We start from the raw sequence: 72,089 nt of genomic DNA on the forward strand, positions 1-72,089 counted from the left end.
TACACTTGAAATGGGTGAATTGTATGGTATGTAAACCATAACTCAAAACCATTCTATAAGAAGCTATGTGTTGATAATTTAAAAAAAATAAAAATTATACAGAATTATATAAAGTAGGAAATTAAGGTTCCTCCCCCTGCCCCTAGTGCCATTCCCCAGAGGGAACTGCCACTAATTATTTGATAGCTATCTATGAACATAAACTACATATGTATGCAATATACACATATATGCACACACATATATTATATATAATATATATACACACACATATAATTTATTTAATTATTTGTTTATTTGAGCGAGAGAGAGAGAGAGCACACAAGTGGGGGGAGGGACAGAGGGAGAAGCAGACTCCCCGCTGAGCAGGGAGCCCGATGCAGGGCTGGATCCCAGGACCCCAGGACCATGCCTGAGCCAAAGGCAGATGCTTAACTGACTGAACCACCCAGGTGCCCTTGGTTATATATATTAAATGAGACCATACTATTCCTTATTTTTTCACTTAATATCTCATGGAAAACCTCTATCAGCCCATGTGCCTCCTTTCCTCCTTTCTGAGGTGTCTGGTATGTCATGCTATGGATATACCCATGTCTTCAGTTCCTACGGCCCTTGGGCTGCTCTTACGAGACCTTTTCCTTCCTGTTCAGGGCCAAGAGCAGCATGGGCAGCAAAGCTCTGTCCCATGACAGCATCTTCACGCTGGATCCTGAGCCTGAAGTATCAGTGCATAGAATCTGCCCCTCTCCAGAGCGCCAGAGAGGCAGACCTCGACAGGTAACCATGAACTCAAGCATCAGTGCCTGATTAGACCCCACCTCTTTCATCCTCCCCACCCCCCACCCCAACTGCCAAAATCAAAGAGTGGGGAATTTGGCCTTGCTCCCCAGCTGATTCTACCCCACAGGGCTACCATAAAGAAGGGAGAATATAGAAATATGCAATGTGTCGACCTAGTGCCCAGCACAAGACGTTGGCTGGCATTACCATATTCACTAGACATGCCCCAAGAATGAGCTAAGTTTTAGGATGGTGACATCCCACTGTTGGTTAATGTGCAAGCATTCCAACCACCATGTTCTTTCGTTCTTCTACAGAGATCTCAAGCTTCCAGAACTCTGCCTAGATCTGGGACTAGTGATGTGCATGGAGGTGTTTCGGGACTTGTATTTGGAGCTGTGCCACGATATGTGCCCAGAAGTGGAATCTGGATTGGGGGCTCCAAGGTCGCTGAGGTAATAGAGTGGAATTGTGCCAAGTATGACAGCCGAGTGGGACAGACCTATGCTTGAATCCTCACTCTGCTACTTACTGGCTCTGTGATCTTGGGCTGGTTGCTTAACCTCTCTGAGCCTTCCTTTCCCCCACCAACAGTGGGTATAATATTAATATCTACCTCAGACTGTTGCTTGTGAGGATAGAAAAAAGACTCAGAGAGGTTAAAGAAATTGCTCAATCTTCCCCAGAGAGTAAATGGTAGACCTGGAAATCTGACCCAGATGTGTTGACCTCAAAACCCATTCTTCAATATTCCAGGCTTTAAGATATTCCATTTCTTTGTGCCTGCCTCAACAGGGAGAATGGTCTATGCATATGCTTAGAACAGTCTCACCTCTGGATAACCCTAACCATTGCTCAGTTAGACCCATATGGAGCTCTAATCTAGAAATCTCGCAGCAGGGAGCAGGAAGCATTGCCAGGGAGAAAACCCTGAGCAGCTCCCTTCCTCCTTCTCTCAGCTTGTGGGTAGGATGATACCCAGATATCCCTGAGTAACTGAGAAGGCCACACAAGGGGGGAGACCCTTTTCCATTGAGGAACTGACTAGTTTGCATTTGGCAAAAGGTAACTGGGGCTTATTCATGACATGTCTATAAGACCCCCTATCTCTCACTCTGATCTATACTGCATGTGAAAGTTCCTTGGGCTACATTATACATGGAGGGTCGACAAGCAAATGTTGAGATGGTCACCAATGGGACCGATCTTATGGCTATAAGGTCAGCAGACTTTTGTCTTCTCACACTACAACAGGAAAAGTTGCTTCCAGTCCTTGGTTTTGAACATGAGGACCAGCTTTTGCTTGTCTCTACAGCGACACTCCCTTGCCACATGACTAAATGCTAGAGGGTTATTTCTCGTCTAGAGATAGGAGAAGCCTGTGTCCTGGAAGCCTCCTGCTCGCCCTCTTCTCTTAGTCTCAGCCACGAAGAGGGGGCTAAGGAAAGTCACAACAGCCCAAAGACAAGTTTTCTTAACTGGCTGGTTTGGGCCCAGTCCTCACATCTTTGGCCTTTCCCATAGTCCCTCTTCTGAGAAACAGGGCCGAAGACAGGGTCGGGTATCAATGGAACCTAAGCCAGCCACCGCCAGATCAACCTTTGCATGGGAGACTTTCCTTAAGTGCCAAGGTCACAACCCTAAACGATAGGGTGGTTGATAGCATCAAGTCGAGAGTCCCGACCGCCCCCCGCCCCCGCCCCAGTGCCACACAGACACTGAGCAAGTCTGGAAATGGCCAATGTCTGGGGTTCTCGAAGAGTCAGGATCCATAATGGATTATGTGACTTTCTGAGCAGCTGGAAGGTTGTGGGAGAGGAAATTCCAGGATATCATTCTGTTAGAAATACCAAGGTTGAGCCGTGTTTTATTCCCTACCAGATTTTCACCTGCTGTCTTATCTGAAGTGTTAAGAATGTGGGTGCCTAGATGACCCTCCGAGATGTTGCATGTTCTTTTTGTTTGAGAACAAATAGATAAGAAATACTGGCAGGTTGTGAACACCTTCTTGTGGAATCAAATTGAATTGAGTAATTTAAGAGACTGCAAAGGTTGCAAAGCAGTCTTCTTACTGCTCACAGACTTGACACTCCCTCTGCAGCCCTTCTTAAGGAAGGAGGCACACCCTCTCTTCTGGTTGTTGCCTTTAAAGTCCCTGAACTTGAGTATGGGACATCCCCCCTTCCTGGCTCTTACAGTTAGGAGACAGGAGTGTGCAGAGATTAAGAACATGGACTTCACAGGCAAGAAGACCTTTCAGACATTTGCTAGGCCAGCGGGGACATTAGGGCCAGTCATGTCATCTCTCAGACTTATCTTCCCCATCTGGAAAGAGCAGGTGTTTCAAAGAATCATCACAAGGTTTGCACGACATGCATCTATAAAGGGCACTCCCTGCCTGGCAGGGAGAAAGATCTCAAACCAATTACCTAAACACCATCCCTTCACCCGAAGGAATGGGAAAGAGAAGAGCAAACAAAACCCAAAGCTAGCAAAAGGAAGGAAAAATACAGATTAAAGCAGAGTAAAGCCCTCAGTAAAGGTGAGTTGTCAGTATCATTATTAGAATTGGGCTTGGTGCTGGTGAAGCTCCAAGACTTCTTCTCAAGAGTTCCCAGTGGGGCCTGGTGGTGATAAGGGGGCACTTTAGACACTAGCCAGGAGTGATCCAGGGCAGAACCTTGGACAAACCCTCCTCGGGCCTCTTGTCTTTGACTTTGAGAGTTTGAAACCCATCTGTCCTGAGCAGGAGACAGAAAAAAGCATGTCAGCACCAAGACAAGAAAGATTTTGTTTTGTTCATTGCTATAGGCCCAATGCTTAGTTAGAATGGAGTATAGCCCACTGTAGATGCTTAACAGTATTTGTTAAAGATCAAATCAGAGATTTGGATCCACATCCAAATGACCATGGCAGAGGCCAGCACATCAGATTCAAGTGTTTCATGAGATTCAAATTGGAATGAACTAAATTAGTGTGCTGAAGTCCAAGGGAAACCCAAATGATCCATTTCATCCCCTTAGGAAACAGGAAATTAGTTCTAAGCAAGGCTAGTTCTGTAGATTTTCTAATAATTCCAGAAGATCGATCTTGACAGGATTAAGATAAACAGCCAACAGAGTCAAGATCTGATCCAGACAATTGCTGGAATGATAGGAGCAAGGATTATAGTTCGGATGCCAAGCCTAGATCTTAACCCCAAAACTCAACTTCCATAAGAACCAGACTTCTGAAGACAGGGACAAAATGAAAACAAAGATCAGACTCAAAGAAGATTTATAGTTAGCAACAGAGAGAGAAAACACCAGAATTATGGTTTTTTAAAAAATATTTTATTTATTTATTTGACAGAGATCACAAGTAGGCAGAGAGGCGGGCAGAGAGAGAGAGAGAGAGGGAAAGGAGGAGGAAGTGAAGGAAGCAGGCTCCCTGCAGAGCAGAAAGCCTGACTCGGGGCTCGATCCCAGGACCCTGGGATCATGACCTGAGCTGAAGGCAGAGGCTTTAATCCACTGAGCCACCCAGGTGCCCCCAGAATTCTGGTTTTGATCAAACAAGCAGTTCGAAGTTTCTGTCTTTGTTTGGGGATTGGCAAAAGTGTGCTGCAGCACAGAGAGTGACTCAAGCTTATTGGTCTTTGGTCTGCATAGGTCAAAAAGTGAGGACAGGGAGGAAGGAGATTCTTTCCATGGCTTGTTTTTTCATGTTGGGGTCTTGGTACTTCAACCATTAAGCAACAAGAGAACACCAGTAATGTGAAGGGAAGCACACAAGTTCTAACATTTTCCTTCTACTCTCCTCCTTCCCAGTTCCCCTCACTGTGCCGACGCCACTCAAGCAGCAGTCCCCCTCTGATCCGATCTCACACAACCTCTGCTGACTTTGAAGAAACCTCTGTTGATGAGGAGTCACCTAAGATCCCACAGAGGAAAGATTTACCAATCAAGATTATGTCAATGAGGAAGGTGAGTGTTAGCCACATTCTAAGTGGTAGGCTTGGTTGGGGGGTCCAGGTCAGAGGCATAATCCCTTTTGCTCTCTTCTGCCGTGGCTTAGCACTAGGGGGCCACTTGAGGAAGGAGCAGCCATTTTTGACTTCTGATTTGCACGGTGATTTACATTTTCTGTCCAATTCTACAAATGAAATAATCAGCACTTTGGTTTATAAGCAATGGAAGACAGTATTTCAGAAAACAATAATAGTTTGCAGATGTTTTCAGTTCTTTTGAGAAGAAAACAATGGAGATTTTTGTGGAAGTAAAGCCTCTATGTTTGCAAATGCCAAAATCTCAAAGGTGGGCCATGTAGTATTGTTTGGTAGACACACACCTATAAGAAAAAGCATTTGACATGTATATTTCATACATCTAGGTTGGTCAACCAAATAATCTCCATCAACAATTGAAAAATTAATAGATGGTACCCATATCAATACTTCCATTCTCAAACTAATGTGTGGTTAATTTAATTGGTTGTTGTTGAACTTGAGAAGACTTTTTTATAATTTTTTTAAAGATTTTATTTATTTATTTGACAGAGAGACATCACAAGTAGGCAGAGAGGCAGGCAGAGAGAGAGAGAGGAGGAAGCAGGCTCCCTGCCGAGCAGAGAGCCTGATGTGGGACTCGATCCCAGGACCCTGAGATCATGACCTGAGCCTAAGGCAGCGGCTTAACCCACTGAGCCACCCAGGCGCCCCTTGAGAAGACTTTTTTAAAGATTTTATCTCTCTCTCTCTCTCTATCTATCTATGTATCTATCTATGAGAGAGAAAGCAGAGGGGCAGAGTGGGAGGGAGCTGGACAAGCAGACCCTATGCTAAGCCCAACCCGGGGCTCGATCCCACGACCCTGAGATCATGAACCAAGCTGAAACCAAGTCAGAGGCTCAACCAATGGAACCACCAGGCATCCCAAACTTGAAATGACTTTTAAAGTGAAGCAGAGTTTAGAACAATTAACCTTGGGAATTGATAGGTAATTGATAATAAAGATCACTGGTCAGTTAGCACAAAACTGCTTTGATGCTAAAAGATCCTATGGAATGAAGTAATCTTTTCAGAGAAAGAAGAAGAAAAAACAATCAAGTTAGGAACAAAGTTAAAGCACAGGCAGGTGGTAGGGGGATATGGATGCTCACTGATTTATGGATTTAGACTATATGTATTTTCTGTAGAATACCGCTAAATCAGACAAATTAGTCTGATTTGGTAGAAGGATTGAATTAAGATAACATTTTCACTGTGATAAAATAAACATAACAAAAGTTATCATGGTACAGTATACAATTCAGTGGCTTTAAGTATATTTACTATGCTGTGCAACCATCACCACTATCTAGTTCCCGAATGGTTTTGGTTCCCCCACACAGAAGCCCCCTATGTATCATTCCTCTCTCCTCTCAGCCCCTGGCAACCACCAATCTGCTTTCTGCCTCTGGATTTGCCCATTCTGGATACTTCATAGAAATGTGATCACACAGGGGTGCCAGGGTGGCTCAGTGGGTTTAAAGCCTCTGCCTTCAGTTCCGGTCATGGTCTCAGAGTCCTGGGATCGAGCCCCATGTCGGGCTCTCTGCTCAGCAGGGAGCCAGCTTCCCCCTCTCTCTCTGTCTGCCTCTCTGCCTACTTGTGATCTCTGTCTGTCAAATAAATAAATAAAATATTAAAAAAAAGAAATGTAATCACACAGTGTATGGCCTTTTGCATATGGCCTCTTTCCCTTAGTACCAAGTTTTTGAGGTTTTTGAGGTTGTACTACCATGTTGTAGTATTTCAATCATTTTTGTGCTGAATAACTCTCCATTGTATGGATATACCGTGTTTTGTTGAGCTCTTCATCAACTGATGAACATTTGGGTCCTATCTCCCTATTGGTTATTATGAATAATGCTCTCTGAAGGTTCATATACGAGTTTTTGTTTGAACACTTGTTTTCAAGTCTTTTGTGTGCATACCTGGGAGCGGAATTGCTGGATGGGATGATAATTCTATATTTAACTTTTTGAGGAACCACCAAACTGTTTTCCCCCGCAGCTACACCACTTTATATTCCCCCCTGCTTAGGTGTAATGGTTATAATATCTGCAAAAGTTGCCCAATGCTTGTTATTTTCCACTTAGAAAAAAAATAGTCATTCTTGCAACTGTGAAGTGGTATCTCATTGTGGTCTTGATTAGCATTTCTCTAGTGGCTGACAATGTTAAGCATCTTTTCATGTATTTATTGTCCATTTGCATATCTTTCTTTGGAGAAAGGTCTACTCAAGGCCTTTGCTCATTTTTAACTGTGTTGCTTGTTCTTTTTGTTGTTGAGTTATGAGTCCTGTACGTATTCTGGATACTAGACCCTTTTCAGATATATGATTTGCAAATATTTCACCCATTCTGTAAGTTGTCTTTTAATTCTCTCGAAAGATTAATGTTTTAAAAAACAGTTTAATTTTGATGAAGTCCAATTTATTGATATTTTTTTTCTCTTGGTACTTGTACTTCTGGTGTCATGTCAAAGAGATCATTGCCCAATCTAAGATCATGAAGATTTACCCCTATGTTTTCTTATATATAAGTCTTTGATCTATTTTGAGTCCTTTTTTATATATGGCGTGAGAGAGGGTCTAACATCATTCTTTTGCACGTGGCTATCTAGTTGTCCCAGCACCATTTGTTGAAAAGACTATTATTTCCTCCATTTAATGTTCTTAGCACGCTTACTGCAAATCAGTTAACCACAGAAGAATGGATTTATTTTTAGACTTTCAATTCTATTCCAATGATCTGTATGTCTCTGCTTATGCCAGTACTACTCTGTCTTGATTACTGTAGCTTTGTAGTAAGGTTCAAAATCAGGAAGTGAGAATTCTCCTATTCTGTTCCTTTCTCTTTTTTTTTTTGATAGTTTAGCTTTTTAAAGATAGTTTAGGCTTGCAATTCCATATCAATTTTACAATAAGTTTTTCCATATCTTCTAAAGTTCACATTGGGAGGGGCACCTGGGTGACTCAGTGGGTTAAGTGTCTGACTTCAGCTCAGGTCATGACCTCAGATCCTCGGATTGAGCCTCACATTTGGTTCCACGCTCAGTGGGGAGTCTGCTTCTCCCTCTGCCCCTCCCCCAGCTTGTGTGCATGCTCTCTCTCTCTCTCTCTCTCTCAAATAAGTAAATAATATCTTAAATTTAAAAAAAAGACATATTGGGATTTTGACAGGGATTGCATTGAATTTTGAGGTCACTTTGGGGAGTATCACTATCTTAACATTAAGTCTTCCAACTCATGAACATGTGATGACTGTTCATTTATTTAGGTCTTTAATTTCTTTTGGTGATGTTTTGTAGTTTATATGTACAAGTCTCACACTTCTTTGGTTAAACTTATTTCTAAGTATTTTTTTAAGATTTTATTTACTTATTTGAGAGAGAGAGAGAGTATGAGAGGGGAGAGGGTCAGAGGGAGAAGCAGACTCCTCACTGAGCAGGAAGTCTGATGTGGGACTTGATCCTGGGACTCCAGGATCATGACCTGAGCCAAAAGCAGTCACTTAATGAACTGAGCCACCCAGTCACACTAAGTATTTTTTTTGGATGATTTTGTGAGTGGAAGTGTTTTCTTAATTACCTTTTTAGATTGCTCATGATTAGTGATTTTTGTGTGTTGATCCTGTATCTTTTAATTTTGATTAATTCATTTATTAGCTCTCCTAGATTTATGGGGATTCTTTAGAATTTTATTTTTTGCTAACATTTTAATTTTTTCTCTTCATATTTTGCCTTTTTTATTGACTTCTCTGTATAAATTCACTTGGTATTTTCTTCTGGTTTTATGAGAATGCAAAATCTATCTGGGATTTTTCCCCCCAAACATTGTAATTTTCAGTTCTAGGATTTTCTATTTGGTTTCTTTTTTATTTTTATTTTTATTTTTTTTTAAAAGATTTTATTTGTTTATTTGACAGAGAGAGATCAAAAGTAGATGGAGAGGCAGGCAGAGAGAGAGAGAGAGGGAAGCAGGCTCCCTGCCGAGCAGAGAGCCTGATGTGGGACTCGATCCCAGGACCCTGAGATCATGACCTGAGCCGAAGGCAGCGGCTTAACCCACTGAGCCACCCAGGCGCCCTGGTTTCTTTTTTAAAAAGATTTTACTTATTTATTCATGAGAGACAGAGAGAGAGAGAAGCAGAGGGAGAAGCAGGCTTTCCACTGAGCAGGGAGCCTGAGGTAGGACTCAATCCCAGGACCCCGGGATCATGACCTGAGCCAAAGGTCATGACCTAACCATCTGAGTCACCCAGGTGCCCTCTATTTTGTTCTTTTTATTTTATAGTTTCCATTTCTCTTTGAAATTTCCCACCTGACTACCTATTATAATTATATTAACTACAACTATATATACATATAATTTTTACATATGAGATCGTGTCATTTGTAGATATAGTTTTACTTCATCCTTTCCAATTTGCATGGTTTTGTTTCTTTTCCTTACCTAATTGGCTAGCACTTCCAATAGAATGTTGAATAAAAGTGGTAAAAGCAAAAAAAAAAAAATGCTAAGAGCAAACGTCCTTGTCTTATTCTTTTTTTTTTTTCTTGTCTTATTCTTGATCTTGGGAAAGATTTCACTGTTTCACCATTGAGTATGATCTTAGCTATGCATTTTTCACATATGTTCTCTATCCCTAGTTTGTTAGGTGTTTTTGGCATGAAAAGGTTTTAGATTTTGTCATGTTTTTTGGTATCCATTGGGAGGATCATGTTATTTTTCCCTTCATTTTATTAATATGGTATATTACATTGAGTAATTTTCATATGCAAACATCTTTGCAATCCTGGGATAAATCCCAACTGGTCATGCTGTACAATTGACTTAATAGGCTGGTGGATTTGGTTTGTTGGCATTTTTGCATGTGTTTTTATGAGAGTGGTGGATTTGGTTTTCTGGCATTTTTGCATGTGTTTTTATGAGGGATATAAGTCCATATAAGTTTATATGTACAAGAATATACAGTGTGTACAAGAATACATAGTATGCTTTTCTTGTGATACCTTTATCTAGCTTTGAAATCATGGCAATGCTGGCCTCACAGAACTGAGGTATTCTCTCTTCCATTGTTTTTGAAATATTTGTTTCAATTGGTGTGAATTGGTGTGGATTGGTGTGAATTATTCCTTAAAAGTTTGGCCAGAGGCCATCTGGTCCAGATCTTTTTTGTTGTTGTTGGGAAGTTTTGAGTACTGATTCATTCTCTTAATCTGTTATAGATGAATTTAGAGTTTCTTTCTTCTTGGGTCAATTTTGATAAATTGGGTGTGTCTAGGAATGTATCCCTTCCCCTAGGCTATCTAATTTGTTGATATACAATTATGTATAGTATTGTCTTATAATTCTTATTTCTTTAAGGTCACTAGTGATTGTCTCCTTTCACTTCTGATTTTAGTAATTTGTGACTTCTGTTTTTTTAACATGGTAAATCTAGCTAAAGATTAGTCAATTTTGTTTTACTTTTCAAGAAACCCACTTTTGGTTTCATTGATTTTCTCTATTGTTTCTCTATTCCCTTTTACGTTATCTCTGTCTCTAATTTTTATTATTTCTTTCCTTTTGCTAGCTTTGGATTTAGTCTTCTCTTCTCCTCCTAATTCCATATAGTGGAGAGTTAGGTTATTGATTTGTGAACATTCTTTTTTGTTAATATAGGCATGTATATCTATACATTTCCAAGAACTGTTTTTACTGTATCACATACATTTCTTTATGTTGTGTTTTAGTTTTCATTCATGTGAAAGTATTTTCTAACTTTCCTTTTGATTTCTTCTTTGAGCCATTGGTTACTTACAGCTGTGTTGTTTAATTTCCACCTATTTGTGAATTTTCTGGCTTTCCTTACGTTTTCTGGTTTCAATCCATTGTAGTTAGAGAAGATGTTTTATTTGATTTCCATCTTCTAAAATTTATTAAAATTTTATAATTTTATTATAATTCTATATAATTATAATATATACTAATTTTATAAAATTTTATAATTAAAAATTATTAAGACTTATTTCATGGCCTCACATCTGGTCTATCCAGAAGAATGTTCCATGTGTACTTCAGAATAATATGCATTATGCTCTTGCTGTATGGAATGTTCTATATATATCTGTTAGGTTTACTTGGTTTATAGTATTCTTTCAAGTCCTCTATTTCCTTATTGATCTTCTGTCTAGTTGTTTATTTACTATTGCAAATGGGATACTGAAGTCTGTAACTACTGTTGTAGAACTATTTTTCCTTTCAATTCTGTCCATTTTTCTTCATGTATTTGGGGGAGCCTGTTGTTTGGGGTGTACATGTTTATGATTGTTCTAGCTTCCTGATGAATTGACCGTTTTATCAGTGTATCCAATCTATCTTGTCCTCCTATAACAATTTTGAAGTTAAAGTCTATATTGTCTGATATTGGTGTAGCCACCTGGCTCTTTTGGTTACTATTTGCTTAGAATATCTTTTATCAACTTTTTGCTTTCAACTTATTTGTGTCTTTAGATTTAAAGTGAGTCTCTTGAATATGCATATAAAGAAATCATATTTCTTAAATCCATCTTGCAAATTTTTGTCTTTTGATTTGAGGGTTAATTTATTTACATTCATAGTAATTGCTAATAAAGAATTGCTTACTGCTGCCATTTTGTTCTTTTTCCCCTGTGTATCTTATATCTTCTTTTGTTCCTCAGCTCCTCCACTGCTACCTTCTTTTGGATTTAATTGCTTTGTCTTAGGGTACCCATTTTCTTTTTTTTTTTTTTTAAGATTTTGCTTATTTATTTGAGAGACAAAGAGAGCCCAAGCAGGGGGAGGGGCAGAGGCAGATGGCGAGGGAGAAGCAGACACCCCACCAAACAGGGAGCCCAATGTTGGGCTCTGTCTCAGGACCACGAGATCATGACCTAAGCTGAGAGAAAACACTTAATGGACTGAGCCACCCAGGTGCCCCAGTGCACCCTTCTTATTTTCATTCCCTTATTTTCTTCTTCTTATACTTTTAAATTCATTTCTTTAAAAGTAGGTAACATTTGAAGACATAGGGTTTTCTCTTTCTGGAATTTGAGTAGGCTATGTATTTTTAGGTCAAAAACAGAGTTAAATTATTTATAGTCAACATTTCCAAGCCTCAGTCTAAACATGTGCCCTATTTGAATGTAACCAACTTTCTTTCTTTTTTAATTTTTTATTAACATAAAATGTTTTATTAGCCCCAGGGGTACAGGTCTGTGAATCACCAGGCTTACACACTTCACAGCACTCACCATAACACATACCCTCCTCAAGGTCCATAACCCAACCACCCTCTCCCTACCCCCCTTCCCCCCAGCAGCCCTCAGTTTGTTTTGTGAGATTAAGAGTCTCTTATGGTTCGTCTCCCTCCTGATCCCATCTTGTTTCATTTTTTCCTTCCCTACCTTCCACATCCTCTACTCTGCCTCTCAAAGTCCACATATCAGTGAGATCATATGATAATTATTTTTCTCTGCTTGACTTATTTCGCTCAGCATAATACCCTCTAGTTCCATCCATGTCATTGCAAAAGGCAAGCTTTCATTTTTTTGATGGCTGCATAGTATTCTAGTGTGTGTGTGTGTGTGTGTGTGTGTGTGCACGCGTGTGTGTACCACTACTTCTTTATCCATTCATCTGTTGATGGACATCTAGGTTCTTTCCATAGTTTCACTATTGTGCACATTGCTGCTATAAACATTTGGGTGCACGTGTCCCTTCGGTTCACTACATTTGTATCTTTAAGGTAAATACCCAGTAGTGCAATTGCTGGGTCATAGGGTAGCTCTATTTTCAACTTTTTGAGGAAACTTCATGCTGTTTTCCAGAGTGGTGTAACCAATTTTCTATTAATAAATTCAAGTATTCAGTTTGCTTGCAATAGGTTACATGTTGGGCTGCCAGGCAGAAAGTCTTTTCCTGGGGGGTATGGTCAAACCCCTCCCACCCCAGGAACGAGCGTTTCTCAGCTGTCTCCACCATGCTCCCTGGTTCATTTGTTCATCATGGTGAACACGAGGGGGCAGGTGGTAGCAACAGCAGCAACAGCGGCATTCCAAGAAGCACCTGTAATCAGATGTGCTGGCCCAGATGCTAGTCTAAGCTTCCCATAAATTATGACCCCCAAGTAGTCTATCTTCAGAGGCTTTCCCACAAACCCAGCTCCAACTGCCTTCTCGCTGAGGATCAACTAGGGAGCTAGGCGGAAAACCACATCAAGTACGGACGTCAGACTGAAAGATACCTGAATCTCTGGGTGGGTGCGCGGAGCTGGGGCAGGCTGCTGAGGGCGTGGGGGGAGGGTGTCTTTCCGAGCGGCCCATTTTATTTTCCTCTCTAAGCTGCTGCCCCCTGCTGGTGGCAGGAGGAAACACGTCCTCTTTCAAGAACTAAGACCTGTAATAATTAAAATGGCATAAAATAGCGATAAAGAGAGAATTTTAAAAGGACACAGAACACCTTTTTTTTTTCCAATTTATTTATTTTCAGAAAAACAGTATTCATTATTTTTTCACCACACCCAGTGCTCCATGCAAGCTGTGCCCTCTATAATACCCACCACCTGGTACCCCAACCTCCCACCCCCCCGCTACTTCAAACCCCTCAGACTATTTTTCAGAGTCCATAGTCTCTCATGGTTCACCTCCCCTTCCAATTTACCCAAATTCCCTACTCCTCTCTAACGCCCCTTGTCCTCCATGCTATTTGTTATGCTCCACTAATAAGTGAAACCATATGATAATTGACTCTCTCTGCTTGACTTATTTCACTCAGCATAATCTCTTCCAGTCCTGTCCATGTTGCTACAAAAGTTGGGTATTCATCCTTTCTGATGGAGGCATAATACTCCATCGTGTATATGGACCACATCTTCCTTATCCATTCATCCGTTGAAGGGCATCTTGGTTCTTTCCATAGTTTGGCGACTGTGGCCATTGCTGCTATAAACATTGGGGTACAGATGGCCCTCCTTTTCACGACATCTGTATCTTTGGGGTAAATACCCAGGAGTGCAATTGCAGGGTCGTAGGGAAGCTCTATTTTTAATTTCTTGAGGAATCTCCACACTGTTCTCCAAAGAGGCTGCACCAACTTGCATTCCACAGAACACCTTTTACCCTAGGTTCACTTTTCTTTCAAACTCCTGGGGGCAGAATAGGAAGGACTGCCGGAAACCTTGCTGTCTCCGCCTCTTCCTTCCCCATTTCCCTGAGTGAAGAGTTGAGTATTTTTCCCCCTTTGAGTTTTGGTTGAGCAAAACTTGCTATTTCTTCCCTGAGTGATTGTCCTCTGGGGGTGTCCCAGGCCTCTGTCCCAGTTCAGGGGCTTCAGTTCTCTTAGTACAGGCAAGACAGGCCTTGAGGATGAACAGGTGTCCCTGCGGAGCGTGTGTGCCCTGACGGGCCACCGTGACTCTGCTCGACTTCAACTTTTCCTGCACAGAGAGACGCGAAAGCCCAGGGCTCCCGCAGCAGGCAGTCTACCTTAGCAGGGCCTGGCTCATCCACCCCACCAGCCATCTTTAGCCCACCCCTGGACCAGAGGATCCTCCTACTTAGCCCTTCCCCCACCCCTCCCACTTTCCCAACCCAACTCCTCTTCCTCTGTATTCCCTAATCAGCAGGTCAGATATTTTGCTTCAATAGTGTTCTTCATGGGGAAAAATAGTTGTGTGGAAAAGAAGGCATGCACATGCAACCCAATCAGTTTTCACTCTTGAGAAAGGGATGTATCAGCTACTTAGTGCTTAAAATTTGAGCAGATTGAACTCCTGGGCCCATAGGGTTCCCCTGCAGGGCAAATGTCACTTTTGAACATGATAGGGGTTAAGCAGCTCCTAGTTAGGGGTGCCTGGGTGGTTCAGTGGGTTAAAGCCTCTGCGTTCAGCTCAGGTCATGATGCCAGGGTCCTGGAATCGAGCCCCGCATTGGGCTCTCTGCTTAGCAGGGAGCCTGCTTCCTCCTCTCTCTCTCTCTCTCTCTGCCTGCCTCTCAGCCTACTTGTGATCTCTGTCTGTCAAATAAAAAAATTTTTTAAATCTTAAAAAAAAAAAAAAACAGCTCCTAGTTAGCCCGTCGTATTGGCTGCTGAAGAGTTCATTTAGATGGCTCTAAGGCTGCCTGCTTGTCATGTCTCTTTCTTTATTCTGGGCGGCCTACTCCATAATTCACCTTTGTTATCTACAGATCAGTCTCTGATACAACAAAGGAGAGCATAGTGCCCCCCTCACCACTGTTGTGTAGAAATTCATAGCTTACAAAGTGATTTTGTATCTATAGGTGCATTTGATGGTCTCGGGAGCTCTGTAAGATAGATGGGGAAAGATTGCATTGTTCTTGTTTTAGGAGAAAAAAAAAGGTTCAGAGAGATGAAATTACTTTGGCCAAGGTTACAGGGCCAACCAGAGAGAGAGCTGGGATTCAAACCCAGGAGTCCTGCCTAAATTCACAGGACTTTTCACCAAACCGTGTGGACTCAGCAGCTTTCTAAATTTGTACAACTAACACCCACGACAGCAATAGCCACTCACATTTACTGAGACTTTCTTCTGTGAAAGGCAGTTCCCTTGGATTGTTGAATTCCATCCTTCCAACAGCGCACCAAATTATATATTATTATCATCCCTCTCAGAGACATAAAGATATGCTGTAGAGACATAGAAACTGAGGCTCAGAGAGGTCAGGTAACTTGTCCCAGGTCAAAGGGCTAATAAATGGCATGACTAAGACCTCAAATTCAGGCCTATTCATTTCCAACGTTCATATTCTTCCTTCTCCATGCTAGTTAAGAAACTGAGACAGGCAGAGAACGGGGGCTGCAGAGAATATGTGGAAGTCCACCTCCCAGAACTTTCTAGTTGGCAAAATCATGACCACAACAGGTTTTATGAAACAGAGATTCTGAATGAAGCAACAGTTGCACAGGAATTCTCAGGAATGGGCACAGAAGCTCCATGACACACCTGGGAAATGAATATCCCAATGGCCAATATCGGGTCTCATATCCTGTGCCAGTACGTCTTGGTAGAGAAGATTCCCACTGAGAACCACTGTTTCCACCAAGAGCTGCCGCTCCTTCTGGAGAGATTTCAATGGATAATTGCCTTTCCAGCCTTTGGCTGAATGACTCACATGAACACAGCTCTCCAACGTCCCAGTATCAAAACCTCCCTGGCAGTCTCAGAGGGAGCTTTTCCCCAGGATGACAGTTTTGGGGGCCCCAGTGGATGATGAAATCTGGGCCTAAATAGCCACCAGTTCATGCCCTTATATAAGATGTAACCGTGGGGGCTCTCCTTTGTTCTGAGAATCGGCCAAAGTGCTCTCTAGCCTCCCTCTCTAGCCTCCCTTATCAATAGTTAAAAGAAAAGGGGGAGAAGCTAGCGTTATACAACAGATAAAGAAACCATCAAAAGGGTGGATTCTTGACTGAACTATTTTGCACTGGGTCTAGAAACTTGACAGAAGGGGAAAAGGGGAACTGAAATGTGTTTTAATTTTCCGAAGAGCAGCCCTTATCTGAACTAATACAAAGGGGGATCCGGCACCACTACCAAACAATGCTGAAGGATCCCTTCCTCTGGCCCAAGGCCTGACCCAGCCTCCTTCCCCAGGAAGATTCTGGGTTAGTAGGCGCCAGGCTTGGCACCTCTCCCGGATGTTGAGGCAAAAGGAGCTCATTTAACTCCAGCTGTTAGTCCGAAGCTGTCTGTGCTAACTCCCCTCTAAAACCCAGGAGAAAGAATGAAAACATCTTGTCCTTCCTGAATAAAATGCGCACCGGGTAGAGAGTGGGTGTGTTAGCTCTCAGAGTACAGGGAGGGAGGCCAGGGGTTGCATGAGGGGAAGGAAAAGTAGAGAAAGGAGTCCCATTTCCTTCACTTGACTTTCTTGCAGAAACCTGCCAAGAAGGGATTAGGCTTGCTTTTCCTGGGTAGCTCATAAAATCCTCCGGTTGGCTCCTGTGGTGACTCTTCTAGGTTTCTCTTAACCAATATGGCTGAAGGAAAGGGTAGGGCCTCAGGAAAGGGCCCCACTTCCCAGAGGGAATCCAGATATGAATGGTTCCTGTTTTGAGGCAACTGGTGGGGTTATTTAGGATTTTGCTGTGCTTCTGTTTGAAAATGAGAGCATTTCTCATCACACCAGAGAGTGAGGAGTGAGTCACAACCCAGAAGACTCACTTGGAGAGGCCCACGGAGCCACCGTCAGGACCCTCCCCTGACAGGCTTATTCATCAGGTCTCTATGTGTCCTTTAAAACACATTTTTTTCAACACTCTCTCCAGATGATTCTGATGCTGGTCATTATGGGAATCCCAGACCATACTTACAGAACCACTTCCCAGAGTTCCAGACAGTTTATTTGAATCATTTATTTAATGAACTGCTTATTCAGTTCACTTCTGAGTTTCAGGGAAATCGTAAAATATACATGTACTCTATACCCACACGACACACTCTGACCTCAACAACAGAGATCCTCTTAGGGCTGTGTCGAAGCCTGTGCCTAAGCTGGGGCGCCATAGTCCAGTGGGAAGAATGTCTGATGGCTTTTCTCTCTTGATTTTAGCCCCGTTTCAAAGATAGTTGTGGGTCTGTGTTTAGAGCTAATACCCAGAGATTCCTTAATGAGAGTCATTCAAGCACGGGGAGACTAGTGGCTATTTTTAAGTCTGATGGACTCTTGGCATAGGCTATGGCTGTGAACAGCTAAGCTCTGTCTTGCACACACTCAGTCTACCATTGGCCAGAAGTTTGCTGAGCCTGATTTCTTTATTTTGCTATAAAGTGAGTTTCCCTAAAGGGTGCTTTTGTCTATAGTGTTTACCCGACAAGGTTTTTAAATTCAATGTATCTTTGCTTACTGTCTAGGCATCATAATTTCATCTTCCTGGAAAGCCAGTTGCCCCGCGTCCCTTTAGGGTTTCTGGAGCCACAGACCTCTTTGACTCTTTCCATTTACCTTTGGGTGGAGCTAGGGAGGTTTCAGGAAGAGTAAAATGATAACAGAGAACCAAAGAGATTTCTCTGGCAATTTCTCAGACAGGCAACATCTGGTGGAAGCTTTTAACATAATCAATTCACTGGTTCTGCAAACATTTATTGAGCAACTACTATGTACCAGCACGTTTCTAGGTGTTAGGGATCCTGTAGTAAATAAAACAAATGGAAACCCTTCTTCATGAAGTTTATAGTTGTCATGGGGGATATGGACAATAAACAAGAAAAATAAGCAAAATACACAGTATATTAGTGATCAAAGTGCCCAAGGAAGACTTGTCAGGGTGAAGGGCTAAAGCTTTGACTGGGTTATCCAGGGAAGGGATTGGCAAGAAGAAGAAGGTGGCTTGTGTATGGAGACCTGAAGGAAGTGAGAGAGGAAGCCGCATGAATGACGGGGGAAGAGCATGCCTGGCAGAAGGAAGAGCAAGTGAGGACGCCCCGAGGGAAGGGCACGCATGCCATGTTTGAGGCACAGCAAACCAGCAGTGTCTGCAACAGAAAGTCACAGGAGACACAGGCACAGAGACAACAGGGAGACAGATCATGGGAGGTTAGTAGGAGTATAACGTTGTCATCCAGTCCCCAAATACCAGAACTGTGCGACCCTCCTGCCCCGAAGCATGAGCACCTTTCGGAACCACAAAACAAGAGACCTTACTCTGTAGACTAAGTATTCAATGAACAACTCCTCCAGATTAACACAAACAAATATACAGTGCCCAGAAGAGGTATTCTCTAAATTCACAGATGAGAGTTGCATGAAGAAGTTAGAACAGGCCTGGGGGCCACTCCTAATTTTGCATTACTGACCCCACCAAAAATAACTAGCATTCCTTCCCCTTTCCCTAGAACCCCAAACAGAGAAGGGACCTGGATCTCTCACTGGCCCCATTAGCACCGTGTTGTGCGTCAGGCTTTGGAATCCCAGGCCATAAAAGAACCACAGTTGGAACCAAGAGAGTAGCTGAGGTTATCACCGGACAGTGGTGGGGAATCGAGGAGAGAGGTCAAAGCTGCAAATGCCACAGGTGACCCGCTGGTGTTGTGGAAAGCTAGAATGAGCTAGTGAAAACAGAGATGGAGATTGTGTCCACCTGTTAATCTACATCCTTCGCCATTGCTGTCCAGGAGAGAGATGATTTCTCCCTTGGCCTTTGAGGAGGCTCTCCTGACACCAATACTGGGGGCTGCTCACGAGTGGGACGTGTTCTGGGGTGTGTCTTGGAGGTGTACAGAGTGCTATGTAAAGATACCCAGAGGAGACCAGTTTGAAGCTCCTACAGAGGAACTGAACTGGGAGCCGTGGGACCAGACTGTTTGGAGAGGTGGAGGCCAGCCATAATGAGGACAAGGTGACGGGCTTCCTCCCCACCTCCTTGGAGATGGGGGCACATCACATCAGCCTGGCGTGCTTCAAGAGTAACCAGAAATAAAGGTAGCTTTTTTTAAAAAAAAATTCCATTAGCCAACATATAGTACATCATTACTTTCGGACGTAGTGTTCAATAATTCATCAGTTGCCTATCACACCCAGTGCTTGCCACATGCACATGCAGATTACGCACAAGCCCTTTTCCGGCCTGATTTTCTCCCCTCCACTCAGCCCTCCTATGGAGAAACCTCACAACCCTGATGGATTTTCCTGACCCACACTGTGCTTCTCGCCCCAGCAGGACCCTCCAGTTAATCAGAAGGGCATAGGGGACAAGAGAAAACACAAATCCTTTGCCTTTATAAACTCCATTAAATGGTTGATTTCCTGTCCTGAGGGCAAAGGGGAGCCCCCGAGTCCTTTCTAAGCAGGGGAGCAACCCGGATTTCCTCTTTCTCATTTTTCACCTATAAGGAACCCAGCAGAAGTGTGCACTTTGCCTCTAAGGAGCCCATGGACTAGAAGGGTCAATATTGCTGGAGGACAAGGGACAGTAGTTCATGAAGGATTTCTTCTTTATTTAATTTTTTGCAACTTTTTATTTATGTATTTGTCAGAGAGAGTGAGTGCACACAAGCAGGAGGAGCAGCAGGCAGAGGGAGAAGCAGGCCCCCCGCCGAGCAAGGAGCCCGGTGCAGGGCTCAATGCCAGGACCCTGGGATCATAACTTGCACCGAAGGCAGCCGCTTCACCGACTGAGCCACCCAGGCGCCCCAAGGATTTCTTCTGTAGGAGTCCTTCAGCCAGAGAAGTTCCCAGCTTTCGGAACCAGTGATAGCATAGGGAGTTGACCCATTCCTTTTCTCCCCCTTTCTCCAGAGCTCCTTTGAGCCCTCACCAGGAACCACCCGCTCACCGTGCATGAGCACGCATGCCCTGATTGCCTCTCCCAGCCGCACTCACCTGCCCATGAGTCTCGGCAGCCCAGCCAGCACCTGCTTGGACTCCTCACCAGCTCGACACAAGATGGCCTTAAACCCCCGGAAACAAAAGAAGAGAAAGAATCCTCAAGCCACTGTAAGTCCTTCAAGAGGCCTGGGGATAAGTTCCCATATAATAAGAGATGAGTTCCAACCTTCCCAAACTGCTGCTAGGGGAGTGGTATGGTTTGAGCAATCCAGGCCCTAAGTCAGGATGGTGAAGTCAAGGGCACTGTCCCAAGCTTGATGCCGACCTCCCACCCCTCCCTGGAAAGGTGAGCAAACTTACGTCTAGTGGGTGGGATGTCCTCTCCCTGTGGAACTTACACATAAGGGACTGAAGAAAGCAGAAGCAGGGACCTGAACCCCAGGAACTGCTTCTGGGCTTAGCATCTGGGAATCCACTACACCCTCCTCCTGGAAGATATTCAACCGTGGTCCAGAAGCCTGTTGGTCTACCCCCAGAGATCTCTCAGTGTCTCGTAGATGTCCCCAAGTTGTGTCACATGATTTCCTAGCCGCCAGAGCTGCGTCGAGGCTGGCCAGTTATGTTAAAAACATGGTCACCAGACTGGGAGATCTGAAAACAGAGCTATGGGACCATTGATAGCAGAGAAAGAGGGCAGAAATGGTTTGGGAGCAGAGGGTTCCAGAACCTTACCCACCTCAGTAAATCCCTCAGGGCCACACCTTATCACAGTCCAATGTGATAGATCGCGTTCATTACTTATCCAAGTTATCAAGAAATGTTTACCTGTGTTTCTTGATACCTGTTTAAGAAGAGAGGGAAGTAACGTCTTTGGGAAAGATTTTTAGCAAAAGGTAAAACTTTAGTGTTTAATTTTAACTTACTGAAGATGTCAGTGTTTAAAAAGATGGGTCGGTTAGCTGCAAGTTTCACTTGGGTCAAACACCCAATTCCTCAGTGACTCTGGGCTATAAGTTAAGGGATGTATTCAGAGCTGGAAGACACTAAAAGGCCTTCCTATGTGGGAGTTTATTCCCAGGCCTCTTGAAGGATTTACAACCCTTTTATAGGGAAGGACATTAAAGCGCAAATAGTTGATGAAGGTCACACACCTTGATGGTAACAGATCTGGGGCCAGAACCCAGTCTTGACTTCCAACCCCGTACTCTCTTCACCCCACCACGTTGCATTGAGCTCAGACACTTCAATTTAGCTTTAAAAAGACAGCAAGGGGGGCCTCGGTGACTTGGTCCGTTAGGCATCCGACTCTTGATTTTGGCTCACGTTCAGATCTTGGGGTCCTGGGATTGAGCCCCACGTCGGGCTCTGCGCTCAGCAAGAAGTCTGTTTGAGGTACTCTTCCCTCTCCCTCTGCCCCTTCCCCCACTTGTGTGCTCTCTCTCTCTCTAAAAAACAAACCAAAAAAAGTCTTTAAAAAAGAAAGAGAACAAAATAGGAGTTAAAGAGCAGGACAGCAGGTCTGTGGTGCCCTCTGGTGGCTCCGAGAGGATCTCCTTGGTCGGTTGTCAAGCAGAAGGTGGTCCATTACTAAACACCAAACCCTATGTATGCGTTTTCACAGGGAGGCCTCACCACAAACCTGGGAGATGGCAAATGTTGGCTAAAAGAAAGGTAGTATGAGCCTCTGACTCTCTTCTTCTGCATAGCCTAATCAAAAAAAGGCCCAGGCAGACCGCCTGGGTGGCTCAGTCCAGGAAGCGTCTGCTTTTGGCTCAGGTCATGATCCCAGGGTCCCGGGATCGAGCCCCGCATCAGGCTCCCTGCTCAGCGGGGAGTCTGCTTCTCCGTCTCCCTTTGTCCCTCCCCCTGCTCATTCTTTCTCTCTCTCTCTCTCTCTCTCTCTCTGTCTCAAATGAATAAATAATAATCTTTTTGGAAAAAGAAGAAAAAGAAAAGACCTGGGCATCCCTCTCTCAGAAGGTCAGGACATCTTCCATGTGACTCCCCCGAGACATGGCTGAATGTAAAAGGGTCCAGGACCATGTTTGACATGATGGCCACTGTCATTTGCTCCTTGCTTTAGAGTTGCTCAGGTTCCCCCCACCCCTAATTTTCAGGTGTGGGCATAGAGATTTAGTGAACAACCTGGCCAAGCTCACATGGTGAGTGAACAGAGGAGCAGAGATTGGAACCCAGGGCTGCCTCACCTCATTCACTCAAGAACGAATCCCTCCACGCTAAGCGAGTCTGCACAGGCACCGTGAGTCTGAGCGGAAGGTGTAGGACGTTAGTCTTCAGAGGCACGTCACAGAGGCTCACGCTAGCAGTGTCCGGCCGCTGTCCAGGGCAGCTTTGCTCTGACATTTCCAAAGCTGCCCCGTAATCATCCGTAAACCTTGTTTATATGAAACCAACTTCAACCCTCTCAGCAGAAGGGCCGAACCCTTCGTCATTTTCTCTCTCCTTTCCCAGCGAAACCCCAACCCTCTTCCTTCTCTGGAGCTGGAGAGACGTACTTCATGCTTTCACTAAATTCCCTGAAAAGAAGCCAAATGGGTTTTGAGTTTGGCTCCCAGATCCGCCGAAACGAATTTGGGGATTCCGGTGTTGCCACCAGTAGGACTGCCATCGGGCTTGTTGTGTGGTTCAGCAGATTTGGGGCTGTTTCTGCCAACCCCTCAGAGATCAGAAGCTTCCATTCTGGGCGAATCACTCCCAATGGGTAAAATGATCACTTCCAGTAGGTAACATGATCGGCAAGGGGATGGATGCGACTGGAAATCATTTCTGTGGTTAACGGTGTGGTTGTGTTCCCAGCAGAGCCCTTTGGAGATCAAGGACTTCTTTCCCTGAGGTCATCCTCTTCAGCAGCCGCGCAGGGGTAGGTGGGAAGCACTTCCGTCTGAAGCTCTTTCTTTCCCTCTTTCAGGGGAAAGCAAAGCAAGAGGAGCCCATCCTTCTAGTGGCTTCTGGAGAAGAGAAGAGTACAACCAAGCCAAGAGAAGCGGACAAATGGAAACCGAGAAGAGACGGTGCAGGTTAGCGCACACTTACCCTCATTCAGAAAGGTGTATTGCACACGTTCTGTGACAGGCTCTGTGGAATGAGATTTACTAGGCTGCTGTCTGTCCCTGGCCCTTAGAGAGCTTTTGGTTTAAGATGCATATCAAAGGGGGTCTGGGTTCCTCCAGCTAAACTGCCTGACTCGTGCCCTTGCCACTGGTGTGGGATTAAGGTAAAAGATGATGCCTGGATCGCTCTTTTATCTAAACAAATTTGCAACCAGAGAGATGTGCTGTGCTTGCTTATTTGTTTGTAAGCTTGTCTAATCCTCTCTAAGGCTAAGGTATATCTGAGGCAACCAGTGATTTCCCTCCTTCCATATCCCTGAGCTCCAGAACCAGAGACTAATAACAGAATTAGCTCAAAACTAGGTTTTTTGGGAAAGATTTTATTTATTTATTTGGCAGAGATCACAAGTAGGTAGAGAGGCAGAGATGCAGGCAGAGAAAGAGGGGGAAGCAGGCTCCCCGCCGAGCAGAGAGCCCGATGCGGGGCTTGATCCCAGGATCCTGAGACCATGACCTGAGCCGAAGGCAGAGGCTTAACCCACTGAGCCACCCAGGTGCCCCTCAAAACTAGTCTTTTTTAAGGTTGCCAAATCCCCCAAGCCACACAAAGCACTGGAGCAAAAAATGTGTGTGTGTGTGTGTGTGTGTGTGCGCGCGCGCACGCGCGCGCGTGTGTGTCTGTGTAGGGATAGTGGCTCCCACTGACAGCAACCTAATTTCAAGCGATACTTGATAAAACAAAATTCCGATTCCACAATTAAGTTGAAGAATTCTTTCCTATTTTTTGCTACAAAGGATTTTACACGTGGGTTCAAAAAGAAAGGGGGGGATATCCCTAAATTCGTTTTTCCATGAAAACTAACAAAACCACCAAACTGTCCTGAAACATACACACACACATACAGAGAAGAAATGGAAGTAAAAGTTAAATTTACTTTCTTTTTCATCTTTTTCTCTTATTTATCTTTAATAATCGTCCCTTTTACACCCAGAGGATAGAATCCATTCGGTGTCCTTGGGTTCAAAAATCGTGTTTCACCTAACGGTGGCCCAGATCATTGATTGGCGGTTGATGAGATGACCTCGTAATCTGTTCATAAAATTGGGATTTCGCTTTGATGTAAACATTTCCAACTGCAGAGGCTAATAGCAGCCAAGTCCCTGACCCCGTTCTGCCTAGAAGCTTCTTTATACCAAGAGATTCGGTAGTGACTATGTACCCAGGGGGCAGGGGCGAATCCTCTGATTTTAGGATGTCCCAGGCATGCATATTTTTCTTTCCCTTATTTCTATTGGGTACAGGTGTCTCAAGCCTGAAACACAGCAAGAGAACCGAAATGCAGGATAAGAAGCCAGTGGACAAGGCTGCATGGGCCAGCGTGGCCTGGGGTGAGAGCCGGGAGTCAGCGGCACAAGGGAAGCTTCGCAGCAAACAAGGATCGAGTGCTTCAGGATCGACTGAGTGTGCACCGCAAGGAAGAAGGTTTAAACCATCCAGTCGAGGGCTTGTCCCCAGTGAGAGGGCTGGGTCCCCACCCGCCAATAAGAATGCCAGGGACTGCCATCTCCGGAACCTGTCTCTGGAGCGGCAAGTCATGGAGCAGCCTGCGACTCGGCATGCCCAAGGCACTCCTCCCCAGGAGCCGCTTCCAGATGGAGATGGCAAGAGAAAGAGAAAGGCTGGCATCGATTTGAACATCAGAAAAGCCCCAGTGTCCCAGTCTGTACCCGAAGCCCGGGCAGAGTCTGTGGTTTGGAGTCCATCGCCAGGCCGGGAGGACGGGGCCTCCGGAGCCGAGCAGCCAGAAGCCAGAGCTCCTGCTTCATCGGGGACGGAAAGCCTTTCTACAACCTCGGAGGATGTCATCTTCTCGGTGGCTATGGAGGCACAAGTGTTTATGGACTCCTCCCACCTCCAGTCAGAAGGGGAGGAGGCTTTCAGCTTTGATCTGCAAACTATCAAGTTGAAGATGGAGTCAGTTCAAGATATTCCAGCCGTCTGCAGAGAAAGGTCACCCGCAAACATTCTCCGGGCTTTCACAGCAAGCATTTCAGGCCCGGCCAGCGCTCGGGCCGAGGGAGGCATTTCTGCCGAGAGGCTGACTCCCAGAAGCCTTTCCTGGGTCTTGAGAAAGCCTAGAGCCGGAGAGGCGTCCTCGGATCCCGAGAGCCCATCAGAGGAGGAGAGCGGATCCAAGCAGCAGCTGCTCCCCCGGGGTTCTCTCCAGTCCTCGGGGAAGCCTCACGATGACCAAGACGTCTTCACAGGATCCGAGAGTTCGGCTAGGGAGCTGAGCAGCCCCGAGCGGCAGCTGGCCGCCAGATACTCGTCGGGGGCCTTTGGGAACACGGAAGCCGAGGAAGCATCCTCGGATCCAGAGAGCGCATTGGAGGAGGAGGAGAGTGGGTCCGAGCCGCAACGGGCTCCCAGCCACCCCTTCCAGCCCTTGGAGGAGCCTGACGATGACCAAGAAGTCTCAGACTCAGAAAGTTCCAGCAACTCGAGCGGTTCTGATGAGCTGCTGACTCCCACCTCAGCTGCCCAGACCTTGGGGGAGCCTGAAGACCAAATGTCCACAGAATCTGATGGCTACATGGAGAAGTACGACAGCGCTGAAGAGTGGAGCAGCGCAGACGAAGTAGAGCCTCCCGGACCTCCTTCCCAGGCCTCGGAGAAGCCCGCAGACCAGCAACAGGTGGCCTCAGTTTCCCAGATCCTCCCAGCAGAGTGGGGTGTGTCCGTGGAGCGGCTGGCTCTGTCCTTCTCGAAGCCGATCCTTCCGCAGCAAATGTCCAAGGGTTCGGCGAGGCCTCCTGTCCCCAGCAGCAGCCCTGTGGAGCCCTCGCCCACCCGGCAGCCGGTACAGCCCCGGCCGAGCCCTCAGGCAGAGCCACAGACCTCCGCGGGCCCCGACAGCGCGGCTGCCCAGTGGGACACTCCTCCGGAGCCTATGCCTGCCAGAATCTCTTCCAAGCACCTCGGGAGGCCTTGGGTGGAGCAACCAGTCTCCAAGAGTTCAGAAATTTCTACCGCTGTCGGGCTCTTTTCCGCGGAGCTGCCGCCACCGCTGCCTCCGAGGCCGCATTCCCACCCGCTGCTGGAACCCATCACCGAGCAAGCGTTCCAGGAGCCTGTGTGGGTCCCGGCTGTCGAGCGGAGCATTTGCGTGGAGCTGCCGCCTCCCCGACGTCCCTCCCGGCCGGTCCTGAGGCCAGTCGTGGAGCAGCAGGTGTGCCTGGGAGCAGAAAGTGCTGGGGTTGACCAGAACGCCTCGGTGCAGCCACCACAGCTCCCCAGACTTGACTCTCAGTCCCCGACGCGACCTTTGGTCCCACAACAGGCCCCCGACGGTCCAGAAATGCCGGCAGCTCCTGCGGAGCCTTGGCCTCCGCAAGGCCTTGCCCAGGCCTCCGTGAACCCCATAGCGGAGCCCAGTGTGTTCTCGGGTCTGGAGGCCACAGCTGCCGCCGCCGAGAAGGTAATTTCGATGGAGCCCCTGCTCCCCACATACTCTGCTCAGGCCTTGACCAATGCGAGAGGCGCGCAAGCGTCGGAGGCTGATGGCACCGGCACTGAGGGCGCATCCGCGGAGCTGCCGCCCAGAGACCCCTCGCAGCCCGGTGTGTGGCCCAAAGTCCCGCCACAGCCCGCCCCACCAGAGCCGGTGGGTGCCTCCGCCGCAGGGTGCCACCAGCCCGGGCTGGGCCTTGCCCCAGGTGCTGCCCTGGTGCCAGGCCCGGCATCTCCCAGAACCGTCTACCGGTCCTGGTTGAGCTCCTCATTCGAGCAGCAGGACTCCGAGCGCGAAGAGAGTGCTGCTCTGGAGTGGGGCATTTCTCTGGAGCCTCGAGCTCCCCTGCCTCCACTGCCTCCCAGAAAGACTTCTCAGAACCCCAGGAGGCGGGCAGTGAAGCGAGCTGACTCCCGGCGATCAGCGAGTGCCCCCCCGGAACAGAGCAGTCTTCCAGAACAACCGAGCACGCCTCCAGAACAACGCAGTCCTCCAGAACAACGGAGCACGCCTCCAGAACAACGCAGTCCTCCAGAACAACGGAGCACATCTCCAGAACAATGCAGTTCTCCTCCACAACAAGAGAGCGCGCCTCCAGAACAGCGCAGTCCTCCTCCAGAACAACAGAGCGCGCCTCCAGAACAACGCAGCCCTCCTACGGAACAACAGAGCGCGCCTCCAGAGCAGCACAGTCCTCCTCCGGAACAACGCAGTCCTCCTCCAGAACAACAGAGCATGCCTCCAGAACAGCGCAGCCCTCCTCCAGAACAACAGAGCGCGCCTCCAGAACAGCGCAGCCCTCCTCCAGAACAGCAGAGCGTGCCTCCAGAACAGCGCAGCCCTCCTCCAGAACAACAGAGCGCGCCTCCAGAACAGCGCAGCCCTCCTCCAGAACAACAGAGCGCGCCTCCAGAACAGCGCGGTCCTCCTCCAGAACAACACAGTCCTCCTCCAGAACAACAGAGCGTGCCTCCAGAACAGCGCAGTCCTCCTCCAGAACAGCGCAGTCCTCCTCCAGAACAACAGAGCGTGCTTCCCGAACAACAGGGCAGACCTCCAGGGCAGTGGAACCCGCCTCCAGAACTAAGCAGTGCTCCTGCAGAACAACAGAGTGCACCTCTGGAACAACACAGTGCTCCTCCAGAACAAAGGAGCGCGCCTCCAGAACGACGCAGTGCCCCTGCCGAGCCAAAGCTTCCCAGATGCTCTGTCAGGTCCCGGGGCAGCACAAAAGTCAAGCAACCTGTCTCAGAGGCCCTAGAGGGCGCAGAGGCCCTGAGGAGAATTGCTATGGAACAGCACTCTCTCAGAAGGTCTTCTAAGACCAAAGCAGTGGTCAAGCAAGCAGCCTTCCTGGCTCCAGATGGCTCTGTGGCCCAGAAGAGCATTTCTACAGAGCAGTCCCTTCCCAGAATGGCTTCTCAGGCTCTGACCAAAGCAGTGGTCAAGCAACCGGCCTTCCTGGTTCCAGACGGCTCCCTGACCCAGAGGAGTGTTTCCTCAGATCAGCTCTCTTCCAGAATGGCTTCTCAGGCCCTGACCAAAGCAGTGGTCAAGCAAGCAGCCTTCCTGGATCCAGATGGTTCCATGGCCCAGAAGAGCATTTCTACAGAGCAGCCCCCTCCCAGAATGGCTTCTCAGGCCCTGACCAAAGCAGTGGCCAAACAACCAGCCTTCCTGGCTCCAGAGGCCACCGTGGCCCAGAGGAGCATTTCCTCAGATCAGCTGTCTCCCAGAATGCATTCTCAGGCTCTGACAAAAACAGTGGTCAAACAACCAGCCTTCCTGGTTCCAGACGGCTCCCTGACCCAGAGGAGCGTTTCCACAGATCAGCTCTCTTCCAGAATGGCTTCTCAGGCCCTGACCAAGGCAGCGGTCAGGCAACAAATCTCCGCAGCTCCAGAAAAGTTTGCCAACGAGAGGGTTGCTTCTACAGAGCCTTGGCCTTCCAAGAAGACTTCCCAGTCCCCTGGGAGATACAGAGTCCAGCAAATATCATACAATTTTGAGAGTGCTGCCGCCCGGACAGCCATGTATGTGAAGCCAGTGGCTTCCAAATATCCTACCCAGTTCTCATCAAGGTCTAAGGTTCAGGAGTTGTCCTCACGTATAGAGAATACCGTTGCTGAAAGATCCGCTAAGAAACCACCAGTGTCCAGGCATCCTTCCCAGTCATTTGTGAAGTTTATGGCAGAAAAAGTGTTTTCGGAGAGCGCTGCTAATTCTCTATCTACAAATCAACTTTCCAAATCTTTCTTGAGGTCTAATGTCCAGTACCCAGTTTTCTTGGGCCCAGAGAATGCCAGTACCGAGGGAGCCGTCTCTTCCAAGCTGCTGCCCCTCGCACACCCTTTACAGCCCTTGGGGCGGCCGGAAGGCCCCAGGGAAGTTCTCCCACGTTCAGAAAGTGTCCCCACCAAGCCGAAGCAGAGCAGTTCCAAGGAGCAGGTGCCCCCCAGACACCTTTTCATGGCACCGGCCAAGCTCGAGTACCAGCAAGTCTCCTCAGCCTCTCAAAGCTTTCCTGAAATATGGAAGAGTTCTGAAGAGCCACTGCCTTCCAGAGGCCCTCACCAAGCCAAGGAGGGGGCTGAATTACAGCCACGGCTTTTCTTGGCAGGTCCAGCGAGCGTCCCTGGAGATTGGAACAGGTCTGAGGAGCACCAGCCTCGCCATCGCAGATACCCTTGCCAGGTGTTGACAGAGCCTGAGTACCTGTCACAGGTCCGTCTGGGCTCTGTAAGTGCTGCCGCTGTAGGCGCCACCTCTGAGAGCCATCCAGGAAGCTGGTCCCTCTCAAGAGGCCCAGCTTCTCCAAACAAGACCAGGAAATTTCGACAAGTCTCTGAAGACCTCCTTAAGAATACCCTGCTTCCAGATCCCAAACCCATGAAGTTCACTACGGCTTCTACCAGGCAGGTCTCCACTGTGGGGGGCACTTACTCCAAGGGAGAAGGTCTCAAGAGCAGTGATCGAAATAATAGCCATCCAGATGAATCCACCGGTGAGACTGGTGTTGAAACCATTTTTGGAGTTCGCCTGAGAAAAGTCCCTTCCTTGAAGAAGTACAAGAGTGAGAAACAAGATGATCTTTTAAAGTTTTCTTCACTCTCCTTGGGCCCGATTTCATCTTCCACAGAACAGCAAATCAAAAGAAGCTTTTCCCAGGGGCTCCAGGGCACTGCAGAAAACCCCGGCACAGCATCTGACCTTGCAGAGAAGCAACAGACCAGGCCCCAGTCCGAAAGCATGGCCAAGAAGCAACCCATTTACAAGGTCCCAGGTGAGACTTTCTCTCTTCTGGAGGACAAGGAGGTACCAAGTAGAGATCAAAGTCTGTTCTAGCCTTGCCTGCTGAGCTGTCATTTTGATAGGGCTGGCTTGTGGCTTGATGGATTTGGGGATAGTTAATTTTGAGTCTTCCCTTTCCCGGGGGCATCCATCCATCCACATTCTGTGATGGACACGCCACCATCTGCCTATTCCTTCTGGACACCTTCCCTTTCAATAGGATATTATGCCTTTCCCGAAATACTTAGACACATATTATGCTCCCCCCACAACACCATGTGTTTTTTTTTAAGATTTTATTTATTTATTTGACAGACAGAGATTACAAGTAGGCAGAGAAGCAGGCAGAGAGAGAGGAAGGGAAGCAGGCCCCCTGCTGAGCAGAGAGCCCGACGTGGGACTCGATCCCAGGACCCTGAGATCATGACCCGAGCCGAAGGCAGCGGCCTAACCCACTGAGCCACCCAGGCACCCCCACCATGTGTTTTTTAAAAGCCAACTCATTAGTAGAACACTACGTTCAGACTCTCAGCTTGAAATCTTAATTTACTTCCACAGCTGCTTCCCACACCTGAAATGCCTAAGAATCCAGAGCTAGGTGATCTTTTGAGCACTAATCTCTCTCAAAGCCTTTGTACCTTCACATGGACCATCCCATGGTCTTCACACCTAGAACCACACCCACGTAATCACATGACTGCATAAGGGAATATGTAGTGTCAAATATCATAAGATACTCCTTGGACTTCGAGGAATGATATCGATAGCCTGAGCCTCTGGCCTCCTGGTAGTTTTCCCAGCCCACTCGGCCACCCCGCTCCTACCCTAATCTGGGGATGGGAAGAGGGATGGACAAGGGAGGGCGAGGGGCCAGTCAGAGGATGGTACGCAAACTGATCTATGCGAGGAGTTCCTGCCTTGCCAGGTTGTGGGGATGGCACCAAAGAAGGGGACCCTTTTCGATGGAATCCCTGTTCATTTTCATCTGGCAATTAACAAGGATCCCATCTGGTACATTAACGTGGGTGGGCTCCAGCCTGGCTCGAGACCCTGCCTGCCTCACTTCTGTTCTAACTGCTCTCCTTCCTTCCTCAGGGAAGGCTCTTGGCCAACACTCAGATTGCACAGCCTCAGAGCCAGCTTGGATAACCACGGTAAAGCAGAAGCACAAGAGTTCCCAGGTCCAAATTCCCAAGAAAGAGACAAAAACCAAGAACAAAGCTGGAGCCAAGCCTGAGGCCAAAGAGCCTAGACATGGGGGAGAACTTGCGGCAACCCACAGAACACTCCAGAAGGTTACTAGAGTTTGTTGGCTAAGCTTGCATTGGAAACTTTGCTGAGTCCACAGCTCCCCACCTTTCTGGGTGCACTAATCAAGGCGCGGGCTTCTTTGTGGGGAAGAGTCTTGCTTGGTACTCAGACAATAACGTGTCCAATTTATGCTCTGAAAGGGTTTGTGAAACGTAATGGCTATGAGAAGCTTCTGTACATCAAACTCTGTCCTGATTATTATTCCAGAGCAGGATTCCGTGAAATCGGTTGAGCAGTGAGGAAAGTAACAGTAACAGTAAGTTACAGAAAAAAAAAAACCCCAAAGGTAACCACTGGGGGGACAATTGAATAACTATCCCTACAGGCATTTTATGCCTACGAATATGTGTGTATTGAAGAAGATATAAATGTGATCGAACCATACATACTATTTTTCATTTGACATTTCATTTCTGGGCACCTTTCCATATCATCTAGAATGACTGACCTTATAAAAGTAACGCTTGATATCTGGCGCTTTGACTATTGGTTCACTTTAGTGAGGCCCATCCCTAGAGGCAAGAAGCAGAGTTACGTGATGAACTAGACTAACGGTCCCACCTGTGGATCAGGGATGACGGGATGGTGTCTAGCTTTCAACATCCCATTTGCCATGTCTTTGGAGGTGCTGGAATGAGAGCCCCTCTTGTCAAAATTGCAGAACCCTGACCTAAGAAAACATATCACATTTACATACCAAGAGATATGTCTACTTTCCTGTACTTTTAACTGCTCACTTTATCTGTCAAGGGATCACATTAGGATCTGTTTAACTCTCCTTGAAAGATTTTTTTTTCATTTTCATCATTAGTATTTTTATGGGAGTAGGACATACAGGGGCAAAGCGTGCCTTGGTCGAAGTTTTCATCGGGGGAAATGCACTAGGGTACCTAGACTCAGTAATTTAGACCAGTTGTGGTGAGGTGCATTCAAAAAGTTTAAACTGTACAATTCTGGAAAGACCCATAGCTGTGTCTCTTTCTGGTATAAGGAGTGCAAGTCAGAGGTCAACAGTTTTGCTAAGTGAGATCCTGTGGAACTCACTTCAATTCCTTGAAAAGATTTGTTCGTAATCCCCACACTCTGTTAGCGTGCTGTTAAGTGTTGGTAATGTGCTAGGGAGAAGGTTGTTTTCAAGTTAGATAATTACATTAACCTGTTTACACTATTTGTATGTTTAGACAACCTTTTCTTCCAGATCTCAAAGGTGGTAAACTTGAACCAGCTGAGGTTTTGTGAACCTAAATTCTGAGCCAAGGTCCTCTCGGTGCTATTTCCTTCCCTCGCTCTCTTTCCTTTTGCCTAATGTGGAGCTCATAATAGGACAGGGCTTGCCGCTGAATAACCAATCACTCCTCCATGTCAGGCCTTAACAAGTTTTTGTTTTCATTGTTGTATTAAAGGGAGCTGGTCTTGCAACTGAAAACCACTCCAGAAAGACTTTTGCTTCTGATGTCAATAAACTGGAGAAGACGGCAGAGAAGAAGCTACCTAAGTTTACCAAAGGAGGTAAAAACAAACCCCTCCAAAAAAAGTCCTGGCAGCATATTGGGAAACTTCTGCAATTTCCACTTCAGACAAAATATGTCTTTCCCCAACCCCTCCTCCTCCCCAAATCAGCCTCATAATTCACATGACTCTTCCATTAGGTACAGATATTAGCTTGTTTCAGGAAAATCCAATTGTGAGGACCACTCTGGGTCCACTGTGTGACTTTCCCAGGGCCTCCCAGTCCTCTGCCTCATCAAGGACACTGGAATAGACACAGAGTTGTGATCACTCACTAAAATGTTCCCATGGCTGTGATTCCAGAGGAAAACACCAAGCTCCTTTCCAGCTCTTAGCAAAGCAGTACTTTCTCACCTTCCACAGCCCCAGGGACACTGTAAAATAATCCACTATATGGGCCCAGTGGTGTCGAATTGCTCCTTTTCTAATTTTTTTTAAAGATTTCATTTACTTATTTAACAGACAGAGATCACAGGCAGAGAGGCAGGCAGAGAGAGGAGGAAGCAGGCTCCCCGCTGAGCAGACAGCCCGACGTAGGGCTCGATCCCAGGACCCTGGGATCATGACCTGAGCCGAAGGCAGAGGCTTTAACCCACTGAGCCACCCAGGCGCCCCGAATTGCTCCTTTTCACTATTTCAGAGGCTTGCTTCTCCACCTTCTAAGCAGGGAAGATGTTGAAAGCCAAGCAAACACAGGGCTCGGATAGAATAGAATGTGGTCTCAGCAGTACAGGTGTGTGCCAGGGGGATTTTCTTTACAGCAGGAGCAGGGGGAGGGGAGGGTGGATTTGTATGGAATCAGTTTTGTCCTCTGCCTTGATCCCCTTCATAAAGGAATTAGACCAGGAACTTAGGAAGCCGTGATCTGGCCATGAAATCATGGCACCTGGCCTGCTGATAGCTGTTAACAACCTCACGGGCCCTCTGCTCCTGTCAGGTGGTTCTCAACTGTGCATTCGAATCATCTGCTGAGCTTTTTAAGCATTTACAAAATTACAGATGGCCCTGGTGCCACTGCGAAAGATTCTAATTCTTGTAGTTCAGGAAATGGTGTGGGCATTGGTGTTTTTATTTATTTTTATATTTTTAAAGGATTTGTTTGTTTATTTTGCAGATGGAAGGGAGGAGCAAGGGGAGAGGGAGGAAGAGAGAGAAAGAAAGAGAGAGAGAGAGAGAATCTTAAGCGGGCTCTAGGTCTGGAGCCTGATGCAGGGCTTGATTCTGAGACCCTAAGATTAGGACCTGAGCTGAAATCGAGAGTCAGATGCTTAACCAACTGAGCCACCCAGGCACCCCCGGGCATTGGTAGTTTTAAATAAAAGCTCTAGCTGGGGGGCACCTGGGTGGCTCAGTGGGTTAAAGCCTCTGCCTTCGGCTCAGGTCATGATCCCAGGGTCCTGGGATGGAGCCCCACATCGGGCTCTCTGCTCAGCAGGGAGCCTGCTTCCTCCTCTCTCTCTGCCTGCTTCTCTGCCTACTTGTGATCTCTGTCAAATAAATAAAAAATCTTTAAAAAAAAAAAAAAAAGCTCTAGCTGGGGCGCCTGGGTGCTTCCATCAGTTGGGCATCTGCCTTCAGCTCAGGTCTTGATCCCAGGGATCAAGCCCCATGGCAGGCTCCCTGCTCAGCAGGGAGTCTGCTTCTCCCTTTCCCTCCGCCTGCCACTCCCCCTGCTCATGCTCTCTCTGTCAAAAAGATAAATAAATTCTCAAAAAATAAAAAGATCTCTAGTTATAAAGCAGCAGTCAGACTTTTACCCAAATCTGTGTCTCCTGAACTGCAATTCTAATTGATCAAATAAATGTCTGATTGCTTAAAAAGAGAGAGAGAGGGAGCCCTAGGCGATTCTAATGTGTCCCCCGCATGTGGGTTGAGTCAAAGGCACTGAGTCAGTCAGCAGTAAAGCAGGATGAAGGAAGGAGTAGAAGCAGGGGACTGGGAGGTCTTGTGTTGGGCCACAGTAGTTGGTCCAGTGTTCGTTAGCACAGACTTGTACTGGGTGGATCTACTGAGTCCTTCCTGTCATTTCACATGACAAGGATCAGCAAAACAGAGATAACATGACCTGATTTGAAATGTAAAAAAACTGAATAGATGACATATTTTATGTTTCCTCTCTGGTCTCGATTTATAAGTGTGAAGCAGTCCAGTAATAACCACCCAAAGCTTGGCTGGTATTTTCTCTTGGGCCTTCCCATGCCCAGGCCCCCGTGGCCAGAGCCAGATAGATCTTATCCCTTCGAGAGACCGCACATAGCAGGCCACATGCACGGGACTGTTAGAAGCTCGAGGAAACCTGAAAGGAGGAGAACTTTTACTGTATCCCATACACTTCCCCCATTGTCTCGGGAGCTTCCTACCGCTTGTGTGTCACTCGCTGTGGTTCTTGCAGGATTCAAAGATCAGAAGATAACTCAAGTGCCTGCCATGGCCAAAGAAACCAGGCGGTCTTCCACACTCCCAGCTGTGGTCCAGGCGCCAGCAGAGCCGGAAGAGCCAGTCTGGTTCTCCCTGGCCAAGGAGAAAGCCAAAGCTTGGACCCATATATCGGAAATCATGCAGTAAACAGCTCCCGGTGGGAGGAATTGTTGCCAATAGTCGCATTAACGCTATGTAGTGATTTATTTCCTATAACCACTTTCTATTAAGCAAAAGCACCTTAAAAGCACAATTAAAGCCAGTAAGTATTTTAACATAACAAATGACGTGAAAGCCTAACCCTCACTCAGTACAGTCACCGCCAACATCTGAAAACCCAGCCTTTCCTCTACAAAAGCAATGCGACATGTTTCACTCTGGACAGCGAGCTTTAGAAGAGAGGAAGCAAAAAACATTTTGTGAGAGCTACTGAGAGGTGGTGGTCATTTCCCTTGATAAAATAAATTCCCTCGGATGGAAATGGCCAGATGATCTGACCCAAGGACTGGCCTTCAGGTCAGGAGCCTGGCTAAATGCTTCCGTTCTTTGATTGCTGCTCCAAGCTTCACAAAGGCTCTGAGAAGAGGTGGTGGGACGGAAAATTCTGGGTCTCTGAGAAAAGTTTTGCACAGCCAGTCCCCCAGTTAGCCATTGCCCTTTGAGACACCACCCTCGTATCCCTGCACACACACCCCCGAATCCCTGCAACTTCTAGAACGTTCTCTCTTTGCACACGCCCGCATTGCCAATTTCGCACCAGTGAGCACCTCCCTAGGAGGCAGAACATTTCTTGACGATTCTCGTGCTCCCCTAGATGGTTAGCTCATCAGTATTTGACCTCTTATCCCAAGACCATTGGGACTCTCTAGTTGCTGAGAAATATACCAAATGCTGTATATATGCTGTTTTTTTAAGCACTTAAGACCCTGGGCTCCTGGAGAGCTCTTGACGCCAGCTTTAAGGAAGACACCTTCCCGTAGCCCAGTTTCTAGTCTCTCCCCCTCAGCAGCTTCTGTTTCACAAGATTTTAGCCCAAAGCCAGATTGCAACCCCAAAGCCTGAGAACAATTAACTTTCTGCAAACTGGAAGCCTTAGGTGATGAAATCAGATAAGCTTCTACTTCCCCTCATTCCTGAAGGCACATATCTCAGAAATCACTAGACTGGATAGGTCCCTGCACACCCTGTCCCCAGTGAGCCAGTCCCCCAAGTCCTTTCCCTCTATTCCATCTCCCGAACATACCAAACACTAAGGGAGTGCTCTCCTTGGATGCCTGGGCAGGCCCTAGCTCATTTTCTTAGGAGACCCAGAAGTTTCTTCTCGCTATACCTCTCACTGTGTCTGCCATCTAACCGTGCCTTTAAATTCTGAGTGGGGTGCTGCCTTCTATAAGAAAAAAAAAAACCATAGAAGCAGTGAGGTGCCAGAGCAAATTTAAATCCTTGGGGCTTGGTTTTGATGATGGTATAACATGACATTGTAGAGTCATATGCTGGCTTTTGCATTTTCTTGATAAAACATCTCTTTTTTCTGATACTGTATCTTTGCCATTCTGATAATGTTAGGTTTTGGAGTGATTGAGTTTGATTTCCTTTCTACTTCCATAGTGAACAGTTTATTTAGGTAGACACCCTTTAGTCAAGTGACCCTGGTAATTAGTCCCTACCCCCTTTCTTTAGAATAGACCACTATTAGTTTTTTTTTTCTCACTCTGAGAGCTATCCATTAATAATTTCTTTTCCACAGTTAACCTCCTTACTTAAAAACAGAGTTTTGTTAAGTTTTTTTAATGCCTGGATGCGCATTCTTACAAGTTTTCAGCTTCTTTTAGCATTTGTGGTTTTCACTGTATATACGCAACACAAATAAATTCAATAAAGCTTGTTCTGCAGTCTGTCTTGGTCACGTGGGGAGGGAAGCGAATAAGATACGGATAAGTCAGACCTGAGGGTTGTCTGAGAAGCAAAACATTAGGAGATGAATGCCCACTGTTTTTATCAACATGGGTGGACCTGGAGGGGATTATACTAAGTGACGTATGTCAAGCAGAGAAAACTATCATAGGATCTCATTCATGCGTGGAACATGAGGAACAGCACAGAGGACCATAAGGGAAGGAAGCGAAAACTCAATGGGAAGAGATTAGAGAGGGAGGCAAACCAGGAGACACTCAGGACTCCAGGGGCGGGGGTGAGGAAACTGAGGGTTTCAGAAGGGGAGGGGGGAGGGGCTGAGGGGATGGGGGTAACGGGGACAGCGGGGGTGAGTGGGGGGATGAGCATTAAGGAGGGCACATGTGGTGCCAAGCTCCGGGCATCCTACACAACTAATGAATCATTGAACACTACATCAAAAACTAATGATGTACTATATGTTGGCTAATTGAACATAATAATAAAAAAGATGATTAAAAAAAGAGAGATTGTGTGGAGGACAAAGGACTTCCACACAGGGGCACCTGGCCAAGCTGATGGCCAGCAGGTGGGTGTTTGGGTGGGGAAGAAGGGGTATTAGAGAAGTGTGCTGTATAAACACCTGGAGAACAAAGAAAGGGACTAGTGGGAAGAGAGGGTACTGCAGTTGGAGGGGTGTGGGGGGTGGTTAGGGGTGGGAGGTGGTTGGTGGTTGTTTTCCAGCCTGGGCTAGGGACGAGATCCAAGTCTTCTAGCAAGATGAGCTATTAGAACAAGTACTTTCAGAAGCAAGCCCCCCCCACCCCCCGGCCCTGAAGCCAAGAGGGGGAAAGGGGTGATGGACCAGATATTTAACCTGGACTTTCTGAACGTTTGTAACATCTGCAACGGTCAGAAAAAGAGCTCAGCTAGGGACCCACATACCATGTATCTATGTATTTGAAATGTTGAAATCAGCACGTTTTATTGAATGATTTATCTCCTTCCACGACCTAAGTACCTCCATAATGACCTGAAAGGATTTAGAATTCTCAGACTCCTCTAAATCCTGCTCCCATGATATAGGAAGAGCTGCCCCCACCCCCTCTTCCTAGACCACACCCCATCCCCTGTTTCAGGCTCACGACCCCCTCCCCCTTAGGCCTGGGAGCACACATGTCCCGCCCCGTGCAGTCAGGACAGCTCCAAGAGGAGCACACAGGCTCTGGCAGCAGGCCAGGGATGTGGGGCGGAGGCAGGGCCCTGGAGCGTGGGCCCAGGGACTGGGCTTCTGGTCCAGTAGGGAGGGGCGTGGCCGGGGGCGTAGCCAGAAGAGGACCAAAGTGGGGCCCAGGACACAGGTCCCTCTCCCTTGGGTAAGCAACAGTCTACCACAGCTAGCACCGCAACACCACCAACAAACTGGAACCACTTTGAAGGCCCTTGAATCACACCGTGCTGAATACTGTTGACCTGCCCTCTCCGTTTAGGTGCTGATGACCAGGCGTCTGTGCCTCTGTGTCACCCCCTGGGGCTAGTCATAAGGAACACATGCGAATCCATTTTAAAACAACAACAGTTAAAAGAGAAAGTGTTCAGTTTACTTTAACAGGCAGTAGTGGAGTACCTATTAAGTGTAAAACTCAGGGCCTAGGGTTCTGGGGGGGGAAAAGATAAAAGCTTTTAAGGTCCCAATCATTTGGAAGTTCACTGTGGTGGGGCAGTGGGGAGCTGGGGAGGGGTCGATACACACATGTATGAATAATGCACAAATACTTGAGAAGGACTGTTCATAGGCACTGTTCACCGCAGCCAGGAACAATGTAAATTTCTCCGGATGGAAGAATGGATCAACGAATTGCCGCATAGACACACAATAAAACATGATTCGGTCATAAAAAAGAGTGAAGTTCTGGTGCCTGGTATGACACGGAGGCATCTTGAAAACGTGATGCCAAGTGAAAGAAGTCAGACTCAAAAGGTCACCTATCCTGTGACTTCCTTTCTACGAAATGTTTGTAAATTCATGGAGATGGAAAACAGACTGGCAGCTGCCCCGGGGCTGGGGGAGGGGCAAATGGGGAGTGGCTACTTCCTGGGTACAGAGTTTGGGGCCCATGGAAACGTTTTGGAATGAAAGAGGCCACGGTGTCACAAAATTTAGAACGTCTTTGAAGTGCTCCCTTTTAAATGGTTAATTTAGAGGGAATTTCACCTCGATTAAAAAAAATAATGCTCGTGTAAGTTAGCATAGGAAATGTGCTGGCACAGAATGTGAGAGAAGGTAGCAGTGCTGTCAAGGGGGTAGCAGGAAGCCTTAACTAAATGCAGAAATAGGCCCTCTCCTCTCAAACTCCCGGGGCCACCATCCTAAATGAGTTCTTTGCCTTTCCCTGCGCATGCTGTCACACATGCTACATTTGTATGCTTCTCTCCTGTGTGTGCCTTTCCCCCAGACATCTGTAGCTGCAGTCCAGACTTGGTGGTCATTTTGCATGTGTCTTAGACGTCATACATGTGGCGTCATGTCTGTATCCTTCTGGAAGCAGCTCCTTATGCAGCTTTCAGCCGCCGTCTCCCCATCGGAGGCCCCCTGTGTCTCAGCCCCCTGGGCGTTCCGGCCTCCTCCCCCGGCCAGCCCTCGCCATCCTGTTCAGTTTACCTGCCAGTCCCAAGCCCGTGAATGAAGGCTGGTTCTACCCAGATGAGTCTCGGCTTCTTCCCCTGTGGCTCTTAACCAGCGCTTCTGAGACCTCAGCTGCATCACTGTCCCTGAAGGGCTCGTTCAAACCCAGAGTGCTGGCCTTACCCTCAGAGTTTCTGATTCAGTAGCTCTTGGGTAGAACCTAGGAATTCCCGGGTGACGCTGTTGGGGGGACCGAACTTCGAGAACCACTGCTCTAACTCAGTGTCTGGGCCCAGGCTCCGGAGCACCATCTGGCCTCAAGGCCAGTGGAGCCAGCAGGGAAGTTTCCTTCAAAACCAGGCTCTAGGGCACCTGGGGGGCTCAGTAAGTTAAGCGTCTGCCTTTGGATCAGGTCATGATCCCAGGGTTCTGGGATTGAGCCTGCATTGGCTCCTTGCTCAGCGGGGAGTCTCCCCCACCCTTTACCCCCCAACCCCGGTCAGGCTTTTCCTCTCTCTCAAATAAGTAGATAAAGTCTTCAAAACAAAACAAAACCATACTCTAGAGCAGCACTGTCTAATAGACATATAACGCAAGTCACATGTGTAATTTTAAGTCTTCTTGTAGCCACATTAAAAAGTAAGAAGAGGGTAGGGGCGCCTGGGTGGCTCAGGTGGTTAAGCATGGGACTCTTGATTTCGGCTCAGGTCGTGATCTCAGGGTTATGGGACAAGCACCATGTCAGACTCTGCACTTAACACGGAGTCTGTTTGTCCCTCTCCTTCTGCTCCTTGCCTCCCCCTCCCAATAAATAAATAAAACATATTTTAAAAAGTGAAAGGAAATGGGAAAATTAATTTTAATAGTACATTTTAACTCAATATATTATCGTTTCTACATGTAATCCATATGAAATTAACAGTGAGTTAATTTAACATTTTTATACTTAACAGCACATATCAAGTTAGACTAGCCATATTTCGGTCACCACATACGGCTAGTTACTAATGTTGTGGACAGTGTAACTCTAAAGACTTGACCTACATCTCTCTCCTTACAACAAATGTTTTAAACTTGACATTTTCTTATATTTGGGGCTGTAAGGAGTTAATTTAAAACAGGCTCACCAAATGGTGGAGAGTGATACCTTTCAGTGAAGATACAGTGGGCCAAAACAAAGAGGAAAAAGAGAGATCTGAGTCAAGATAATTTATCTAAGCAAAATCTGCCTACACTCCAGTGCATTCATTTAAAACAAACTTATTTTTAACTTGAACAAATGCTATCAGATATGTCTGTCAAACATAAGCAAAGAGTCACATTTCATTGGATATCAGTTTTTGGATGATGCAGTTTGGAATGACATCAGTGTTAATAAAATTCCCATGGGCTTCTAAAAAATGAAAAACCTAAAAATAACAAACAACAGGTTCTTTCTTCTTTCATCATCTTCTTTCTTTTATGCCAACTGCAGGATGAAATGAGAGAAAAGGAACCGTGAGGCAGCATTAACCAGCACCAGTGACCTTCTAGACCTATGAACAGAGCCCTGTGTCCGTGGGCTCCATCTGTGTGCTGCATCTCAGCAAGGAGAAGACAACACACTTTCCTCTTGTAACCTGTGCCCTTGTGTAGAGGGCGCTCGTGCAACCCATGGCTTCAATTCTGGGATCATACCAACCTTGCCTCCCTCTGGCCTGACACCATAAATCCCTCCCTGCCCCCCCACCCCCACCCCTAGAGACCATTCTGGAATTAGTGGAAATCTCTTCACCTTAAAAGCCTCTGCTCATTCCACAAATGATACTCCCTTACTCTCCCAGACCCTCAGTTTCTCTATCTACCATACAAGAATGAGGCTGTGATTATGAAATACACAGCTGTGAAAATGCAAAGAAGTGTACATCATTTCCAAATATTCAAAGATAAGATACTCTTCAAGACCTAATTGCCAATTCAGTAATAAGTAATAGCCATACGATGACTAAGTGTCTTTGGACTGTCACATAAAATACAAACATACACACCTGAATATTTAGGTATTAATCATTGTGTGGTCCTACTTGGAATTCTTGACTTTTTGCTATTTGTATGTAATCACTTTTGCAAAGGCACTGTCTCTCCTATGAATGTCTGACTAGTGCCCAGCCAGCCAATTTCCTTACTGCTTCTGCTAACCATTCTCTAAAGAAATATTTTTCTCGGTTACTGAGACGCTTACCACTTGTTAGTAGTCTTTCAGGTAGAGGACAAAAGACCTCACAAGAACGAATGAGCAACCATGAAATATATTTCAGAATATACTGTATTTTCTTTTTCTTTGTTTTGTTTTTTGTTTTTGTTTTTGTTTTATACTGTATTTGCTATTACATGAGTTTTCTGTTAATGGTCTAAGCTGGTAAAACTGAATTTTTAAACTAATTCTAAACGAACTTCTTAATTTATTGGGAGACCTGGGGGGTGGGGAAAGGACTGTCAGTAGCAGGCAAATGCCAGGCAAGGTGGGGTGATGTGCAAAGCTATTGCGATACCTGATCTTCCGGGCCTGTTCTCTGCTGGGGCAGATCTTCTTTAGTCGGCTCCTTCTTGCTTTTTGTTAAATTTGTCTTTTTCTTCCTCCCTTTCAGACTCGTTGTCCCCTTTGGCAGGCTTCTCATACTGATATTTAGTTGTTCCTTTGGTAAAGAATAAGACAGACGTTGGAGCAGACATTCCCAGGGAAAACCATCCCGATGCATAAGGACTAGTGACACCCAGTCCTCTCCCCGAAGCAGGAGCGTAGAAGAAACTCTGAAAAGTGGAGGTGGGAAGCCTCCTCCGGGTTGATAGTTCTGCCCCTCGATCCCTCACTTTCAGGGTGACATTCTTCCCAGTCACCCTGTGCAGCTGACTATTTCTGGCCCTTCGGAGAAGAAGGGATCAGAATCATCAGGGTCTGTGGCCTTCTCTAAGGTTTTGTCAGAAATTTCTCGCAAAAACGTTTTACCTCAAGGACACATTCTATGGGGAAGCGCATTCACTCAACCCCTGAATATTTCACTTGTACCAGGCCCACGCGCGCGTCAGTGCGTAATGATGGGGGATGAACTTTGAGACTCTGGACATTCTCAAAGCCACGCGCAGAAACCAGGTGTGCCATTGGCTGGCTCTTTTCCTTCAGGCCCCGCCCACGCCCCGCCCACGCCCCCCCTCCCCCCGGGATAGACAGTGGCCTGCGGCTTGCCCGCTGCCCCGGGGCCCTCAGCTGTCTTAGCGGAGGCTGCCAGAGGGCCGCACGCTTCCTTCTCAAAAGCTGTAGGTCCCCAGGGAATGGTGCTCCCGCTCTGGCCCTCGGCCTTGCGTTTGGGGGAACCCCGGCTTCCGCGTCCCGGCCACCGCAGGGCCGCCCGCCGCCCCCGCCCCTCGGGCACCCGGGTCCCTCCTCACCCTTGGCGGTCTCCGGGCCCTCCTCAGACTCCTCGTCAGGCTCCTCCGCGGTCTCCCAGGCGGCCTCCTCCTCGGACGAGGCCTCGGACTCGCGGGCCGCGGCCGGAGCTGCCCACACTGGTGGGCCTGCGGGGGCTGCGGGGTGCCAACGGGGGCTGTCGGGCGGCCGGGCCCGAGGCCGGACCATCACGCGGCCACGGCGGGGCCGCACGAGGATGTGGTTGTTGTGGTAGATCCGGTGCAGGAGCGAGTGCACCAGGTCCAGGAACATGAAGCGGAAGCCAACCATTGGGAACTGGTGGGCGTCCACAAGGATGTCCAGACCCTCCTCCTGCTGCTCCTCCCCGTCCTCCTCCGCAGGCCCGAAATCCGAGTCGTCCTCCTCGGCCTCCACGCTCATGCCCGCCGGGCCGCGGGCCAGACCCAGACCCAAGGCAGCCTCCTCGAGGCCTCCCACGGGCCCCTCCACTTCGGACACCTCCATCGGGGGCAGTCCAGAGTGGAGGGCCACCTCCATCTCAGGGGCCCCGGACTCGAGGGCCACCTCCATCCCGGGGGACCCTGACTCGAGGGCCACCTCCATCCCGGGGGGCCCGGACTCGAGGGCCACCTCCATCCCGGGGGGCCCGGACTCGAGGGCCACCTCCATCTCGGGCAACCCTGACTCGAGGGTCACCTCCATCTCGGGGGGCCTGGACTCGAGGGCCACCTCCATCCCGGGAGACCCTGACTCGAGGGCCACCTCCATCCCGGGGGGCCCGGACTCGATGGCCACTTCCATCCCGGGGGGCACGGACTCGACGGCCACCTCCATCCCGGGGGGCCCGGACTCGAGGGCCACCTCCATCCCGGGGGGCCCGGACTCGACGGCCACCTCCATCCCGGGGGGCCCGGACTCGACGGCCACCTCCATCCCGGGGGGCCCGGACTCGAGGGCCACCTCCATCCCGGGGGGCCCGGACTCGAGGGCCACCTCCATCCCGGGGGGCCCGGACTCGACGGCCACCTCCATCCCGGGGGGCCCACACTCGACGGCCACCTCCATCTCGGGCAACCCGGACTCGAGGGCCATCTCCATCCCGGAGGGTCCGGCTTCAAGGGCCACCTCCATCCCGGGGGGCCCGGACTCGAGGGCCCCCTCGGGCCCCGCCACTCCAGCCACCTCAATCTGGGGAAACCCGACCCCGGGGGCCACCCCGTTGCCGCCTCCGGCCTCCAGGGACCATGCCCCCACAGCGCTCACGGGGCTATCCTGGCTAGGGGCCTGGCCGGGATCCCCGGAGGAGGACATGGCAGCAAGTAGTACCTCAGTGGGGCGGCGACCGGGCTGAGGCAAAGCCAACCGCAAAGATGGTGGCCGCCGAGGGGGCCACCGCTGTCGGGAGGCGGTGGGCAGCGGGCCCGACGTGAGGTGGACGGGGAGGCCGAGGAGCCAGCCACGGAGGGGACGACAGTCTGCGGCAGTGCCTGAGGAGGCCCGCAACGGGGACGGAAGGGGGCGGATGTCGCCAGCGGCCCACCCAGGCCTCCCCTCCGGTAACAGTGGACAGGGTTCCAAAGGGGCCCCTAGACCAGGGACGGGGGGCGGGGCCAGAAGCGTCAACAGTGGGCCTCGGCCCCGCTGCCGGACACCCAGGCTCATTTGTCGAGAAGCGAGGATTGACATGCGCAGCCTCCAATGAGTGGCCGAGGCCTTTAGGTTCTAGGGTTGCTCGTGGTTACCTCCGTGTGCTTCGAGGCCTTAGGGGTCTCCGTGACTTTTAGGTCCACACGACTCCTGTCCCTTTAACTGAACCAGTGTCTGAAAAAGTAGAGTGATCCAATACATTGACCACCTAGGTTGGGGACAGAAAGTGAACATTTGGGTTTGGGGAAGCTCAGAGGTAAAGATAAGACCATTATGTAGTTACTTACACAAAAAGAGAGAAAACAAATTTCCACAAATATTTGATTGTTGAAACTAAAAACACAATAATAATTGCATAGTTTTTTTTATAGTAAAGTCCTATTAATGGGAAGAATGGAATTCTTTGGGGAGAATAACATTTTAATTGGGGTTCACAGTGTTCTCTGTCATCAAAATTGATTACAAATGTCCATTTGATCTCTAAGGAGGTTTTCCATAGTTCACCTTTGGAAATGTCTTTTCACAGAGATACTAGCAAATACCGATATCAGTTCATAAACATATGATTTTCATTTAGCCTATTCATCTCTTGGAAGGCATTTACAAAATTCTATTAGAGGTTTTTTTTTATATTTGCCTTTAGCATGTCATTACATTACAGATTAATCACTCCTGCTTGAAATTTACGTGGAAGTCTTCAACTGCACAATTAAGTGGGTTTGAAATATGAAAATGTCCTTTCTACTTGCATAGCAGTCCAAAAAACGCTGCTGGAACTACAGTCTGAGCTTGGATACTTATCCACTGCAAATTTGTGTGAGAATAGAGATCTCGCCTACTTTAACTTTTGACAGCATGGCAAGTACAAAAAGAAGCCTGACGTACTTTGATTCAAGCAATGTTAGTTGTCATTGAAATGACTTTGTCCGTGTAAGTTTTGTACATAACCACTGTTTGCCTTGGAGTTTTAAGTTGAATTCATTAAGAAATATTACCAAATCCACAACAAAAGCTAATTTCCAAAAACATTCCCTGTTCAATTATAACAGTTGCAGGAGAATTTTCTCAATCAAAAATGATTCAATCTCCACCTGGAACTAAAAAAAAAAAAAAATCACACACACACACACACACACACACATCCTTTTACCACTGTGAAGCCATCGAATTGCTGTGTGATAATGCAAGTCAGGATATCCAGCTTCCACTTAGAGGTTCTCCGAACTGCAATGGTTAAATACAGGAGAGTGAATGAAGTTCCCCATCGATTTAGTAACACACGAGGCATTCAAGCATCATCAAATCATCAATAATAAATAAATAATATCAATAATCAATAATAATAATCATCATCAATAATAAATAAAATAAAATAATAAATAATATCGTGAATAACCATTAGAGTTAAAGACCTTATATTTTCACAAGCTTTTGAATATTTGTTCACCAACCTTTTTTGTGCTCCATCACTTGTAACACATCATAGCAGGTTCCATTTCAGTTTATCCTACGTGTTTTTTCAATTTCTTCAAAAATATTCTCCCCAGAGCAGTTCCCAGTGGACTGTTCATAGATACTTTATTTTTTTTTAATTTTTAAAAGATTTTATTTATTTATTTGACAGACAGAAATCACAAGTAGGCAGAGAGGCAGGCGGGGGGGCGGGGAAGCAGGCTTGCCGTTGAGCAGGGAGCCTGATGCAGGGCTCAATCCCAGGACCCTGGGATCATGACCTGAGCCGAAGGCAGAGGCTTTAACCCACTGAGTCACCCAGGCGCCCCAAGTCACTTTAAACTCAGCAGCCGCCCACCTCTCAGTCTGGCTCTGCTCAGTCCCATTATTGCCAATTTCCTGGGATTGGCAAGTATGACATTTTTGACAAGATTTGTCAGTGTGCAAGTCCTGTCAGGACAGTGTCAGGCAGGTTTTGAGACTCAAAGCTCTCCCAAAGTAAATCATGCTCTCTGGCTGGCTACACCCCTCAAATCTCTTAAGAAAAGCCCATAGCCCTGCCCCTGGGCATCCCAAAGATGAGTTCATTAGGAAGCTGCCACTGGAAAACGATGGCTATGAAATGATTGGAGATTACCGTGAGTAGCTATCTCAGAGCTGAGTCACTAGTGACTAAGTCACACAAAAGGGGCTGTAGTGCAAGTACAGGCTTTGGTGCTAACACAGTGCTTCAGTCCATACAATGAAAAGTGGGCTTCCGTTCTGAGTCCAAGTGACCTCCAAGTCCCTTACCCCTGACCCCTATTTAACAATAAACTGTTACATGGCTTCACAGCATCAGAGTCCGTTCTCTATGTCACTCAGCGTGCAGTGGACATGCAACAGTTAAACCGAAGACATTGAAGGAACTCAAACCACTGTCAAAATACTTAGTAATAAATGTCTGCTATTGGTAGAAAAGTACAAGGTGTGGGCTGGCCTTTATATAGTGATTTCTGCCTTTTCTTTTTGTCAGTTTATTGTCAATAAGTTTAGCTATCGGGTAAGCACTTTATTCATGAGTGAGCACCGTACTTCACTGCATCCAATTCATCAGAAAATTTCTCTGCCTCTTATGATCAGAAATGAGAAGTCTCACAATAGTTTATGGAATTGTTAAAAACAATCCTGTCCAGTGCACTCTGCCCGCCACAAAATCCCAGAAACACAGTGTAAAAACAACAACAACAACAACAGCAACAAAAAACAAATAAAACCCTCAACCACCAACAACTCAGCATTGACTCCTCAAATAAAGAACAACTTAGCCATATTAATAATATCTGATGGCTCAGGAAGCTTCAGGACATAAACTGCAGACTCCAGTCATTCAGTCATTCACCAGGCATGTATTGAGCACCCACTGTATGCTCATTCACTAGTGAGTCCCCCATTCACAGACGCCTAAGCTTTGTGGCTTGCCTTAGTTCCTGGTCTAGAGGGGCAGAACAGACACTTGGACACCGATGACACAGGTGGCAAGTGCTAAAACAGGGATGAACACAGAGCACTATGGGAGCACGGGAGAGAGAATGATTAGTGGCGGGGGTGAAGGGAGTGGACTGGTGCCTGAGAAGTTGCCCAGGAGGAGGCATTTCACCCGGATTCTGAAGGATCATTAGTTTACCTAGCAATGAAGGATGGCAAGGGAAGTAGAAGGAGGGAGGCCACCGCAGGTGCAGGGAACAGCAAGAATAGTACAAGAGGTATGCGTGTGTGTGTGGGGTGTGTGTATGTGTGTGTGTGTGTGTCTGAAAATATATGTACCAGTCCAGGGAATTAAATGGCTCCAGCATGGGCAGAGTGGCAGATAGGCCTGGAAAGCAGATTGAGGCCATAATTACTACTAATAATAATTAATTATTACTAATAATAATTATTACTAAGAAAGTCTTCTGCTTCCTTTATAAACACATATGCCTCTTTGTGCCACCATTCCCTTCCCCTCCCGCCCAGCATGCTGCCTCCCATCCACTTCACCTCCTGCCTAAACTCCTCAGCTGTATTCATGAAATCACACATCTACACATCTACCAAATTTATAGGGTACCTTCCGATGTTCCAGTGCCGTGTCCCATCGGAACTGTCACGTACCTGTCCTTGTTTGACACGTGCAACCCAAAGATGGAAGAACTGTCCGTGGTCCCCATCCTAGAGTCTCCCCCATCATCACTCCTGTGCCCCTCTGGGGTAGGCGGGGAGAGGGCTAAGACCTCTGGAAGCCGAGCTTTCCCAGCTGCACGCAGTGTCAGCGTTGTGACAGATTCGCCAAGATTCTGTATCTACTCCATCATATCCTCTCCAGTCGCCTCCTTCCTTGATCAGCGGGGTTGAAACACGGGATGATGAAGGCTGTCGCTCATGAAGTCTCTGGTAAAGAACGTGGGCACCTGCAGCCTCCTCTTTGCTCGGGGAGGAGGGCCAGGGCCCTAGGGATGCCACAGAGTGAGCTGCCATCAATGACAAACGACGGCCATGAAACCACAGGAGTGAAGAGGACCCTGCAAGAGATTGTCCTCTCACTGCTGCAGCAAGCGGATTCGCCTGGCGGCTGGAGTTGGCCGCCAAGTCTTTGGGAGGGAGACCTAATTAGCAGCAGCGAACGACAGAGGAAGGAAAAAGCTGAGCCTTTGGGAAAGGACCTGAAGCAAAACTGAGGGAGAGTCTCCTCCCAGCTCTGACACTGAGGCTCTCTTCATGACAAGTATGTGGCCCCGGGGGTCCTTGGGACAGGGCCTAGGGCTTCAGTCAACTTCCTGAGCCTTTCCCAGGGGTGCAGACATGTGAGGGTGCTGCCCCCCAACCCGCCGCAGGAACCTGCAGCCCTCAGGTAAAAGGCCTGGAGCCCAGTGGCCCTTGCTGCTGACGGAAGCCAGGGGAGACGGGGGACCTTGCCTCTGCCGTCCCAAGAGGGTCGCCACACAGGCCTGGGACTGGAGCCCAGGCCCTGGGAGTGGGGCAGATCGTCAGCTCTCCATCCTTCCTGGTCCTGGTTGAGGGGGCATGGCCAAAGACCCCTCTTCCCTCCCAGGCCCCCCTAGCTCGTGGGCCGGCCTAAGCTCGGCTGTCCTCCCCGAACTGAGGCTCACTCAGCCTTCCGGGTGATCTTAACAGCCACACGGACTGCCCGATCCTCACCCTGGGCTTTCACCTCCTTGACCTCCTTTAGCCTTTTCGACAACCTTACATTGCCTCCTCTTCTCCACCGTAGGACCCTACCCTCGCCTTTTTTTCCCCAATCACCAGAAACGGCCGTGAAACAGTTTCTCCGCCAGCACTACAGTTTGTCGGTCCCGTCAGATACTTCTGCAACCCATTTTCCCTACCAGTTTTCCCTCTTCATCGCCTACCATTTTCTGCCTTTGCCTCCTTACCCGTCTTAGACTCCATCCGCTGCCTTTCGTCATAACCACGGGCCACGGTGCCCTCACCCCTGGGACCCCGGGACTCTATTTGGTTACATGGCAAAGGGGAATTCAGGGTGCAGGTAGAATTAGGATTGTTAGTGAGGGGTCTTGTTCCTTTCAGTAGATCCTCTGCATGACAACCAGTGTGATTTTTAAAAGTTATATATATAAAATATATATAATACATAAAATCTATTCATTAATTATATTATATATTATAGAATATATAAATACATTTTCTTATATATCATCCATTTAATATATAATTAATATATAAAAGTGTAATTAATATATTAGTATATAATAAATGTATGCTATATTAATATATTTATATTAACAATACATTAAATCATTCATTAATTAAATATCAATATATTAATAATATATTATATGATATAGTAATAATATATTATATATTAATATATAATTAGTATGTTATTGATATAATTGATATATTAGATATAATATATGATATATATTTATATAAAATATATAATATTTATTTATTTATATTCTGTGTGTTCAGAGGGCAGTTCCTTTTCCTTTGAGAACAAAGGCACTGTAGGGGCGGGCAGAGGGCCTGGGTCAACTCTTCCCATAGCTGACTGCTCCTTCTTCCAAGTCTCAGCTCCAATGTCACCTCCTCCAGGAGGCCTGCTCTGACCTCAGGCACCTTCGTAAGGCCCGTCAGCACCTGAAAGTACAGACTTGCTCTCTGTCCTTCCCACTGTAAGCTCCGTGAGAACAGGGATGGCGTTTGTTGCGCAGAATACCGTATCTCCAGCACCAGATACAGAATCACCCACCGAGGGGCGGCATGTGATGAGAGAAAATTGGAAGGGGAGGTGAACCATGAGAGACTATGGACTCTGAAAAACAGTCTGAGGGGTTTGAAGTGGCGGGGGGGTGGGAGGTTGGGGTACCAGGTGGTGGGTATTATAGAGGGCACGGCTTACATGGAGCACTGGGTGTGGTGAAAAAATAATGAATAATGTTTTTCTGAAAATAAATAAATTGGAAAAAAAAAAAAAAGAAAGTCCGAGGAGAGAACGAGGCTCCGGCTCCGGCTGCCTGCCCTGTCGAGAGATTGCCACTGGGTGGAGCGGTATGACTGTGTTTTGGGATAGCGACTGGGCTTTGTCACAGGGAAGACAAATCCGGTTTTGTGGTTTGGGGGGGTTTGCTGCTGTTGTTTTCTGTTTGCGTGTTTGTTAGGCGACTCTGAACTCAGATCCCATGGGGGGGGCGTGGCTAGCCAGTGCCTTCAGGAAAGCTATAGTCTTGGGGTCTCCCTTTCCTTCCAGGTTCACAGGAAAAGGTCACAGACCTAGAGCTTCCCTCACCTCTCCTCACCCACCCCCACAAAGCTCAGCCACCATTTTCTCACCTCTGGGCCTCCTCTTGACCTCTTTCCCCTCAACTTCATTGAGATACAATTGAAAGAGAGCACCGGGCAAATTCAGGGTCTAAAATGGGATGGTTGGATACTGGTATGTATTCGGAAATGGTTACATTCGCTTAGGTTAACTAACGGGATTAGTTAACACTTTCAACACGTCACATCATGACCACTTTTCCCACTGAGAAGGTTCAAGATCTACTCTCAGCACCTTTCAAGTATATAAGACAGTCCATTGCAACCGCAGGACTTATTCTTCTTAGAAAGTTAGAGCTCTTTGATCAATATCTCCCCATTTCCCCCATCACAGCCTCAGCCCCTGCCCCTGCCCCTGCTGACCACCATTCAACTCTGTTCCTATGAGTTTGGCCTTTTAATTTTTAAAAAAAATTTTTAAAGTTTTTATTTATTTATTTATATGACAGAGAAAGAATCACATGTAGGCAGGCAAAGAGAGAGGGGGAAGCAGGCTCCCTGCTGAGCAGAGAGCCCAATCCGGGGCTCGATCCCAGGACCCTGAGATCATGACCTGAGCCGAAGGCAGAGGCATAACACACTGAGCCACCCAGGCGCCCGAGTTTGGCCTTTTTAGAGTCCACATATAGGAGAGCTATATGTCTGACTTACTTCACTTAGCATAATGTCCTCAAGGCCCATTCATGTTGTCACAAATGACAGCATTTCCTTGGTTTTTTTTTAATGGCTAAATAATATTCCATTGTATAGTCCACATTTTCTTTATGCATTCATCCATCGACAGACACTTAGGTGATTTTCATATCTTGGTTATTGTGACTCGTGCTGCCATGACCATGCGATGACATTATCTCTTTGAGACAGTGATTTTACTTACTCCAAATATACACCCAGAAGTAGGATGGCTGGAATCACAGGGTAGTTCTATTTTTAACTTTCTGAGGAGACTCCATACTGTTTTCCAGAATGGCTGCGCCAGCTGGCATTCCCACCAGCAGGGCACGAGGCCTCCCTTTCCTCCACCACCGCCCCAGGACTTGTCATCTCTGATCTCTTGGTGACAGCCGTTCTCAAGGTGTGAGGAGGTATCTCCTTGCGGTTGTGATTTGCATGTCCCTGATGATGAGGGAGTGGTGTTGAGCATCTTTTCATGTACCCGTTGCCCATTCGGATGCCTCCCCTGGAAAAATGTCTGGTTAGGTCCTCTGCCCATTTTTAAATTAGACTATTAGAGGTTTTTTTGTTTGTTTGTTTTGATCTGTTTTCGCTATTGTGTTGTATGAGTTCCCTATGTATTTTGAATATTAACCCCTTATCAAATATTATTGAATATTTGAATATTCAAATATGTTCTCCCATTTCGTGGGGTTGCCTTTGCATTTTTCCAATGGCTCCTTCTGCTGTGCAAAAGCATGATAGCACTAAAAGGTTTGAGGTAGTCCCACTTGCTGACGTTTGCCTTTGTTGTTTGTGCTTTTGGTGCCAAGACCAATGTCAAGGACGGGATTTAATTTCCTTCTTTTGTGTGTGAATATCTAGTTTTCTTAACTTTTATTGAATAAACTATCCTTCTCTGAGTCTTCTTGGCTCCTTTGTCACAAATATGATGTGACTATATACGGGTGGATTTTTTTCTGGGCTCTGGATTCTGTTCCACTGGACTGTGTATCTGGTTTAGGCCACTACCATCTTGTTTTGCTGTCATTTCATAATATAGTTTGAGATGCAAATGTGCGATGCCCAGAGCTTTGTTCTTTCTCAGGATTACTTTGGTTCTTTTGTAGTTTCATGTGAATTTTAGGATTGTTTGTTGTATTTCTATGAAAAATGTGATTAGGATTTTAATAGGATTGTATCAGATCTCTAGACCCACTTTTTCGCCCTCTTTTTTACGGAATTTCTATTTTATTTTATTTATTTGACAGAGAAATCAAGAGTGAGAGAACACAAGCAGGGGGAGCAGCAGAGAGAGAGGGAGAAGCAGGCTCCCTGAGCAGGGAGACTGACATGGGGCTCGATCCCAGGACCCTGGGGACCATGACCTGAGCTGAAGGCAGGCACTTGACTGACTGAGCCACCCAGGTTCCCCACCTCTTTCTTACTTCTTTAACCTGTCTTCCTCGTTTCCTGGGAACCACTCTGTGCTTTGGTTTCCTTACCCAGAAAATGAGGATAAGGGTAGCATCGTGAGAGTCTAAGGAGATACTATGTGCAAATCACATTGATCTAACTTGGCACATAGTGTCTTCATAGACTCTCATAATATTGTTACCCTGACCCAAACAGCTATGCTGGCTAAGCAAGCACATTTATTAATGCCATTTTTCAAGAACGTGTGACACGTAACATGAGTTATAGCTGAATAGTATTTGGGGAGGAAAATGCATGCCTACTGCTTCCTTGCCTTTTGCCATCCATCATGAACCAGCCTCTGACTGTCCTGGATGGGGGAAGGGCAGAAAGGGTGACAGAAAGGGCTAGGAAAACGTGTTTCCTTTTCATCCGAAAATGGAGCTCATCTTCGTTCTTACTTGATGGGCCTGTTGCGTTAAATGCAAAAACCTCAGAACAGAGTCTGGGGTATAAAGGAGCTCTCAGCACATAATTCCTGCCCTCAAGTAGCTTCGAGATCAGTCGGAGAGGGAAGACTCCTGCAGTATAATGCAATTAACAGTACATGCCACCACTTAGCACCACACACAGAGAACGTACCTGGTGTTAGGCCCTAAGACATGCTAGTGAGCCAGATAGCCTTGGTATAACTCTAAAAGTATCAATGAAATAAAGCAAACAATAAAGACCTCAAGAAGAGAGTGGTGAGAAAGTCTTTCAGGATGGAATGGTCAGAGATAGCGTCACGGAAGAGGTGGGACTTGGGGTAGGCCCTAGGAAGATGCCAGGGGCTGGGTAGATGGAGACAGTGGTGGTAGATGTAGACGCAGTGGGGGCAATAGAATATGGACTTAGGGACAGAAATGCCTGTGGGGTGAAAAAGGAGGAGAGACCTATTTGAAACATGCATATGGGAACCCCTTGCACGTGGCTTTCTACTGAAACACTTAACTAAGTAAAAGAAGAGCATGTCTCAGCATCCAAGAGCTAGCCTGACATCATCAGCTAAGGCTTGGTGTCACCAGGGGCTAGCCCACCTCTAGCAGCAACACCAAACTAGGGCTTGGTGTTTGGCTGAACATAAGTAATTTCCCAGGACATCAATATCAGATAGGGCAACTCCACGACTGTGATGGATGAAGACAAAAACAAGACGACTCCATACTGTCTGAACCCAGACAAAATATGAGCATTGTTCAAACCACAGAAATGACCAACACTCTCTCTCTCTCTCGGATAATATGAGTGATCACTCCTTCTTTACCAATGGCAGCTTCTGTTTCCTTCTTGTCTGACCTCCCCCACCCCAGATAAAATGCACAGAAATAATAATAACAGTAATAACAATCACGGGATTGTCCTGCTTGCAGACAGCGCCCGATCTAGAGCGAAGCATAGCTTCCTTTGACCTTCACCTGAGTCACCCAACCAAAGCTTGGATCCTAGTATAATAAGTCGTATAGATACCTCTTTCTTGAGATGCCTCAAAGCTCTCCATGGTGTACATTCTCTCTCACTGCAGCAAGAGTTAAACCCAGTTCGGTCAGTACATGTGTATTCCTGTCTCACAATCCATCAGGCAAAGTATTTTCCATTTATCTTGATCATGTCCCAGTTCCAGAGATGACTAGACTCCTGCCTGCTGCTGGTCCTATACCAATACCTGGACACCGGCTTTGCACTTCCCAACAAGGCATTCATCTGAGGCTGGGTTTTCTCTGATCTCTGACTAAGGGTCCAGGGGAGATGGGGCCACTTCAAGCTGGTTAAATACAGAACTCAACATAATTTGCTTATGGCTTTAGTGTCAGGAGAAAATTGCAATTAGTGCTCATGTAGGAGCCCTCTTATAGCTACTTTTTTTCCTAAGTAGGCTCCATCACCAGTGCAGAGCCCAACACGGGTCTCAAACTCACGATCCTGAGATCAAGACCTGAACAGAGATCAAGAGTTGGATGCTTAACCGACGGAGACACTCAGGCACCCCTGTAGCTATTTTTAAAATGCTTTATAGGGACAGAGACATTGTGTTTGTGACTTCCCCAAGCATGTTCTCAGTTGTTTCTGAAGATTTGTTTGGTTCCAAACCATGCTAACCCATTGAGGTGGTGGAATAGGCGGTGTAGCTAAAGCATCTGACATTAGGGATGCCTGGGTGGCTCAGTGGGTTAAACGTCTGCCTTTGACTCAGGTCATGATCCCAGGATCCTGGGATCAAGCCCTGCATTAGGAATCTTTGCTCAGTAGGGAGCCTTGTTCTCCTCTTCCCTCTGCCCCTCCCCTCTCCCTTCTGCTCATGCTCTCTCACTCTCTCTCTCTCTCTCTCAAAATAAATAAATAAAATGTTTAAAGTATCTGACACTAATATTATTCTCAGGGAGTGTACACATTGACTGGGGAGGTAGCAAATCGTTGGCAAACAGAGCAAGAACACGGGCACAGAAGACGATGCCAAATCACATGGTTCTTCAAATGCCATCTGAACTCGTCCCATAAATGCAGGAGGAATTCTCCTAGCAAGAGCTCATGGCAGGCCGGGTGAGTCTAGGAAGGAGGAACAGAGTGAGAAATACAATTTAGATCCAAGGGTTTGGGGGAGGAAGAAGAATTTTATGCTTTAATTTATCTCTAGTATAAATAGAAGTGGGATAACTAATTAATTTTGAGGGGATTGTACAGGCTCCTTTAGGACAAGTGGAACCAACGTGGGATGTGCTAGAAATGTTCGCTTTTTATTGCAATCCCAGCTCCTGGGAAATGCCGCCAAGCAGCTATCTGCACATTTCATCAAATATCAATTTTCCTTACATTTGGAAAAATCATAGACTCAGAAGCATACAAAGGCCTGCCATATCTGAAGTGACTGCCAGGGAGAATTCCTCTATCCCTGACATCCTCCAGCCCACACCTGTCCCAGATGACTGATACTCATCCTCACCGTCATCGTTTGCTGTCACCAAGTTTTACTTTAGCAATTCTAATAGATACGTAGTCTTATGCTTATTTTTATTTATAACATTTCACATACTTTGTTCTCATGCAGTTCTCTGTAGCTTCATATTTTCAACATGTTCTATATAGGATTCCATGTAGTGTGGTTTTGAAAATGTCTTTCTGAGTGCAGTATAATTTTCTTTTTTAGGTCTTATTTCCTTTTTTTTTAATTGAAGTATAATTAACAATATCATTTGCTTTTCAGGTGTACCACATATTGATTCAACAATTCTGTACAGTGGGGCACTTGGCTGGCTCAGTTGGCAGAGCATTCAACTCTTGATCTCGGGGTTGTGAGTTCAAGCCCCACACTGGGTGTAGAGATTACTTAAAAATAAATTAATTAAATCATTCTATACATTATTCAGTGCTCGCCACCATAAATGTTGTCACCATCTGTCACCATACCATGTTACTACAATATGATTGACTATATTCCCTAGGCTGTACTTTCATCTCAGTTTCTTACTTGTTTTATAACTCGAAGAGTGTAATTTTCTTTAGTTATACCAATGGCGTACCTTTAGCGAAACAAAAGTGAAAGCTCTTCCTTCCAGCATGGTAGTTGACATCATTTTTAGTTATCTTTTTAAAAAAAATTTATTTAATTGTGGTAAGAACACCACATGCAATCTACCTCCTTAACTTTCTTTCTTTTTTGTTCAATTAGCCAGCATATAGTACATTATTAGTTTTTGATGTAGCCCTCAGTGATTCATTAGTTGTGTCTGACACCCAGGGCTCATCACCACATGTGCCCTCCTTAATGCCCATCACCCGGATACCCCATATCCCACCGCCCTCCCCTCTGTAATCTTCAGTTTGTCTCCCGGAGTCCAGAGTCTCTCATGGTTTGTCTCCCTCCCTATTTCCTGCCATTCCGTTTTCCCGCCCTTCCCCTGTGGTCCTCCATGCTTTTCCTTATGTTCCACATATGAGTGAAACCCTACAATTGTCTTTCTCTGCTTGACTTATTTCACTCAGCATAATCACCTCCAGTTCCATTCATATCAATGCAATTCTCAACTTTCTAATTGTACAATACATTATTGTCAGCTATAGGTGCAACGTTGTACACATAATTTCTAGGGTTTGTTCATCTTGCTTAATGGAAACTTTCTGCCCAGTGATTAGTAACTTCTCATTTCCCTCTACCCCCAGCTCCTGGCAACCACCATGCCATGAATTTGACTATTTTAGATACCTCATATAAATGGAATCATGGTGTTCATCTTTGGAGCTGGCTTATTTCATTTAACATAATGTCCCCAAGGTTCATCCATGTTGTTGCATACTGAAGAATTTCCTTCCTTTTCTTTTCTTGTTTTTTTTTTTTGAGGCTGAACGGTATTCAGTGTATGTTATATACCACATTTTCTTTATCCATGCACCTACTCTCCATGTTTTTACTATTAATATCATTCTTGATCTATGTTTTTATGTTAATTTCTTGGGTTATAGTCCACATGAGAGAGAAAAGGAGATGTGTGTTTGTCACTTTCAGTATGTATGTCCAGTTTTCTCCACAACATTTGAACTGCTTAACACATCTCCCAAGTGTGAAAATGAGATCCTGTTTGGCTACATAGCTAACAAGAGCTTCTGACTTTTTTTTTTAAAGATTTTATTTATTTATTTGACATAGAGAGACAGTGAGAGAGAGCATGAGCGAGGAGAAGGTCAGAGGGAGAAGCAGACTCCCCGTGGAGCTGGGAGCCCGATGCGGGACTCGATTCCAGGACTCCGGGATCATGACCTGAGCCGAAGGCAGTCGTCCAACCAACTGAGCCACCCAGGCGTCCCGAGCTTCTGACTTTTTAAATTTATTACTGAAAGGTGCATTCATTCCTACTGTTAAGGTTTTGCTTCTCCTATCAGTATAAGACACTTATGTTATGATGTAGATGCAGCATGCTTCCCACTTTGTTTTTAATGATTATAAATATATATGCAAAGAAAAAAGACTAGGAAAGATAATGGCGATTCCTGGGTAGTAGGGTTCTAGGTAATTTTAATTTTCTTCATTGTACCTTCTAATTTTAATTTTTTAGAACAAGTCTATATTACTTTTAAAATGGGAAAAATATATCATTAAGGGAAACCAAATACAATATACAGGGAAAAGCATATTTCATAGTAAGCATAAACTAATGCTTACTGAAACTAAAAGATAAAATATTTGCACATTTTATACATTTTCCTTTTTTGTTGTTGTAAAACATAGGGTCATCAATGTACAGAAACCTATTGCATTTCTATACACTGATAATGAAGCAGCAGAAAAAGAAATCACGGAATTGATTTTGTCTACAATTGTACCTAAAACCATTAGATACCTAGGAATAAACCTAACCAGAGAGATAAAAGATCCATACTCTGAAAACTATGGAACACTTATGAAAGAAATTGGAGAGGACACAAAGAAATGGAAAAGTATTCCATGCTCATGGATTGGAAAAACAAGCATTGTTAAAATGTCTATACTACCCAAAGCAATCTACACATGTAATATAATCCTTATCAAAATACTACCAGCATTTTTCACAGAGCTAGAAAAAACAATTACAAAATCTGTATGGAACCACAGAAGACCTTGAATAATCAAAGCAATCCTAAAAAAGGAAACCAAACCTGGAGGCATCACAATTCAACTTCAAGCTGTATGACAAAGCGGTAGCCATCGAGACAGTATGGTACAGGCACAAAAACACACATAAATCAATGGAACAGAATAGAGAGCCCAGAAATGGGCCCTCAACTCTATGGTCAACTAATCTTTGACAAAACAGGAAGGAACATCCTATGAAGAAAAGACAGTCTTTTCAAAAAACAGTCTTGTCAAAACTGGACAGCAACATGCAGAAGAATGAAACTGGACCACTTTCTTACATCATACACAAAAATAAATTCCAAATGGATGAAAGACCTCAATGTGAGACAGGAATCCATCAAAATCCTAGAGGAGAACAGAAGCAGCATACTTTCTGCTCTCAGTCACAGCAACTTCTTCTTCTTCTTCTTCTTCTTCTTCTTTTTTTTGGTTAATCATTTGTATTAATATATAATGTGTTATTTGCCCCAGGGGTACAGGTCTGTGAATCTTCAGGCTTACACACTTCACAGCACTCACCATAGCACATGCCCTCCCCAGTGTCCATAACCCAACCACCCTCTCTACCCCAGCAACCCTGAGTTTGTTTTGTGAGATTAAGATTCTCTTGTGTTTTGTCTCCCTCCTGATCCCATCTTGTTTCATTTTGTCCTTCCTTACCCCCCACACCCTCCACTCTGCCTCTCAAACTCCACATATCAGTGAGATCATATGATAATTGTCTTTCTCTGACTGACTTATTTTGCTCAGCTTAATACCCTCTACCTCCATTCACGTAGTTGCAAATGGCAAGATTTCATTTCCTTTGATGGCTGCATTATATATATCTCACTTCTTCTTTATCCATTCATCTGCCAATGGACATCTAGGTTTTTTCCATAGTTTGGTTATTGTGGACATTGCTGCTATAAACATTCGGGTGCACGTGCCCCTGCGGATCACTACATTTGTATCTTTAGGGTAAATACCCAGTAGTGTGATTGCTGGGTTGTAGTGTGGCTCTATTTTCAACTTTTTGAGGAACCTCCATGCTATTTTCCAGAGTGGCTGCACCAGCTTGCATTCCCACCAACAGTGTAGGAGAATTCCCCTTTCTCTAAAACCTAGCCAACATCTGTTGTTTCCTGACTTGTTAATTTTAGCCATTCTGACTGGTGTGATGTAGTATCTCACTGTGGTTTTGATTGGTATTTCCCTGATGCCGAGTGATGCTGAGCACTTTTTCATGTGTCTGTTGACCATTTGGATGTCCTCTTTGCATAAATGTCTGTTCATGTCTTCTGCCCATTTCTTGATTGGATTATTTATTCTTTGGGCGTTGAGTTTGATCAGTTCTTTATAGATTTTGGATACTAGCCCTTTATCTGATATGTCATCTGCAAATATCTTCTCCCATTCTCTCACTTGTCTTTTGGTTTTGTTGACTGTTTCCTTTGCTGTGTAAAAGCTTTTGATTTTGATGAAGTCCCAATAGTTCATTTTTGCCCTTGCTTCCCTTGCCTTTGGCGATGCTTCTAGGAAGAAGTTGCTGTGGTTGAGGTCGAAGAGGTTGCTGCCTGTGTTCTCCTCAAGGATTTTGATGGATTCCTGTCTCACATTGAGGTCTTTCACCCATTTTGAGTCTGTTTTTGTGTGTGGTGTAAGGTATTGGTCCAGTTTCATTCTTCCACATGTGTCTGTCCAATTTTCTCAACACCATTTGTTGAAGAGACTGTCTTTTTTCTGTTGGACATTCTTTCCTGCTTTGTTGAAGATTAGTTGACCATAGAGTTGAGGTTCTATTTCTGGGCTCTCTCTTCTGTTCTATTGATCTATGTGTCTGTTTTTGTGCCAGTACCATACTGTCTTGATGATGACAGCTTTGTAATAAATCTTGAAATCTGGAATTGTGATGCCACCAACTTTGGCTTTCTTTTTCAACATTGCTCTGGCTATTTGAGGTCTTTTCTGGTTCCATATAAATTTTAGGATTATTTGGGACGCCTGGGTGGCTCAGTTGGTTGGGCAGCTGCCTTTGGCTCAGGCCATGATCCCGGCGTCTTGGGATCGAGTCCCGCATTGGGCTCCTTGCTCGGCGGGGAGCCTGCTTCTCCCTCTGCCTCTGCCTGCCATTCTGTCTGCCTGTGCTCGCTCTCTCCCCCCCTCTCTCTGATAAATAAATAAAAGTCTTTAAAAAAAAATTTTAGGATTATTTGTTCCATTTCTTTGAAAAAAAATGGATGGTATTTTGACAGGGATTGCATTAAATGTGTAGATTGCTTTAGGTAGCATAAACATTTTCACAATATTTGTTCTTCCAATCCATAAGCATAGAATGTTTTTCCACTTCTTTGTGTCTTCCTCAATTTCTTTCATGAGTACTTTATAGTTCTCTGAGTACAGATTCTTTACCTCTTTGGTTAGGTTTATTCCCAGGTATCTTATGGGTTTGGGTGCAATTGTAAATGGGATCGACTCCTTAATTTCTTTTTCTTCTGTCTTGCTGTTGGTGTATAGAAATGCAACTGATTTCTGTGCATTGATTTTAAAGATTTTTATTTATTTATTTGAGAGAGAGACAGTGAGAGAGAGCATGAGAGGCGAGAAGGTCAGAGGGAGAAGCAGACTCCCCATGGAGCTGGGAGCCTGATGCGGGACTCGATCCCGGGACTCCGGGACCGTGACCTGAGCCGAAGGCGGTTGCTTAACCAACTGAGCCACCCAGGCGCCCCTGTGCATTGATTTTATATCCTGACACTTTACTGAATTGCTGTATGAGTTCTAGCAGTTTTGGAGTGGAGCCTTTTGGGTTTTCCACATAAAGTATATCATCTGCAAAGAATGAGAGTTTGACTTCTTTGCCAATTCGGATGCCTTTTATTTCTTTTTGTTGTCTTGATTATGAGGCTAGGACTTCTAGTGCTATGTTGAATAGCAATGGTGATAGTGGACAGCCCTCCCATGTTCTCAGTTTTTCCCCATTGAGAATGATATTCACTGTGGGTTTTTCATAGATGGCTTTGATGATATTGAAGAATGTACCCTCTATCCCTATACTGTGAAGAGTTTTGATTAAGAAAGGATGTTGTGGGACGCCTGGGTGGCTCAGTTGGTTGAGCGGATGCCTTCGACTCAGGTCATGATCCCGGCGTCCTGGGATCGAGTCCCGCATCGGGCTCCTTGCTCCACAGGGAGCCTGCTTCTCCCTCTGCCACTCTGTCTGCCTGTGCTCTCTCTCTCTCTCTCTCTCTCTCTCTCTCTCTGACAAATAAATAAATAAAATTTAAAAAATAAAAGAAAGGATGTTGTACTTTGTCAAATGCTTTTTCAGCATCTATTGGAGTATCAGATGGTTCTTGTTTTTTCTTTTATTAATGTAGTGTATCACATGGATTGATTTGTGGATTTTGAATCAGCCTTGCAGCCCAGAAATAAATCCCACTTTGTCATGGTGAATAATCCTTTTAATGTACTGTTGGAACCTATTGACTAGTATTTTGGTGAGAATTTTTGCATCTTTGTTCATCAAGGATATTGGTCTATAATTCTCCTTTTTGATGGGGTCTTTGTCTGGTTTGGGGATCAAGATAATGCTGGCCTCATAAAAAGAGTTTGGGAGTTTTCCTTCCATTTCTATTTTTTTGGAACATTTTCAAGAGAAGGGATATTAATTCTTCTTTAAATGTTTGGTAGAATTCCCCCGGGAAGCCGTCTGGCCCTGGGCTCTTTTTGGGGAGATTTTTGATGACGGCTTCAATTTTCTTACTGGTTATGGGTCTGTTCAGGCTTTCTATTTCTTCCTGGTTCAGTTTTGGTAGTTTATATGTCTCTAGGAATGCATCCATTTCTTCCAGATTGTCAAATTTGCTGACATATAGTTGTTCATAATATGTTCTTATAATTGTTTGTATTTCTTTGGTGTTGGTTGTGATCTTTCCTCTTTCATTCATGATTTTATTTATTTGAGTCCTTTCTCTTTTCTTTTTGATAAGTGTGGCCAGGGGTTTGTCAATCTTATTAATTCTTACAAAGAACTAGCTCATTGTTTCATCGATTTGTTCTACTGTTCTTTTGGTTTCTATTTCATTGATTTCTGCTCTGATCTTTAGTATTTCTCGTCTCCTGCTGGGTTTAGGATTTCTTTGCTGTTCTTTCTTCATCTCCTTTAGGTGTAGGGTCAGTTTGTGTACTTGAGACCTTTCTTGTCTCTTGAGAAAGGCTTATATCTCTATATATTTTTCTCTCAGTACCACCTTTGCTGTGTCCCAAAAATTTTGAACAGTTGTGTTTTTGTTTTCGTCTGTTTCCATGAATTTTTTCAATTCTTTAATTTCCTGATTGTCCCATTCATTCTTTAGTAGGATAGTCTTTAGCCTCCATGTATTTGAGTTCTTTCCAACTTTCCTCTTATGATTGAGTTCTAGCTTCAGAGCACTGTGGTCTGAAAATATGCAGGGAATGATCCCAATCTTTTGGTACCAGTTGAGACCTGATTTGCGACCCAGAATGTGATGTATTCTGGAGAATGTTCCATGCGCACTAGAGAAGAATGTGTATTCTGTTGCTTTGGGATGGAATGTTCTGAATACATTTATGATGTCCATCTTATCCAGTGTGTCATTTAATGTCTTTATTTCCTTGTCGATCTTTCGCTTCGATGATCTGTCCATTTCAGTGAGGGGGGTGTTAAAGTCCCCTACCCCTACTACTATTGTATTATTGTCAATATGTTTCTTTGATTTTGTTATTAATTGGTTCATAAAACTGGCTGTTCCCATGTTGGGGGCATAGATATTTAAAATTGTTAAATCTTCTTGTTGGTAGGTCCTTTAAGTATGATATAGTGTCCTTCCTCATCTCTTATAGTCTTTGGCCTAAAATATAATTTATTTGATATCAGGTTTGCCACCCAGCTTTCTTTTGATGTCCATTAGCATGGTAAATTATTTTCCATCCCCTCACTTTAAATCTGGAGGTGTCTTTGGAGTTTCTTGTAGACAGCATATCGATGGGTCTTGTTTTTTTATCCATTCTGATACCCTGTGTCTTTTGATTGGGGCATTTAGCCTATTTATATTCAAGGTAACTATTGAAAGATTGGAATTTAGGGGCGCCTGGGTGGCTCAGTGAGTTAAAGGCTCTGCCTTTGGCTTGGGTCATGATCCCAGGGTCCTGGGATCGAGCCCCACATTGGGCTCTCTGCTCTGCAGGGAGCCTGCTTCCTCCTCTCTCTCTCTCTGCCTGCCTCTCTGCCTACTTGTGATCTCTGTCAAATGAATAAATAAAATCTTTTAAAAAAAGATTGGAATTTATTGCCGCTGTATTGCCTGTAAGGTGATTGTTATGTATATTGTCTCTGTTCCTTTCTGGTCTTTGCTTAGAGGACCTCTTTCAATATTTCCCATAGGGCTGGTTTGGTGTTTGGCAGTTCTTTTAATATTTGTTTGTCCTGGAAGTTTTTTAAATGTCTCCTTCTATTTTCAATGATAGCTTAGCTGGATGTAGTATTCTTGGCTGCATATTTTTCTCATTTAGTACTCTGAATATATCATGCCAGTTCTTTCTGGCCTGCCAGGTCTTTCTGGATAGATCTGCTGCCAATCTAATATTTCCAACACTGTATGTTGGAAATATGACCTCTTACCCTGAACTGCTTTCAGGATTTTCTCTCTGTCACAGAGACTTGTAAGTTACTATTAGATGGCGGGGTGTGGACCTATTTTTATTGATTTTTGGAGGGGTTCTCTGTGCCTCCTGGATTTTGATGCTTGTTCCCTTTGACATATTAGGGAAATTCTCTACTATAATTTACTCCAATATACCTTCTGCCCTCTCTCTCCTTCTTCTTCTCATGGGATCTCAATTATTCTAATATTGTTTCATCTTATGGTATTTCTTATCTCTTGAATTCTCCCCTCATGATCCAGTAGTTGTTTGTCTCTCTTTTGCTCAGGTTCTTTATTCTCCATCATTTGGTCTTCTATATCACTAATTCTCTCTTCTGCCTCATTTATCCTAGAAGTAAGAGCCTCCATTTTTTTCTAAAGATTTTATTTATTTTATTTGACAGACAGAGATTACAAGTAGGCAGAGAGGCAGGCAGAGAGAGAGAGGAGGAAGCAGGCTCCCTGCTGAGCAAAGAGCCTGATGTGAGCCTCCATTTTTTATTACACATCATTAATAGCTTTTTAGAATTCAACTTGGTTAGATTTTAGTTCTTTTATTTCTCCAGAAAGTATTTCTCTATTATTTTCCAAGTCTTTTTCAAGCCCAGCTAACACCTTGAGAATCATCATTCTGAACTCTAGATCTGGTATGTTACCAATGTCTGTATTGATTAGGTTCCCAGCCATCAGTATTGCTTCTTATTTTTTTGTGTGTGTGTGTGTGGTGAATTTTTCTGCCTTGTCATTTTATCCAGATGAGAATATATGAATGAGAGAATAAAATGCTATAAGGGTGGCAAAGACCCCAGAAAAATGTATACTAATAAAATCAGAGGAGACCCAAAATGGGGGGAGAAGAAAGGTGGGAAAAAGAAAAAATATGTATATTAGACTGGTAAAGAGAACAGAGCCACCCACTTGATTTTGGGTGTATTCTGGTCTCTTAGAGGAAACTACCTCCCAAAATTTTAAGAAAGAAAAACTTATATACATACAAAAATAAAGGTAAACATGATGAAGAGATGGAATATGACTGTAAAGATGAAAATTTAAAAAAATACTAAAGAAGGAATTGATAAGTTGGTTGAAAAAAGGAAGAGAAAAAAAAAAGAGGAGAGAATGTGATCAGGCTGGAGACTAGAACAAAGCCATGTGCCAGATTTAGGGTATATTTTAATCCATTAAAAGAAATTGTATCCCAAAATTTAAAGAAAAAAAAAAAACCTATATGTATACAAAAAATAAGGTTAAATACAATGTAGGGATAAAATATGACTATAATATGAAGGTTTTAAAAGATTTTTTTAAAAGGTATTGTTAAGATAAACAGTTAAAAAACATTAAAGGAGGAAAGAGGAAAAATTCAAAAATAGAATAGACAAAATTTTTTTTTAACTTAACTTTGCAAGACTAAAGGATCATGGGGGGAAAAGCCATGAATTCTACATGTTGCTTCCCCTAGCTCTGGAGTTCCTCTGTTTTCTTTGATCGAGAGCTTGGTCTTGGCTGGATGTTCTTGCTGATCTTCTGCAGTGTTGGGGGGCCTATTGCAGTGAGTCTCAAATGTCTTTGCTCAAGGCAGAATTGCAGCACCCTTGCCAAGGGCCAGCCTAATTAATCTGCTCGGGTTCGTTCTTGGTAGCTTTTGTTCCCCAAACACTTTCCATAGAGCTTTGGAGAACAGGAATGAAAATGGTGGCCTCCTAATCTCCGGCCCCATAGGAGCTGAGAGCTCGCCCTCCCCCGCCAGTGTGCCCTTAGAGAAAAGTAGTCAATCCCTCCTATCTCCCTGGTCTCCGGCCACACTCTGTGCTCACCCAGCTTGTGATGGAGCGTTTCTATCTCTGGCACATGATCTCATTCGGAATCTCCAAACCCAGAGGATTCCTGCTATGTGCTCCCGCACAACTCCTCCCAGAGGAGGAAGGAGGGGAGTCTCACTGCATCTGTTACTTGTGGGGTCACTGCTTGAAGACCAGTGGCCTAACTGTGCCTTGGATCATGGTTTAAGGTAACCCCAAGCTGAGACCCCACTGCTCAGCTCCATCTCTGTAGCGGCTTACCTGCTCTGATACCTGGCAGCTCTGCCACACTCGGACACCCCTGGTCTTTCTGTAACCCTGCTCTTTCCTGAGACCACACTGTCTTCATTAGGGCTCCACCCCCGCTTAGCCACTGGAGTGATGTCCGTCAGTGGTGCAGACTTCTAAAAGTTCTGATTTTGTGCTCTGCTGCTCCACCGCTTGCCAGGAGCTGCCCCGCCCCCCCGCACCCCTCCCCCCAGTCTACCTTCCCATTGCTTTGGATTCACTTCTCTGCATGTCCTCCCTTCCAGAAAGCGGTCGATTTTCTGTTACTAGAATTGCTGCTTTTCTTCTCTCCGATCTCCTTTTGAGTTTGTAGGTGTTCGGAATGGTTTGATACTATCTAGCTGAACCCCTGGGACCTGACATCATTTCAGTCTGCTACTCCTCTGCCATCTTGCTTCCTCCCCTCTGATTTTAGGAACTTTTGAAGTATATTAAGTATTCTTAGTAAAATGTTCAGTCCTCTTATTTTTATGTCATTAATGGTTTTCTAGTAACCAAAATCCAGTTCTGAGTTACTCGTCTCTCACTGTGCAACCTTTCAGTTGTCTGCTAATGTGCATCTATTCTTACTCCATTAACACCACCCTTTCATTTCAAACTGCAGCGCCACCAAGCAACAGAGATCTGATTGCCTTAGAGGTATTAAAAACCTCCCACACAGTTAGGGCCATACCCAGCAAGTGTTCCCGAATTTAAGTTTCAAGTTGGATTAAATACAGAGTTGTACTGAAGCTAAAACTAGAAGCAACCAAGGTGTCCCTCAATAGGTGAGGAGATGAACAAACAAATTGTGGTATTTCCATGCAATGACATTCAAGGATACAAATGAACTAAGAATCCACATAACGTTGTGGATGGATCTTGGAGGCATTTTGGTGAGTGAAAGAAGTCAGACTAAAAGCCTACATAATGTAGGAGTCCATTCATTAACAGTCTGGAAAAGGCAAAACTAGAGAGGTAGAAAACAGGTTTATGATTGCCAAGAGTTTGGAGAGGAGGAGAACTTGGCTAGGGAGGTCCAGGAGATTTTTCTAGTGAGACAGAGCTAATCAATATAGCACTACAGTGGTAATATGTGATGGTATGCATTTGTCAAAACCCTTAGAGCTTTGCAGCACAAAGAGTAAAACTTAATGTATGAAAAAATATTTTAAAAATTATTTTTTAAATTAAAAAAAAAATCAGCCAGGAAGTTGGAGGATCCAAGGGTGAAATTCAGATTGTGGATAATGGATCGCACTGTATAGATCAATGGATGACATAATGCCCCCGAAGGGAGTGTGGGGAAATGAGGCTGGCTGAAGTAACTTTGCAAAATGGTGTTTTGTCTGGTTAATAAAAAGCTAAAGACAAACAAGTACATAAATCCTCTACTCTGGTTGTTTCCCATGGAGGCACAGGTACAATTCTGATACTGCTGTATAGGTCTGCATGGAGAAAGTAAGTAAATGGATGGTAGATGGTGGGAGCAAGCTTCCCACCTGTAGTGGGAGGTTGTAGGGGGATGCTACAGAAAAGCAAGGACAGGATGCTAGAATGACCTGTGTGATAATGAATTGGAGTTGGAGATACCTGTATGAACTCGTGTTCAGCTAATACAGATACAGGTGGATAGATACAGAAAAAATTACTGATATGTGTATACATGGGTTGGTATTCATGCAGATACATCCTAGCTCTGTTCACTGAAGGGGCCTAGAAACAACTGTAGTCCAATAGCAATGAACATACCCAATCCTGTGATACTGGTTTATAAGGCTATTCTCTAATCAAAGGAGCCAAGGCTCCTTGGAGAAATAGCTGATTCTAGGATGGTGGTAGGGAAAATCCAAGATGAATCTGGAATGGCTTATAGTGCTGAACGTAGGGAAATGCTAAAATAAATCCCCAAATGATGGGGGGGATGTCCAAAGGATACAGGAGCCAATCTGAAATAGTTTCTAGTGAACAAAGGTGAACAAAATATGCAATGCTAGTGTTGGATTATAACCCAAACTAAAAAAGTACTATCTATGTGCCCATACTGATAAACGTAAATGATTGAATAAATAAGTAAATATGAGAGAAGAGAAACAAATCTCCCTTGTGGAAGAATTCCAAATAATTTATGTAGATATCCTGCCCATATATAGGTGAAACATAACTCCCTACTCTTTAAGCATGGGCTGGGCATAGTGCAGGAGAGTGTGGTATGGAAAGGACAGGTGGGGAAAAGTAATATTACAGTGAAGAAAGCTGATAAACACTTCCTCCAGCCAGGTGACCAAAGTCAACATCAAAAGTGATAAGTTACATTGACTGAATGTACTCTAGATATGATGTGAGGAGAATGCAGCCCTTGACTTCTGTGGTTTTCCTCTCCCCACACCCTTTTATAAACTCATGTTTGAAAAAAATGATCACATGTGGGGGTGCCTGGGTGACTCAGTCAGTTAAGCATCTGACTCTTGATCTCAGCTCAGGTGTCAATCTCACGGTCATGGGTTCAAGCCCCACACTGGGCTCCATGCTGGACATGGAGCCTATTTAAAAAACAACAACAATAACAACAACAGATGTAAATCCAGTACAACTCCAACAAAATTTTTCCTTCAAAAGATAATTGTAAAATCTATACCAAAGAATAAAAGGCCAAGAATAGTCAGGATAATGACAAATACTAATGATACAATAATGAATACAGGATTGACCCCACTCCCCATGAAATCAAGACTTATTATAAAACTGTAATTATTTTTAATTTTTTATGGAATATATTTGACATAAGGTTATATGAAAAAAAATCAGCTGTATCCCAACTAGGGACAGGCTAAAAAATACCTGACTCTAAACTTCAAAACTATCAGGGTCTTCAAGGTCTTTCCTCGTCTCTGATAAGGAAAGTCAGAAACCGTCACAGCCAAGATGAGTCCAAGGAGGTATAATGACTAAATGTAACGTGCTATCATAATGTCATAATGTGATCTTAGAACAGAGGAAGGATAGTAGGTAAAAACTAATGTATTCTGAATAAACTCTGGACTGTAGTGAATCATAATGTGCCAATATTGCTTCTCTAATTGTAACAAATGCCTCATTCCAGTGTGTGATGGTAACAGTGGGAGAAACATGGGACACCAAGGAGAGGAAGTTCAACCAGAAATCTCTGTGCCTTGTAATATTTTCTCAACTCTGAAACTATTCCAAAATTAAGTTTATTTCAATAATGACTTGCATGTTTAGCATGTGTTTAGTTTTTTACTGTGATTAAGGCATGGGAGAAAACACAGCCATGGAGGGAATGGGAAAAAAAAAATCCCTGCCTCATGAACTAGACATTCGAATGGGGGTGGGCAGACAAGGAGCAAAATCATTTCCTGTATGAGCTGATGATAAATGATATGAAGACACATAGGTAGAAGAGATAGAGGTAATGGGAAGCTGATATATATATATATATATATATATATATATATATATTTAAAGGTTTTTATTTTTATTTGTCAGGGATAGAGAAAGAGGTAAGCAGAGGGAGAAGCAGGCTTCCTGCTGAGTAGGGAGCCAGATAGAGGACTTGATCCCAGGATCGTGACCTGAACTGAAGGCTGACGCTTAACTGACTGAGCCACCCAGGAGCCCTAGGAGCTGAGCTTTTTACACAGGAGTATTAGGACAAGAGCAAGAAAGAGGATTCATACATTTTTCAGGGAAATTGTTTTTTAAGGACCCAAACGTAGTAAATGGTACATTCTCTCCTACCTTCCATTACTCAGAACAGGGCTCCCTCAGGCATGCCCAATGGTTGGTTTCTCTGCATGGTGCAAAGACACGTTGTATATCTTTTACCCATTTGGGTTCTTTTTCCGCCAAATCTGTGCTGGTACCAAGTGAAGGAAAAGAGAATTGTGCGGATATAAAGAAAGTTACGATTACCTCAAACTATTTTAGGATTCTCTTAACTTGTATATTTATGGTAAGTTCAGGAAAGTAAGTAAATGCGCCTTCAATAGAAGTACATATTGGATAACTCCTGAGTTTGCAAATCTGTTTTTGTCCCCTTTATTTCTCAGGGCATCTGTGGCCTATATTTAAATATAGCTTTCGTCCTCAGTTGGTGAAAACATTCTTAAGCATGATCAGATAACACCAGTGATAATAAAATGGGCATTTTCTATTTCTGTACGTTATTCATGAAATGCAGTGTAACTTGATTAGACGGCTAGAGATCATGTCATCTATATTAAGAATTCATTGGCTCCAACATATTAGTTTTCAGACTTCAGCAAAGGGACAACAGAAAGGCTAAAATAAATCAATAAACAAAATCAATCTGCGTAAGAACAAGCTAATACACAATCAAGGACAAAAAATAACCTGAACTCATGTATCTGATGAGAATAAGACCCTTGAAAAGGAGTGGGGTTGAAAGACGAAAACAACAGCAGAAAAGAGAAGCAGTGTGGTTGGAAATTAAACAAACCAATCTGTGAAATAGACATGGTCTCAGAGCATGTGGGGGCAGCCCGAAGAAGGGTCCCTGTACTTGTTGGGGGAGGCAGCTTGAGGAGGTCAACTCTGCTTGCTACTTCCTCTGTGCGTTGCCAGGTCTGTTGTATCCCGTTTGTGTATGCCCACCTTCATGTCCACCCACGAAGACTAGGAACTCTTTTTTTTATTATTATTATTAAGATTTTACTTATTTATTTGAGAGTGAGCATGAGAGGCGGGGAAGCGGGGAGAGGCAGAGGGAGAGGGAGAAGCTGACTCTCCATTGAGCAGGGAGCCCCACACAGGGATCCATCCCAAGACCCCAAGATCATGACCTGAGCCCAAGGCAGATGCTTAACTGACTGAGCCACTCAGACGCCCTAAGACTGAAGACTCTTACGTCTTTATGACTTCAATATCTTGGTATTTTGGCACACAGTAGATGCTCTCTTTCCTTCCTCCCTCCCTACCACTCTTCCTCCCTCCTATCCTCCTTCCCTTCCTCCTTCCCTTCTTCCCTCCCTACCTTTCTCAGTCTCTCCTTATATATTTTAAATTACATGTGTGTGTGTTTAATTAAATGGTAGTAAAAGATTAGAAGTTCTTAGCGTTCTGAGACCATATGACTAACAAAAGGCTCAAAGCTCAGCAGGAATCCTGAGATGGCTAGGAAACAACTATTGAGGCTTCAGGACTGAGTAAGATTAAGAACTAAAGTCCCAGGGGCACCCAAATGGCTCAGTCATTGAATGTCTGGCTTGGACTGGGGTCATGATCCCAGGGTCCTGGGATCAAGCCCCGCATCGGACTCCCTGCTCTCCGGGAAGCTTGCTTCTCCCTCTCCCACTCCCCCTGCTTGTGTTGTCTCTCTGTGTCAAATAAAAAAATAAAATCTTTTAAAAAGGAGAAGAACTAAAGTCCCAAAGTTTACAGTAACTAAAAATTGTAGCACTTCAAAGATAAAAAGTGGCTGGAGGAAAAATCCTATGGCGGGGCCCTCTTAGTTCAAGGTGAATGCGCTTCAGCTCTGAATTGTGGCCGGACCAGGTGGCTCAGGGCTGTGGCCAAGCAGGACGTGAGCTAGGATCTCCAGGAATTTAAGGGTAATAAGGGGC

General features: G+C 45.5%; 1 protein-coding gene across 1 annotated transcript; it reads right to left on the reverse strand.

Annotated features, from left to right (window-relative positions):
- Window positions 1-42,300: 42,300 nt before the first annotated feature.
- On the reverse strand, window positions 42,301-44,446 carry LOC122897472 (cancer/testis antigen 47A-like). The gene is made up of 3 exons (XM_044235741.1): window positions 44,261-44,446; window positions 43,156-43,732; window positions 42,301-42,404 (listed from the first exon to the last, which is right to left on the reverse strand). Exons 1-3 carry the CDS (start codon window positions 44,444-44,446, stop codon window positions 42,301-42,303), a joined length of 867 nt encoding a protein of 288 aa, XP_044091676.1.
- Between the last annotated feature and the right edge of the window lie 27,643 nt (window positions 44,447-72,089).

Source organism: Neovison vison, chromosome X (genome assembly GCF_020171115.1).
Source record: "Neovison vison isolate M4711 chromosome X, ASM_NN_V1, whole genome shotgun sequence".
In the NCBI taxonomy this organism is placed as follows: domain Eukaryota; kingdom Metazoa; phylum Chordata; class Mammalia; order Carnivora; family Mustelidae; genus Neogale; species Neogale vison.

What these genes read in the sequence shown, in the direction of transcription:
- LOC122897472 (XM_044235741.1), bottom strand. Translation starts at nt 44,446, where the DNA reads ATGTCCTCCTCCGGGGATCCCGGCCAGGCCCCTAGCCAGGATAGCCCC. An exon ending in CCGGGCCCCCCGGGATGGAG is followed by an intron (nt 43,733 to 44,260) that starts GTGGCCCTTGAA and finishes CCCGGGATGGAG; the next exon opens with GTGGCCCTCGAGTCAGGGTC. An exon ending in GGGCCCGGAGACCGCCAAGG is followed by an intron (nt 42,405 to 43,155) that starts GTGAGGAGGGAC and finishes TCTTTACCAAAG; the next exon opens with GAACAACTAAATATCAGTAT.